Source organism: Cryptomeria japonica, chromosome 8, assembly GCF_030272615.1.
Source record: "Cryptomeria japonica chromosome 8, Sugi_1.0, whole genome shotgun sequence".
NCBI lineage: Eukaryota > Viridiplantae > Streptophyta > Pinopsida > Cupressales > Cupressaceae > Cryptomeria > Cryptomeria japonica.
Window position 1 is genome coordinate 246,988,734 of NC_081412.1, and position 72,089 is coordinate 247,060,822.

Genomic DNA, 72,089 nt, shown 5'->3' on the forward strand with positions numbered 1-72,089 from the left:
CTTCCTTTTCAGGCATTTTTAGTAGGTTTTTAGCTGAATCCAAGTCAAGTCGGAGCAAGAGCGGTGGAACTAGGTTTTTAGCGCTTTTGCTCCATGAATTAGCGCTATTGTGCCGCAATAGCGCTTTTGGAAGCTAGTTTGAGCGCTTTTGCTATTAATTAGCGCTTTTGTAGGAAAGTTTTAGCGCTTTTGGTTTGTTAGCGCTATGGTAAGGTCAATTGAGCGCTATTGATGGGTAATAGCGCTATTGTATAGTGGTTTTAGCGCTTTTGGTTTTTTAGCGCTATTGTAAAGCGGTTTGAGCGCTATTGATGGTGTTGTAGCGCTATTGTGGAAAATTAGCGCTATGGTAGATAAAATAACGCTTTTGCTTTAGGATAACGAGATGCCCCAGTGTCGGACAAAATAAATCTTCTGATGCCTATCGATTGATGGATGACGAGGTGAAGTGGGAGTTGTTTTGAACCATAGCAGCCCGATGAGACTTAGGTCATTTGTTAGGAGAAATGTTTGTTGAAGTTTAGGCGGCCATGATTGCTTACCTGTTGAGACCCAAAGATACTTGATCAAAGTATCTGATGATAGTCTAAGTTTAAACTTAAAAAAGTTTGATAACAAAACAACTGATGGTGGTTTGATGAATGTCTATGTGCAGGAGGATCTGCGCGTGTTGCAGTTACGCGAGCGCCACCCCGCGACACAAGGATTGCGAGATCGATTAACACAGCTAGAGATTGATTGTATTGCGGCTACTGGCCTCTACGAGGTGATGCATATGCCCGTGATTCGGATGAATCACGGCCTGATTACAGCATTGGCAGAGCGATGGCACAGTGAGACGTGCACATTCCAGCTGGCCCAGGGCGAGATGACGGTGACTTTAGAGGACGTGTGGCGTATCCTTCGGATTCCGATTCGGGGGCAGCTGGTGACATATGATCGATCTTGGGGGACGGGGTCTGGCCAGAGGATATTTGATGAGGATGTATACATTGATGATGGCTCGATCGCATGGGAGGATATAGCGGCACTATATGAGCCCCTTCCAGCAGTATTGTTAGGGATCGTCGGAGGACTTCTGTGTCCAGACAGGCGGTCACATGGATTGGCGGTCGGGTGGGGACAGGTTATAGAGATGACGGTGACTGAGGGGACCCGATATGCCTGGGGGTCGTGCGTGTTAGCGCACATGTATCAGGAGTTACACGAAGTAGTGTACCGGGGGAGAGGTTAGCTTGCAGTAGGCATGACGCTGCTGCATGTGTGGGCATGGGAGCATCTACCAGTGACTTGACCAGTGAGTCTGAGATTCCGAGCCGTGGACCAGCCCTATATGTTTATGTATAGTGGTATGATGAGCTAGCCCCACTTGGGGAAGCTAGAGTGGTGGCGGCGGGCATTAGATGATTTGGATGCAGTGATCTGGCGGCCATACTTAGAGTGTGAGCCATGGGAGGATGATGCGGAGGCACTACCGTATTGCTTCATGACCCGATTCTTCATTGGGAGGACCTCGTATCATGTAGAGAGACACGTGCCGGGACAGGTGATGAGGCAGTTGGGACGGCAGCAGGGACTGCCGAGCGGATCAGGGGAGTATGCACGAGTGATCCGAGAGCGGTATGCATGGGGTCCAGTGCTACCGTATGATCAGGCACTGGCAGAGTTCCGGACATTGCAGGCGAGGCCATGGGACTTACGACTGAGGGTCGTGGATGCAGGGGTGACAGTAGAGTATACACAGTATCGGGCGGCGCACCCGATCCGACGGATATTAGACCCAGCTGAGCCGATCCCAGCATTTAAGGATGAGAGAGGACGAGGATGAGGACGGAGAGCAGGAGGTCGAGGAGGAGGAGATGGAGGAGGAGGAGATAGAGGAGGAGGGGGAGGAGGAGGAGATAGAGGAGGAGGGGGAGGAGGAGGAGATGGAGGAGGAGGAGGAGGTGGAGGTGGAGGAGGTGGAGGAGGAGGAGGTGGAGGAGGTTTGGGGATGCCGAGACAGCGGAGAGGGAGAGGTGGATTACCTCTGCAGATATCACAGGGACCTTTGATGCAGGGAGGAGTGCAGCTGAGTGGGAGGGGGATGGAGAGAGAGATCCCGATGGCTACAGGTGCAGGGGAGGGTGGTGCAGGGGAGGGACCTAGTGACACAGGTGCGGCAGCTATGGACATGGGGGAGGGAGCTACTGGGGATCTGCGGGAGCATATGATAGGTTATTTGCAGACCCGGGTAGAGAGATTAGAGGCGGAGGTAGCAGCTAGGGATGTGCAGCTATTTGCACGTGAGTCAGAGCTGACAGTGGTGCTGCGGGAGAGAGATACGGCGGTGGAGAGATTGGCGGAGCTGCAGGAGAGAGTGCAGACTGGTGCACAGGGGCCTTCAGGAGAGGTTATGAGGGAGATACAGCGAGCTCAGGCAGAGATAGAGTACTAGCGGGGGTTATATGAGCAGGTGGTACCGATTAGCCAGCGAGCTCTCAGCTATTCACAGATGCGGCAGGCCAGATCCGAGCGATCACAGAGGATGCAGAGTAGTGGGGGTGTGATGGGTCCTCTACGGCAGGAGAGATCAGGGGATGCAGGAGGGAGTGGGGGTTCGATGAGGCCTCCACGGAGAGATGGATCAGGTGGTGCCGGTACCAGTGGTGGAGCAGGTAGAGGTGGTGGTGGTGGTACAGCATCTGGCCAGAGCGGCATTTGAGAGAGCATTTTTGCATACATGTATTGTATCATTGTCTATTTTTTGGACTGTATCTTGGATGGCTCTTGGTAGCCGATTTTGTAGACTTCATTGTACTCTGATATATGAGATGATATATATGAGGAGATCCCATATTGTGATGATTATGCATGTGATTATGTATGGATGTTTATGCATGATGAGGATTTATTGCTTAGATGTATACGAGATGTTTCTTTTATGCATGTTTTTATGATGATTTATGATGTGATATACTGACAAGTGAATGCAGGTTTATATATATATGATGTATGTTTTTGATTTGCGATGTAATGCTTTATGTATGGAATGCCATGATGATGATATACTTATGCTTTGATGGATGAACAGGAGTTTATGGTGTTTCCTATTGCGATGCAATGATAAGATAATTTATGTGATGATGTTAATGCAATGGTTTAGATGAATGATTTTATGTATGGATATGCATCTAGATGTGTTTAGATGAATGTAATATGGAGAAACAAAATGTAAAGTGCACATGTTTATATGATAATGTGGTAAATGAATGCAGATGGATAAACAAATGTAAAGTATAAATGTTTATATGATAATGTGTTTTTAAATGAATGCGTACGTAAAATGGATATATGAAATGGTATGAACCAATGTTTTGTAAACAAATGGTCTTATGAATCTAAATGCTTTTAAATATGTTTTGTAAGTACAAATGATAAATGGGATGATACAATAACTAATGGATATAATAACTGTACCTGAAATGTAATGATAATGAATGTAATGTGAAATGAATCCTAAAATGAGCATTATAAGATACTGTAGTAAGGAATGAATGCATCTTTTTACTATAAAGAAATGAATGCAAATAATAAATGATGAAAAGTTTAATAAAATGATAATGGATAATTGATATGAAATGAATGCTTATTAAATGATGTAATACAACCAAAGACAATTTGATCCCATGAATGAATCTAATTATTTATGATTGATGAAAATGATTTTTAAATGAAAAGTAATGTCAATAATGAACTATATGCAATTTTTTTTTTTTTTTTTATTTTTTGAAAAATGACATGAATGGATGTAATGCAAGATGCACCTAAATGCAAGGATTATATGATCATGAGGAATGCAAGGTTTTTAAGACTTTGCATGATGCATTGATGATGTATCAGAGTACTCGGTCGTGATTGTATCCAAGACCAGCTTTTATTAGTCATTTTTGCATGTAAAAGCCTACATATGAATGAATGAGTGGATGGGTGATATGCAACAGAATGCAATATATAAACAGATGAGATGAAATGACGATCCATAGTGCTCTATTTTCATCATTGAGCTTTAAAATGTTGGAAGAGAATACAAGCATCTTGACACAATAATTCAAGATGACCTGAGTATTCCTTTCATGGATTTTTATATAGCAAGTTAATACAAATGACTTGATATAAGGGTCAAGTCAACCAGAGTATTGCTTGTGGAAAAGACAAGGATTATCTCCTTTCGTGCATGACTTGGATCGTCCTCCTTGATCTTAAGCTGATCAGATCCTGAGACAAGTTCATACCGTACTAAGAAAATAAAACCTTTATCCAATTTGGAGGAAGAGGAACCAAAGAATGAGCATTGTACCTGCAACCAAACAGTATATATACATAAAGAATAAAGAATAAGGATCCTTGGTAATGGTTCATGTCTATATGGTCGAGGTATACGCTGTAGTCAGCAAGCTGTAGTGATCTATGACTGCTTTTTGCATAAGATCACGTAGCTTAGTGAACTTCCCACGTAGACACCATTAGTACATGCCCCAAAACTTCATCGGAAATAATACGCAAACGATACAAAATAATGCTGCAAGATCCCGATACAGATAAACAAACGATTGTACTCACAAATCAACCAAGTATTTGATAGCCTAACAGAATTTTCTTGTCAAAGAAAATGTCATCTTGTCTTTGTTTTGGTAAGGAAGGATGCATCCTTGTTTTAAAGACAGGTTTGGATTGTTAATGTCGATTGTGTGGTTTGATTGGTAAATGGTCATTGTGTGAGTAGTTTGTCAATGTTTATTTTGGTATCTGCATGGATGGGTATGTACAAGGTGTTGCCATGTTTTTGTGTGATTTTCGATGATTTTTCTGATGTTTTTTTTTTTTTTTTTTTTTTTTGATTTTGTATTGTTTTTGAATGTTTTTGTTATTTTGAAAGTTATTTTTGAATGTTTTTGGTATTTTGTTGAGACATTTTTGAATGTTTTTGTATTTTCTGATGATCGCCTGAATGAAGAGTGTAATGACACATAAGACAATGTAGAATCCACTTCCATTACTAGGATAAGGGTATTGCCCCCAGTTTGTAGACCTGACTATGAAAAGGTGGGATGCTAGATGCATGGAGTACGTTCGTAACTGCAGATTAAATAACAAGCCATGGTTGGGATGGATGGATGTGTGTGTGAATGTGATCGCAACGAGCCTGAAAGATACTGGAGCCATTGCCTTTACGAGTGGCGCCTGTTTGCCAGGTTTTCACCATCGCACTTACCCAAGGTGCCACCGGAGTGGTTGTTCACCGTTTGGATGCATGATTTTTCTTTACTTTTTTGAATGTTTTTGTATTTTCTTCAGGACATTTTCTGAATGTTTTTGGTATTTTTCTGATATGTAGGGGAGCCTGATGCTCTGTACACCTTAGGTATAAAACCGTTTGAGGTGCATGCTATTGATTGGATCTGCGAGCGGTTCTCCTTCTGATGTAGCCAACTGATATGCCCCGGACCCGAATACAGCAGTGACAACATATGGGCCCAGTCAGTTTGATTCAAACTTGCCTTGATGTTCTCTATTTGGTTGGTTGTGAGGATTTTATCGAAGAACAAGATCACCTACCTCAAATGTACGAGATCTAACTCGGTGATTGTAGCTTCTGCTCATGCGCTGCTGATAGGCTTTGAGGTGATTGTATGCAGCTTGTCGCTTCTCATCTAGTAACTCCAAGTCCTGAAGACGGGATACTCTATATGCTTCATCGTCGATGAGATTATGCAAGGAAACCCGTAAGGATGGTATCTCGACCTCAATAGGCAAGATAGCTTCTACACCATAGACCAATGAATAAGGAGTTGCACCTGTAGGGGTTCGAATGCTAGTTCGATATGCCCATAGCGCTGGATTCAATTGAACATGCCAATCACGACCGGCATCATTGACTGTCTTCTTTAGGATTCTCAATATGTTTTTATTGGATGCTTCGGCCTGACCATTGCCTTGTGGGTAATAGGGAGTGGAAAAGCGGTGTTGGATATGAAATTTCTCACAAAGTTCACGGACATCCTGATTTTTGAAAGGAAGACCGTTATCTGTGACGATGGACATGGGTACACCATACCGACAGATGATGTAGTTGAGGATGAATGAGGCGATCTGCTTGCCGGTGACTTGGGTAAGTGGAACAGCTTCGATCCACTTGGTGAAATATTCGGTGGCGGTAATAATGAATTTATGGCCATTGGATGAAGATGGATGAATCTTACCCACAAGGTCGAGGCCCCATTGACAAAAAGGCCATGGTGTTGTGATTGGTTGCAGTTCCTGGGCTGGTGCATGTATCAGGTCACCATGAATTTGACATTTCTTGCATTTCCTGACAAAGTAGTAGGAATCCTTTTCCATAGATGGCCAATAGTATCCAGCTCGCATGATCTTCTTGGCTAGTGATGGACCACTTGAGTGAGTCCCACAAATTCCTTCATGTACCTCTTCCAAAGCCTTTGTTATCTCATCCTGTTCCAGACATCGAAGGAGAGTACCGTCAAGACTACGTTGGTATAGGGTTTCGGCAATAATGGTATATCGAGCAGTTTGGCGAATGAAGGTTTTACGTTGGTTATTTGATTCGTTGGGAGGAAGGGTATGATCGCGGAGATAGGTGTAGAACTCACCGTACCATGGAGATTCGGAACTAACAAGGCGACATATCATTTCAGATTCGGGGATATCATAAGCGGGGATCCAAAGCTGTTCTACCAAAAACTCATAGCGTGTTGAATTCTGTGGAAGATCTAGGAGAGATGCGATAGTAGCCATAGCGTCAGCAGCTCGATTCTGATCTCTTGGTATCTGCTCAAAAGTGATAGTAGTAAATGATGTCTTTAGAGTGTCCACCATTTGCTTGTATGGCATGAGTTTATCATCTTTGGTCTGATATTCATCAGTTGCTTGTCGAATGACTAGTTGGGAATCGCCATATACTTGCAGTTCTTGTAATTTCCATTGTATGGCTAATCTGAGTCCCATGATCAAGGCCTCATACTCTGCTATGTTGTTTGTGCATGGAAATGTGAGCCTGTAAGACTTCGGGATGCTGTCACCTTGAGGTGTGATAAACAGAATGCCTGCCCCCGAGTCGTGCCTAGTGTATGACCCATCAAAATATAGTTTCCATGGTTGTGTTGTTGTGATCATGAATATCTCTTCATCTGGAAAATTGGAAATAAGAGGATGATCACCTGTGAGTGGCGCATCGGCCAACTAATTTGCAATAACTTGACCTTTGATAGCTTTACGGTCCACGTACTCGATGTCAAATTCACTTAGAATCATCACCCATTTGGCCAAGCGACCTGTCAATGCTGCTTTGCTGAGTAAGTACTTGAGTGGATCAATCTTTGCAATGAGTTGCACCTTGTGTGTTAACATATAGTGCCTCAATTTAGTGGCTGCTAAGATTACTGCTAGGCAAGCTCGCTCAATAGGTGTGTAATTGAGTTCATAGCCAACCAGTGTGCGAGAGATGTAGTGAACAACACACTCTTTACCTTCTTCATTATGTTGTGCTAGTAGTACACCCAATGCTGTACTTGTCGCTGAGATATAAAGTAACAATGGTCTACTTGGATTTGGTGGCATCAACAATGGTGGATTCATGAGATAGTCTTTAAGTGCCTGAAATGCTTGCTGGCATCGAGCATCCCACTGAAAGCGGATGTTCTTGTGTAGCAAGTGTGTGAATGGGTGACACTTATCAGCCAATTGTGCAATGAATCTTCGGATGGATTGAAGCCGCCCTTGTAATGTCCTTAGCTGACTGATATTCTTTGGAGGTGGCATGTCCATTATTGCCTTAACCTTTGCCGGATCGACCTCAATGCCTTTGCTTGAGACAATGTATCCTAGAAGCTTCCCGGAGGTTACTCCAAAGACACATTTCTTTGGGTTGAGTCGAACATGATATTGTTCCAGTCTATCAAAGATTTGATCTAAGATGTGGAGATGTCCTTCTCTAGTAAGTGATTTTGCTAGTAAGTCATCCACATAATCTTCCATCATAGTATGCATCATGTCATGGAAGATGGTGGTCATTGCTCTTTGATAGGTCGCTCCTGCATTCTTTAGACCAAAAGGCATTACATTCCAGCAGTATGTGCCCCATGGACATGTGAAGGCTGTCTTATGTTGATCTTCGGGTGCGATCTTTATCTGATTGTAGCCATAAAAGCCATCCATGAGTGAAAGCATCGCATGTCCTGCTGTTAGATCCACTATGATGTCGATATTTGGTAGGGGAAAGTCATCCTTAGGACAGGCCTTATTCAGGTCTCTGAAGTCTGTACAAATGCGGATGCCCCCTTTTGGTTTGCCGACAGGCACAATATTGGAGATCCATTCTGCATAATCAATTGGTCTAATGAAACCAACATCTAAGAGTTTCTTGAGTTCTATTTTGACTAGCACTGCAATCTGAGGATGCATCTTACGAAGCTTTTGCTTGACAGGTTTGGCTCCTTCTGCGACGGTGAGGTGATGCATGACTAAATCAGGATCAAGCCCAGGCATGTCCGCATATGACCATGCGAAGTTGATCTGACGCTTCTGGAAGAACTCTATAAATTTAGGTTGTTCCTCTAGAGTGAGAAGAGATGCCAGATGTATGATATGAGGATTTTCAGGAGTCCCCACATTGTATTCTTTGGTTTCCTCGATAAGAATCGTTGATCATTCCTGTTGTGTACTATCAGGGAGAATGTCAAACCCTTCATCCTCTGGTGCCTCAGAAAGGTTTTCACCATTGGATACGCTCTTTATTTTTACTTTTGTCGGATCAAACAGTGCCACAGTGTGGTTTTCACTGGAAGATCCATGTTTTAATGTTATATTTTTGCAGCTGAAAGGTTTGGCATCTGCCCCAAAGTATGCTGCGCTATTAAGTTCAATGGCAAATCCAGCTTTGTGATCCCCGCTTGGTAGATTATCCCGTAATTCCAAAAAGTCAATGATAGCCTCATCGTTCTGGAAGAGGTCAAGACATGGGGGACTTGATTGGTTCCATTCGATGAGTTCAGGGTGGACAATGGGCATTACTTCATCGACTAGATTAAGTTCGTTAGAGGTATCAGTGAGGGTCAAGACAGTGTGGTGAAGGTCGTTGATGGTACTTTCCCTGTCAGAATCAGGCGTAGGATGAGACGTAGGGTCTGTGGAAGATGTTTCCAGCTCAGGAACCCAAGTGGTCTTTATCTGTGCTTCTCCGTAAATAGGGATGTCTTTGCATGGTGGAGGTGGTGATGTGTCTTCCTCATCTTAAGTATTAAGCTGTACAGAATCAAATTCCCACTCATGTGAGTCGGTCTCTGAATCACTTTCCAACATTCGATTGCTATACCATACTGGGATGTCTTTGGAGTTAAATACGACAGGTGTGATTGGTTTATGTATCTTTGTAGTGATCGGTGCTGCAGGAACCGTGATGGGGTTTAAAGGATTTGTCACTGGAAGTATTGGTAATGGTGACTCAGTGGCTTCTGCTGGAACTACTGGTGCCATAGATGCTGCTGCGGGTTCGGATACAGTTGCTGCTGCTAATGGTGCCGCTGATGGAATTACGAGTTCGTTTGATGGATGAGTGACATTGGTGATGGTTGCGGTGGAGTTGTGAGCCTCGATGGGGCAGTGGGGATAGTGCTTGATGGTGCTTTGATTATGAAAGGTGTCCTCTTTGCAGTAGGTGGGCAAAATGGTTTACTAGGTTTTCCTTTGAATCTGAGTTTAGGAAGGATCTCTTTTTCAAAGCCTAGGCCAGTATTACCTTTGGGCTTGAATTCTGGTAGCAGAGGTTCATGTCGTCCTTGTTTGCAATATCCTAAAGCACTCTGACCATCATATCCCATTCTTTGCATAATGAGGAGGCCTTTACCATACTGTTCCGTAGGAAGTGTAACTTGCGGTTTATCAGTGGTGATGGGATCCTTATAGATCCATTCCGCTAGGTCCTCATCTTGTGTCTCTTCCTCTTGAATCTTTCCAAGGATGAAAGGCGTTAAGGCACATGCAGGCGTGTTTAGTGGTTGCTGGAGTAACTGCTGTGGTTTACCATGTGTTCTAGGAGAAGTGGGCATTTGTCCCACACAAAAGAGCTGACTCAAGTTGTATTCTCCAGGACCTTCCTCTGCTACTTTCATCTTAAGCTTTTCTTGCTTGGGTATAGGGGTGTTCGAACTGGCAAGAGAGGCGAGACTTACATATGATGTGGAGGAAATGGCTTCCCTATTATTAGGAACAGTAATCTCTGGTTGATGGCTGATATTATGGCAAAATGCAAAAGGATTTGCATCGCCCAGGATTGTGATCTCTGCACCATTATGTGGGAACTTGATACATTGATGGTAGGTAGATGGAACGGATTGCATGGCATGTATCCAAGGTCTCCCTAATAATAGATTATATGGCAGAGGAAGGTCCAGAACCTGACAGATGATGTGCTTTACCACAGGGCCCACTCGGATTGGTAGTACCACAGCTCCTTTGGATGAACGCTTTGCATCATCATAGGCCTTGATGGTGATCTTCTTGCGAGGATCCACTGATTTTATTGCATATCCCAATGCTATGACCAACTGTAGTGTGCAAATGTTTAGGCCTGCTCCATTATCGATCAAGACTCGCTTGATCCTGTGTTGGTTGACAAAGCCTTCAATGTGTAGCGAAGCATTATGAGGTTGTTGGAAAGAAGAGTTGTCACTTTCGGAAAAAGTGAGACAAGGTGATGACTTTAGATTTCCAACCATGGCTTGAAATTGGTCCGTGTTCAGGTTTGCAGGGACTAACGCTTCTTGGAGTGCTTGATCCAAGATTGTTTTATGAGATGGCGATAGGTGCAATAGTTCTAAAATGGAAATGAGCGCAGGCGTTTTATCTAATTGTTCCACAAGATTGTACTGCTTTGGGACGGAGGTGGTGCCTTGTGGAGCTGCCTTTATGGTGACTTTGCCGCGACGCGTAACAATATTGCAATTGGAGGTGGGATTTTTGAAGGTTATAGTTGCAATTTGTTCACTGGCATCATATAGGTGATTTATAGTGTAGTTATACGCAGCTTGCGTATAATCAGTGGTATCAGGACCTCGTCTGGAAGTGGAAGGACCCCTTTGATCTTGCGATGGAAGTGGATTCTTGAACATCTGATGATCATTATTGGTCATTTTTGGGTCATGTCCTTCAATTTCAATTTCTCCTCGATCAATAAGATCCTGAATGAGATCTTTCAATCGGTGACAATTACTTGTCTTGTGTCCTCTTCCTTGATGGAACTCACAATGTTCAGTATCTCTCCACCATGCCGGTTTGACCTGAGGCTCATAGTTTGATAGCTTAGGTAGAGTGACCAAATTTTGAGAGAGGAGTTGTCGCAACACTGTTTCAATGGGTTCCCCTAAGGGAGTGTATGTGCATTTTTGTTTTTGTGGACGGGGTCTTGGTTCATCATGAGATGTGATGCGACCTTGATTAGGAAGAACATTTGTGTTATTTTGAGGTGGAGGATTTTGTCCTGCAAACCGAACCACAGGTTGTGCATTTTGGATAGTTCGAGCATCCACAACTCCATCGTTGACGATATTCTTATTCTTGTTCCAGAAGTTCGGTTTATCGCTATTGAAGCGCGGGCGAGGAGCATCTTTTGGTTCATTAAAGATTTTGATGAGTCCTTTTTTGATGAGTGCCCTTTCACATTTTATACCCTTGGTGATCATATCGTTAAAAGACTCTGTGTCTTTGACATCCAAGTGAAATTCTATTTCTTCGTTTAAGTTGGAAATGAAAATTTCCACTAGTTCTCGTTCAGGTAACTGAAGAGAACGTCTGCTAGACATTTGGCGCCATCGTTGTAGGAATACTGAGAATAATTCACCTAGTTTTTGTTTGGTGTTGCATAGATCAGCCATGGTGATGTCGCGTTCAATATTATAAGAGTAATGAGATAGGAACTTCTGGATGAGTTCCTCAAATGTTCTAATGCCACCTGGAAGTCGGGAAAACCATGATGTGGTTGTTCCTCCCAAGCTTTGGGGAAAAAGGCACATTAGGTATGTGTCTCATAAGCTACTTCAAGACAAGCAGAATGAAATTCTCGGACATGATCACGGGGATCCCCCTTTCCTCTATATTTTTCAAATTTGGGTGTTTCAAACCCGCGTGGAAAGGGTGGCATATAAAGATTCCTATCAAACGGATAGGGACAGATGTCGTTAAGTGAGAATTGATTGGTCTTAACACCACTATGAAGTTGTTGGGCGAGATTCTCGACTTGTTGCCGCAACATCTCCATTTCATTTGGAGGAGGAGGTGGTGGGTTACCTCGAGGGATGTTATATCTGATGGGATCTCTACGCCTTTCCTCCTCATGGTGACTTTGTCTTTCTGATGCTTGTCTTAATTGGGCAAGATCAAAGTCAGAGGGGAGTTTGGCTCCTTCTTGAGCGAGTCTTAAAAAGTGAGCATCCACATTGCTCCTTAGTATTTCATCAAATAATCTGTTAAAATGAGGGTTATGCTGAACCCTTTCGATTGTTGAAGGAGTGGGTGTACCTAGGTTTTCATCATTCCCATTTCCTCCAAGTGCTTCTTGAAATTCATTGAGGTTGTCCTCTTCTTCCTCAATTTCTATTTCTCGTTGCCTTGATCGTGATCGGGTTTGAGCCATTTTGTTTGCAAGTTTGTTTTTTGAAATTGATTGAAGATGATGATGAGTTGTTTGATGAAGGATGGATGTTTTAGTGGATTGGTGGTATGTAGGTCTCTAGCACTCTAAGGTAGATGTAACCAAAATTCCTTCTTTGAATTGCTTGCTTGTTTTGATAAGTTTTGATGTGATAAGGTGTAGAGAAATCTGAGATGTGTTACAGATTTAACTACCTAGTAATGAGAGGATTCACTCATGAACTAGTTTTAACCTGCGTAGATGTGTCTCTTAGGATGAGCTTATCCTAGATGTAGAAACAATCTAAAAAGTGATGTGATGTGTTTGATTTCAAGCAATATCTAAAAAGGAATCTTGGGACAAGAACCTCTTAATGTTTTGAGAGTTTTGGGATGGATTGATGATGAAGTGATGATGTATGAGTGGGATGATGGATGAAAATGTTTTCAACTTTCAATAAAAACTTTGTGTCACAAATGGGACAAACTCTTCTTCTTCCCTTTCAGGGGTTGGTGGCACTTCTCGAGCTGTGTTGTAGGTGATACAGATGTTTGGAAAGAAATTGGGATTAATCTTTCCTCCTTGATTTTTGTGATAACTCAGAGCTCTATATTGCATAAAAGCTCTGCGGTTCAATGATTCTGAATCAAACTCGTTTGTTTTACCTTGAAGGTATAGACACATGCGATGTAGAAAGACTCTATGTGAGACAAAGATTTGTCTATTGATATAGAAGAATTTCCTCCTTTTGATTAAAGCCTTTGAGCTCAATGGTCTTCTTTTCAAGGTAATATTCTGATGACACTTCTTCTTTCGCAAGATGTGAAGAATGGTCATAAAATGTGATTCTTTGTTTGTTTGTACCTTGTTTTTGATGTTTTTGGTTGTGTTGACAGATGTTGGATGAATACTTTGTTTTTGGGATTGATTTTCTGATTTTTCTTTGACAAGAAAACAAAGCAAGCACACAAACACAAGATTGTAGCCTCAAAGGCACAAATGAGTATGGGTCTAGATTAACCCAATCCTTGGACTTGTTTTTGACCCTTCCTTTAGATTTATTTTAAGGTGTATTTCCAAAGCCTGAAGTCGGCTCAATTTGCACTAGGTCTGTAAAACGGACACACTTCAAACACTTTTTATCCCTATGGTCAAATGGCCAGTTGTGATAAATTTAGCCCACATCTTGATATTTCTTCGACTTTGGTACTACATACCTTATGAATCCCGCTGTGGCAGGTAAGGATGTGATATACTAAGTCTTGCACGAGCATAACAAATAGATGATCCCTATGATGGGGGAGTCACCACTTTTATCAAGCCACAAGTGACCTTTCAAAAAGCTATGTTTCTACTCAAGGAAATATGTATGGTGAGTATCTTGGGAGCAAAACCTTCTATGCTCTTGCACTAAATTATATCTCAAATATCCTCAATCAATAGAACGGGTGGGCTACTACTTAAAAGTGTTTAGTCATGTTCGATGGCTTTGGACATAAGTTCATTCTGCAGTGACTCACTTAAGAGCCTTGTAACAGGTGGTGGGGCCCATTTGTCCTTTCGGTCAGTTACACTGTAGGAACAGCTATACCCAAGGCTACAGCTTTCGCTCTCACCTGATTTCTATAGCGGCTCGAAGGATTTACCGCTCGAGGTCGTTCCCAAGAGTATCGATCCCTTGGCAGGCCTCTCTTAAAAAGATAAAATGTGAGCGTTACTAACACTTTTCTCTTGCACCTAGGACCACGAGAGCCAAGGGAGAGGATAGTGTGTGTTAGAAGTGGGTCCACTCGACTGACTTTTGTGCACAAGCGTGCCAAACACGAAATTCACTTGTTCTTTTTAATCCAACATTTGCAAAGATGATCTAACTATTTGGAGATGTTGCTCCAATAGCCATGGTGTTCTTTTTAACTTCAAAGGCAATGTGTTTTATAATCTAGAATTTTGAAAATCCTGGTCAACTTAATGAAAAACACGTTTTGCTTTGAAGGAAAATTTGTTTGTCAAAAATACATCAAGACAAGTGGATTATTCTTTTTACTGCACCAAAAATTGAAGTGTGGATTGTGCTTTTTAAGTCCCAATTGATGCAAATGAATTTAAAGTTGCGTTGTTAATTTTAAGTACCAAAGAAAATGAGGCCTAACTAAAAAACAATGAAAAACTCTTTTTTGTGTTTTTAAGTTCTTTTGAAGCACTAAATGAAATTTTTTGTGATTTTTGTTGTGTTGTTAACCTGCACAAAGAAAAGAAACAAGTTAATAAAATCAATGCTCAAAGGGGGGGCTTCCACAAGCCTAAATTTTGATTTTTTGGTTACAAGTCAATTTGGGCGACACTCTGTCGCAATAGCGCTATTCTGTGTTTTTGCAGAAGCGCTGATTAATACAATAGCGCTATTCTGCGTGAGCAGAAGCGCTAATTAAAACAGTAGCGCTGAAAGAAAACAAAAACCCGAGAAGACAAATGCGCTAGAAGTGTATCAATAGCGCCGAAAAAGTGACAATAGCGCTGGAATGCTGTCAATAGCGCTGAAACATTTTCAATAGCGCTACTTTAGGGTCAATAGCGCTAAAAAAAAACTTTCAATAGCGCCGAAGCGCGACCTGTGTGGCAATTTCAACAAGCAAAATGTTAATTTCAAAAAAAATGATCAGAAGGTTGCGTGTTCGATTCACGTCGGGTTCACCAAATGATGCCCTCCTAAATAACACAATGTTAGTTTATGATCAATCAACACAAAACACACAAGACGTTAGAGTTAGTCAATCAAAAACCAAAACGTGAAGGCATTCCAAAGGAGACACTAAAAAAACATGCTAATGAATCTAACTAAAGAAGTAAGACAATGAGATATCTCCAACTATCTCTTAACATGATATTAGCTCCTTTCTCCCTTGTTCCTCTCCTCTCCAAGTTCCAAAATAGTGTAGCTCTCAGCAGCTTTTTGCACTATGGATGCTTATGGAGGATTGAGATTTCTAGAATAGCTCCAAATATGAAATGAAAAGCTATTTTTAATGCTAAAATGATTGATTTTACCAAAAAGACAAGATTTAGTTATGCTATGCTAAATGCTCTCTAAAATGGCTATAGTCTAAATGCTTACAAGTTTTCAGGATGTGGATTATGAAGGAATGGGCTCTATTTATAGGAAAAATGGAGCAATGGATGGCCAGGATTGAAAGGTTTAATCAAGGGTCAAGCTTGAAAGTTGGGGATCCATGTGCACAATTTGCACCAATGACATGGTGACAAGTGTCAACACAGGATTGGGTTGAGAGAAGAGGTTGGAGGCATTAAAGGCCTGAGAAGACCTCATGGTTATCTAAAGACTAAGGGTCAAGCCTAAATTAGGATTACCCACTGGATTAGGAGTTAATCCAAGGATAAACCTTTGTGCAAATGATTAAGAGATAATCATGGTCAAAGCATTAATGACCTGATGAGACCCTTGGGTTGGGTAGAGGTTGAGTCAAAACAAATGTTTTAACCATGTAGGAGGGTTTGGGTTAACCATTAATGGTTATTGGAGACTTTGGGGATTAAGTGGTTGAAAGTTGGAAGCCTTTAATGGTTTTCAAAGACTTTGGAGTTTTTGGTGGTTGAAGGTTGAAAACCTTCAATGGTTATCCAAGACTTTGGGCCATTTGAGAAGTGACTCCATTTTGCTTAGGAATGTGACAATAATTAGGGGATGGATTAAGTTAATTAGGAAGGGGTTAGAAGAATCTAGAAGGGGATTAGATTTTGCAAGTGGATTTGGTGGGTGAGGGAAAATAGGATTTTATTTAAAATAAAAATTCATTTATTTCAAAATGTGTGCAAGTTGCATTTGTAGGAAAATGCAAGTGGGGTGGGGATAATGATTTAAATAAATGTTTTATTTAATTTATTTAAAAGAGGAATAGGGCGATTTAATTAAATAAATTGATTTTATTTATTTAATTGAATGGAATTTGATTTAATGAATTAATTAAAATAAATTGAATAATTTATTTAATTAATAGAAGAATGTTTGGGGATGAATTAATTAAATATTAATTTAATTAACTGATGGCTAGTGGATTTTTAATCAAATAAATACGAAATATTCATTTAATTAAAATGGACAGATTTGTATGACTACAATGGTAAAACAAGATTATCATATATGATACAAGAAGTCTCTTGAAGAAGACATTTCTACACATACAATAAGAGACTTTTGAAAGCTCTCAGTAGCACTTGTAAGTTCATATTGATATGAAGGTCCAAAAGTTGATATACATCTAGCAAGAGTTGAAGCAAGGCAATGACTACTGGTATTATATAAACGACAATCTATGTGTTTCGGTCTATTCTTCAGAAGGATTTTAAAGCTATAGAAATTGAAGTAGAGCCTCGTAGAATAATAAAGGATATTTTATTACAAAACTTTTTCTTTGTTTTCTTTTTTTTTTCTTGGTAAAATCTTCGAAAAGGGACTTATGGGAGTTATTTTATAAACTCTATAAACTTCCAAAGAAATTGTTACAAAACTAAAAGGTAACAATAAGGAAAAGGTCTTTTAATATCTAATGAAGCGACAAAAAGAGAGGGCATCCAAATTTTTGGAGTCTCCTTGTACTTTGTGCCAGGGTGATTCGATCATAGCCATATCTCAAAGGAGCTCTTTATTTCTTTTTTAGGTAAAGGAGAGGTAGCAGTGTGTTTTTCTTTTGGAACCATAACTAGAAATATAGAGTTTTTGAACTCTCTAATTTCGTCAAAGAAATAAAGGGAATTTCTTGAATCTTTGTATTCCATTGAATATCCTTTTATTTGTCATTTACTTTGTGATTTGTAATCTTTTATGGATATTTTCCATTTGTTATATCAAATTATGGGTGTGATTGTTATATGAACTTTGAGTGTAGAAGTAATCATATCACCTTCAAGGAAGTATTGTTTATTTTCCTGATCATCTATTGTGGAGCTGAGTGGGTGAACTTTGTGTCAATCATCTCTATTTCCTTTGTTTCTAAATTCGTAATCGCATATGTAGTATAGTGATACCCAGATGTTAGTGACCTTTCTTGCTTTCTGGTTAAAAGCATACCCCAAAAACCCAAACACATCATAAGAGGGAGTAGTACCTCTAAAATTTAGAGGAAAATTGCCAATCTAATAGCAATTTCTCCAACTATTAGTCACTTGTTTGTCTTTCATTTTGGGCATATCGAGTCATTTTCAAAGTTATCTTAGAAGGGAAAATCTATTTACTAGCAAAAAGTTAAATAAATAAAATTTTGTAATTAATGGAAAACTAATTTATTAATAACTAATTAATGTTTTAGTATTGCCTAGGACAAGTACTAATAATCCCATTTTGTGAGCTCAATGATGATATTTATTTATTTTACATTGAATAAATAGTCATTTCAATAATTTAATATTAAATTTGAGATATTTAATTTAGTTAATTGGAAGAAAAAAATAGTTAGCATTGATGATGTATTTATTTATTTCACATTGAATAAATAATTCTCTCTATAGTTTAATATTATGTTTAAGATATTTAATTTAGTAGATAGGAAGATAAAAATATATATATTTAGTTTGTTTTACTATTGCTTTAATTTATTTTTAAATTCATATAATCAAACTTTTTTCTAATATTTTTTTAATCAAATTTTTAACTATCCAAAATAGGTGATGAGAAAGTTCTTATTAGTAAAGGTTTTATTTATAGATTTTTTGCATTTACACAAAAATAAATTGATGGATGTTGTTGTATGGAAGGCTTAATATTCAACATTTTTACAAGGTTTATAAAATTAGTTAAACGTGAAAAAGTTTGCAAAGTTAGGAAAATTGTGTTGTTGTCACAAATACTATTGTCTCCATTTGTTCTTCTTCAAACAAGTGTAGAGCATACTAAAATTGCAAATGCTAAAGTCTATATTATTTCTTGTATGTTTGTCCAACTTGAGACACTTGTCTCTAGCAATGAATTTTCTACCTAGCACATTTCACTATAGGAGGTATATGTATCTTTGAAAAATGGAGGCAAACTACACTTTCTTATGGGCAAATAGTGATGCATACTACCATATCTAAAGAATAATTTATGCTATCAAAATATTATTATGATCAAACTATATTATATAATATCCAAATCACTTGATAAGGTTTAGGCTTATATTTCTTATGCTCTTTCTAGTTTTTTGTTATATTAGTAGGGCACAGTCATATGACCCATTAGAAGGATCGACGTGCTGGAAGGCGTACCACAGCTATAGTAGGCATGGCGGGCGGCGTTTCATGCCAGAAGCTATTGAAGGGTAGTTGATAGCATGGGGTGGTTTTGAGTGATCCGTTCTATTCGCTATCTCATGCATGGGTCTGCCTCCCCACCTTGCTATGGTTTTGGTGCGCCGAGAAAGGTTATGAAAGTTGTTCTTCAGGTGCCAAGGTAAAGATTGGTAACGAATTGGAGACGATTGGAACCCCATCATTCTACCATTTCCAAGAACCGGTAGGGCCAATGAATAAACTATTTCTAAGCACAAGGAGCAGGGGAGAACCATCCATAAGAACCATCAATCGCGGGCGAAGCCTTCTTTTTCCTCGCATCATACCTTTATTTGATTAGGTGGGTTCGATCAATACCGTAGGGGATATCAAAAATGCGTGGGGTAGCCTTCGGAACCAAGTTGAGAACCAATATCCCACGAATGCATCCTTCTTTCTTGGGCTTCTTCTTTGCATCGCTAGGGTAGCTTCCATTTAGGTAGCTTTACTTAGTTATATCGACCCAGATGTAAACTGGAGGAGAATGCTGCTGAAAAAGCGCCCAGAACTGGCATCTAAAAATGAGGTAGGTGCCTCTTTTCCCTTATTTCAGGCAGGCTCAGGAGCATCATTGCATCGGTGCGGTTCCCAGTATCAATCCCCGTTGTGGCATAGATAGTAGTGGGTTGGCAAGCATAGCCCCTTCATAAAGATCTACTCAATCAACGGTGTTAACAAATCGTTCTGGAATGGGATCTTAGGCAAAGTGAGTCATCCATCTGGGACACTTCATGGAATCGGTTGTATCTGCCCAAGCCTCCTCAAATCGTATGCACTCCTTAAATCGTCCTTCTGCACGTACCTTTATTCAATTGGTTAACCCAGCCGATAAACCGAGAAAGATAGGTACTTTTTATTGCACCTGATCACCACTTGTGGATTAGCCCAGTTATTCTGCTTTAGCCCGCGCTTTCGTATAGTTTATTCTGTGCGTGTACGTAGTGGGCAGCATCATCTATTGGAGAGTCCTTAGAAGCAGTAGCTCCTATTAGCGAAATCGTAACACCGGTTGAGGCCCCTTTAGAATAGTAGGGCTAGTTGTCAATATTTAGACCATTCCTGCAACTGGCATAACAGCATGGGAAACTGGCAAGCTACTGGCAAGCGAATGTAGGCACTTTCACTTCGTCATCCTTATAAGCTTGATCCATTCCATTTGTTGACCATCCATTCTCCGTAAGGGTTAGGTTAACCCTATTCTCTAGCATCAGTACGAGTTTCAAATCTATCTCTCCCAAGTATCCATCCCATCATGGTTCATCGCTCTCGTTATCTCATTCCAACTGCCGTATCTATTCCTCCTTCATTGAAACTGATCTGCTCACATCTCATCTCTTCCTTCCCTCCGGGTTCAGGATGGGGCCAAGAATGTCACCTCATCAGACATTGGACAACATGACGCACTCTATATCCTCCCACCAATTCATCTACCCGACTACCTGTTCTAATATACCTCCACTACCCCCCGGGCCCATGCCCCCCACCCAACCCCACATACGGAGAGAGAGATTTCAGGTGGTTATGCTTTTACTATAATTCTCTGATGTATCCCCTACAATAAATAACATTAGGAAAGGTATCTCAACTTTGCATCCTAGCATTGAGAACAAAAAATGCAATTTTTGGGTTGTAGAAAGTAAAAAATGTAAAATTTTTAGAGATATAAGGGTTGGTTTCGGTCAAAAAAATATCAAAATAAGCCTTAACTAGAGAAATTTGGTTATGGCAACATAAACCTATTCAAGATCTACAATTTTGAAAAGTGGGGTGGGGAGACTCAATTAGCTCCATATCACAACCCTCCTTTATCACTTTTGATTTGATACAATTACTATTATATTTTTTTTGGTTGAGCTATTGAATATGGTTGAATAAATATTATAAAAGGTTAAATAATGGACCCACATACACACTTGGAGAATATAATTTAAATAGGCATTATTTATTTTTCCCATTTCCAATTATGGCACATGTTGTAGGAGAAATTAGATGCTTCTAGAGGAATCTTCATTCTTTAATTCCCTTGCATGTAACTCCCCCACTAGGATATTAATCAATTTTGCATGGATCCAATATTGGAAAAAGAATCTCATTTTCAATTAATTTCTCCAGATAGTGGAGTTAAGGGGGTTTTTCCTATATATTGTATGCAATTTTCAAAAAGAGGGGGTTGATTATTTTTTTGAATAAAAGTTTTCTCAAGTAGTAGATTTTTTCTGGTAGTCACATTTTTCTTTTGTAGAATTGTTAAGTTTGTTTTGAAGAAATTTCACCAAGCTTGCAAGGAAGGATCAAAGAAGGCTAGCTTGAAGATTTGGAGAGGATTCAACATCAAAAGACTTCTCTAGGTTTCCCCCCACTTTGCATTTGCTAATTGCTTATGTAAATTTTATATTTTCAAAATGAAATATATCCTCTTAGATTCTTTTATTTGAATATAATTTTCTGAAGGAAATTATTTCTTAATTGTTAGATAGATTAATTAGAAAGGAAAATCTATTTTTCATTAAAGAAATGCATTGATAAAAGTACTTTTCAAACATGCAAATGCAGATTTCTTTTTATTTGTTAATTTGTTTAGAGAAAAGAAAGAAACCAGACTTTCTACTTTTTTCTGCTTTTTGAAATCTAGAGAAAATCTTGAATGTGGAAAAATCGTGCTTTTCAACATCTCTACCCTTTTTGAAAACTCAAAATTCTTTTATCTCTGTAAATAGTTTCTTTCTCTATGCATATAATCATTTGTATTTAGAAATCTCGCTATGTGAAATAGTATTTCAAATATGAATTTTTTTTTCTCAATATTGTTGTATAAACTCCCTATGAAAATATTATCTTTGTTATTTTTTTTTTCCAGAAATCTCTCTCCCTCTGTGAATATTAATTTCCTGACAAACTCATCATAAAAATTTATGTTTATCTCAACGTAAGGCAAATTTATTGAATATGACCACTGTGAAATCGAAATTTATACATTTATCTATCTCTGAGGTAATTTAGTTCTCTGTTGTATTGCTTGCCTCAATTTCAAGCACAATGTATCTTTTTGGGCTCCTGTGAAAACATCTGAAACAATTCTCTCTATTATCCTTCATACCTGTGAGTAGATTCTTATTTTTAATTTTATAATAACATTTTTATATACCCCTCTTAAATTGCTAATAAAACCGGAATAAAACCATATATATATATATATATATATATATATATATATATATATATATATATATTTTGCAATATTAAACTTATATGATAAAAAAAAAAAAAAAAGTAGTTTTCAAAAAAAAAATTATAGTTAAACGTAGGGGGGGCAGAGTTATTATAATAACCGCTGGGGAGTGGTATTCTCCACTACCCCTACGGTCATTGCTACGGCAGTGGCCGCAGAGGGAGTGGAGGGGCCTGTGGCTGTCCCCTCATCCCTGCGGGCCTGCATGCCCACAGTGGTGATGGGACCCGTGGCCCCCACTCCCCACTTAGCAATAAAAGCCACATTTTAAAATTAATTTCGTATCAATTTTTTTGTCTTTTCTTAATTTAGATTTTTACATATTAATTTGCAAATTGGAATTTGTTAATATTTTCTTTAAATTAAATTTTAGTTTAGTAAAGTTAAGCTTAGATAAATCTATTAATAATTTGGATCATTGTTATCTAATACTACCAAATCAATCTTTGGTAAATTTATAATTGTAAATTAAATTATATCTAATTTTATAATTGGAATCTTTCAATTTATTGAGATTTATTGGGTTACTTAGTTGGTATTTTAGATTCATTAAAAACAATTAATTTATATTATTATGATTTGGTCTAAGATTTGTCTAATGTCTAAACTAATTGCTTATTTTGAACTAGTGACTCTATAATTAATTATTCTCGTGATAGAAATAAACATTGCTTAATCTTGCATGTAAATTACACTATTCTTGCATCATGCGAATTACTTATACATTATTTGCATTTATTGATGAGCAAGTACATTTTCATCATCTTCATGCAAGTTACACGTTTAATTATCAATGGGCGAGTTTCACAATTGTCATTATTGTGCAAGTTATATTTCAAGTTTGAATATTAAATAATTTAGTTGTAGAAGGATGGTATTTTTTTTCAAGTGGTTCATGAATCCCATAGAAGTAGTTATTTCAATTAATTAAGCTTTGCAATGTCTAATTATGCACGTTAATTTCATAATTGTTCAAGCATGATGCTAATTAAAAGTTTTCATAGCCTCTTAGTTAGAAAACTAAACAAAGGGAGTTGGAAAACAAAAAAAACTAGCAGCATTCAGTATTTACGGTGCCTCTAGGTCACGCTTACGGCTAATGCCATCGTGTTGAACTACTGCACTTAATGCCTAATAAAGCTGCATCAACGACGTTTGTGGCATCATCCCTATAAATCATCGGGGAGTAATAAGGGACACTTGGAAGTTAAAATCCAAGGGACGGGTAATCCCCTTTGGATCGATAATCTAATAAGATAATCCTTAAATGATTTTACATCCGCTGAGTTAAACCATAGTAAACCCCTTTAGGGTTGATTGAGTGAAATGCTTTTATAAATTTGATTTAAACTCGAAGAGTTGTTGGCGATTGACAATTGGGTCAAGGGTGACGCTTATGATAGGATTAGGATCTAGTTGTTTTAGGCCACAAGCAATAGGCCATCTTGAGCCTTTGCTTAAGTGCTACCATCGTGGGTAGCAACCGCAGAGAAATTGTCTGAGACATTGACCCTAGAAAGGGTTGCGTACCCACCAAATAGTTTACATTAAACCATAGATTAGAAAATAGAACTACATACTTTATGCCTTAATCCCGTGCCGAAACGGGTATGTAGGCAGTCTAGGGACGAAGTTGTCCCTAGTACTTAAGCATTCGTGGATGGGGTCTAGGATTTGGTAAGAAGAAGGATTACGAAGAATCCTAATTGAAAGATAAGGAAAATAAAGGAAAAAGTAATTCAATGCATACTCAGAAGGAATCCCATATGGATTCGCTTGACTCCCGAGGCTTTAAGCCAAATTCTGAGGCAGAATTCAAGCTTGCGTCATGTTATTTTGATTTCTCCTAAGGACAACGACCTCGATGCACTCCTATTAGAGGAGTGTAGTACTTAGTGAGTGACTCAGAACCCGAATGGTCCCGATGAGTCTAAGTCTCTGGCCAGAGCACCTCCTATCCCAATTATATAGATGCCCACCCCGTATGGGTAGATGCTTATCCCATATTGGATAGATGAAACCTTTTGTTCTGTATGGACAGATGCCTAACCCGTATGGTTAGATGCTCATCCCGGATGGATGAATGCCTAATCCAGATGGATGGATGCCCACAGTATGCGATTGAATCAAACACAAATGATTAAATTAAAAAAAAAGAGGCCAAAATTTTGTTGGGTTAAGTATAGTGAGTTATTACACTCCCCTAATCAAAATTTATGGCCTCTAGAAGTTGGGTCTCCCACATTGGAAATGTAAGAACATTTATGATCCATAATAAATCTATAAGAAAGGGTTAATCACTGACCAAATTATGGCCTATATTATGAAATGTCATGTATTGCTTCTCCTATTTATTAGGTTCTTGAGAGAAAGGTTTCATCATGAATTTTGTAGGTGCTAATATCCTATGAAAATTGTTCTATCTCTTATAGGTGATACTCATGTAAATGCTTAGACTTTACAAGTATATTGTGGCAACTGAATCACTCCTCTTGTTCTTCTTCCTATTCATTCTCTTTAATCACTCACTTATATCTCCACTCCTATTCTTTTAGCAGTTTTTTTGGCTTCATTTGAGTCTATAATCCTTTAATGGCTTCCATTAACTACATTTCTCATATTTCTAGAGTCTCTTCAACCCTAAATAGGTACACCCTTTCCTAGATCTCTATGGGTTATTATTCAACACCAAGATACATCAACAAGCTATGTGACTAATTGGTGCAATACATTGAATGCCAATTAAATCCTAGTACCATAGATCATAATTACACAACAAATGCATTTTTTAAAAATTGAACAATGAGAAATGAACATAAGAGTTTTATTAAATCTTCGAATTTTAATTTCTAAGCAAATGAGATTCGACATCAACATTAAAGGTAGTCCCAATGTTATTAGAACCCAAATAGAAAATAAGAGCAACCACCTTAGGCTCAAAATAGCTTTGAAAAATAAATTCATAGAAACTTGGGCCCACAACTCATGCATACACTTATCACACTTTCTCAAATCTCCCAAACCACACTTTGCTCAATTCTTGGTCGCTTAGACCCAAACAAACATCATCCAACAAAATTTTTCATTTGCAGACACAAAAAATACAACTCTTTAATTGCCACAAGATGTCCTCAAATGGTTAAAGAGTTATTTTTCTATAGGCTTATTTTCAATGACTCTTGATTGTATGGAAACTTCTAGAGCTCGCGTGGATAAGTTCTAACATACATTAGAAATTGCAATCAATAACACCTTGGGACAAAATAATTGATGATCCTCGATCCAACAATAAAAAAATTATTAGAATTAATGAGCCAAATCAACCAACTCTAAATACAGGTCTTTGAACTATCACAAACCAAACTGAATCTACAACAAAATTAAACAATAAAAATAAAATGTTTTTGTTTTTTTCGTTTTTATGTTGATTGCCCATGAACCTTAAGATGCTTCAATATCACCACTAAAATATATATTTAAAAAATTATTATAAAAATAATGTAAATGCCAATGGACAGTCTTCTTTGGCTTTTATGCAACATTCATGTTTTGAAACATCTATCGAAAAATGATTGTGTCATATGCCCTTCTCTTTTCAGAATCTAAGATTCCTATTCTTCTTGAGAAATCTCAAAAATATTGACTATGTCAATATGATGGCAACATTAAATGTTATAAACAAACGAACAGGTCAAAATACGTGAATAAGCTTAAGGAAAAAAATTAGAAAAGTGAGAAAACCAACACAAAAGTTAATAAACAACTTGAGATTTTCATAGGGAACCATTAGTTTATAATGTATCTAGATACAACTTTGTTCCAATTTTTAATTCGTAATTTTTTATATCTTTTGAAACGCTTCTTCAACAGATATTTCTTTTTATTTGCTGAAATATTTTTTGTTTTCTTTTATGAAAAAACCAATTAAAGTTTCAAGAGAACTAGATTTTAGTCAAGTCAACAAGATGAATAATTTATACTTATGAGCTTCCTGAGGGGGGTCAATTATACATAAAATTACCTTCCCACCTGATTATCAATATTATGAACAAATCCTCTTTTTATCTCTTTCCTAGTCAATCCTTTATGTAAATGGGTGCTCTTGTCTGGGATCTTTTATTTCTTCCCATGTTTCAAGGAAATCAATATAAAATATGTTAGAAATACTACAACAAATTGCAATCCCATTTTTGTGTAATAAGAGCATATACAATTCTATTTCATCGAAGGTTCCAGTGTTGAGTTCAAATGGTATTAGGCTTAGTTATATGGGCCTTTTCTCTTTTACTATAATGCACAAACAAGATATGGGTAGTATAATATTGATATTTCAATACATGATCATATGAATATGATGAAATTGGTGTGAGATTAGAGTTTGACTATTTCCGATTTTGAGGAAATATTTTCCTAAATATTCATAATCCACTCCTCATGTGTTACTGGTGAAATGCATCTAATATAAGTGCAGTGTAGGTTTAATGCTCACATGAGGAGGGTTCTCTATAATGAAATATAGATATCTTTAGCGAAACAAAAATAATGTAAAGTTAGTGTAACTTATAATAAATAGCATTACATGGAATTCTAGGGGTTTTTTAAACACCTTATTTAAATCTAGACTTGAAGTAAGGGGAATAAAATATGCCCTCATTTAGTGTGTGGATATCCTCATATGAAACACACTCAAAGATGAAGTGCCATTCTATTTCCACCACCCCTTTATTGCAAAAAAGACAAGTTTTTTCCTCTCATTCCTCCTTAGCGACTGTCTATCTACTCGTCTCACATCTAAGATGGTGCGACCTAGTTTTGATTTGAGCAACTAGAAGTCTAGCCTTTCCCTAGATTGTTGCCTTAAGTAGTCTTTTTTCTCATGTTCACCCAAAGAGTTAAACTCTTTGATATAATGCACGTTTCTTTGACTGACTTGCTTTGTCCAATAGTAGTTCTAAATTTTTTGAATACAAACTTTTTAATCTCTTCATTATTGTTGGGACAATCTTGCGAATCAATGTTCCACTTGCTAATCCATTTGTTGTTCTGCTTCATTGAAGTCTTCTTTCTACGTTTTGATTCCTCCTCAAAAACCATTTTGGGCCAACATTGATTATCCATGTTTTAAACCTTTTTTAAATAACTTAGCAAACAAACCATTGTCGAGGCCTCCATTGGGAACATTCTCGCTTCTGCTAGAAGAATCTCATAAGGAACTGTTGACTTAACTTTGAGACTGCTAATAATTACATGTTTTTAGATTCTTTCTATTTGTCTTCATTTGTGGTTTGACATGTTGCTTCCCCAAACCTCGCAACTATAAAGAACAATTGGTGTAACTAGCAAGTCAAATAGGGTTTTCTTAGTTGTGCAATCCCATAATTTTGCTTTCCTACATCTATTTTGCAAGAGATAAGAAGCCTTCCACCCTCCTTGTATCCTTTTTAAGTTTCAAATCTTCTACCTAAGCTTATTGTGGAAATCAATGCCCAAGTACTTGTATTCTTCCACTATTTCTAATGGGAAGCCTTCAAACATGAAGATTATTTGTTGTTTCTTTCTTTTCAAAGAGAAGATCATGACTTTAGTCTTGTTAGCGTTGACTTTCATTCCAACCTCTAGGGAAAAAAGTTCAAATGCCTTCAAATTCTCTTTCAAATCATTCACAATTTTGGCTATTAGTATAAGATCATCTGCATATAAGAGTAACTTCACAACATACCTTGCAGGCTAAATGCCTTCCCCTATAGTTTTGTTTAGACACTCTTCAAGTTTATCAATATAAAGGCCCAAAAAGGTGGGAGAAAGATGACACCCTTGTTTAACACCAATATCGTTGCCAAACCAATCAAACATTCCTTCCTTTGTTCTAATTTTAGCTGAAACTTGATCATAAAGTTATGCACTGCAACCCTAAGTTCATTTGGAATTCTAAGCTCCTCCATTTTGCTCCAAAGTTTGTCCCTAGGAGTTGTGTAAAAGGCTTTCTTGAAATCCACAAAGCAATAAAAAGATTCTTTCCCTTGGGAGTCCCAAACATTCTCAATAAAGTGTCTAAGGGTGATGTAGTGGTCAATGGTGGAGTGCTTTGGTCTCAAAACTACCTATCCTTTCACTCTTTTTCCTTATTTTTTTGCTCACAATTGATTCTACGTTGTATCGTGCTCCCGAAAAGCTTTCCAAGAAGTGGATTGATCATAATGGTACAATTATTAGAAGGATTATTAATGTCCCCACTTTTGTGCAAAGGAATCACTACACTCGTCCACTCAGTCAGGAAACTGCATTGAGTAACTTTATTGAAGATATGCTTGATGTGAGGAGCAAGGAGCTCTATTCACCATTTTAAAAATTCAGCCTACAACCTATCAATGTCATGTGCTTTACCACTTGCCAATTTTCTAATACCTTGCTTAACATCTTCCTCTAAGAAGAGCTCTTTTGAATCATAAATTAAAGGCAATTTGTCTTTATCATGAGTTTGCTCATAGAGGAGCCTAGCATACTCTAGTCAATGAGCATCCATTAAAGGCAATTTGTCTTTAATGGATGCTCATTGACTAGAGTATGCTAGGCTCCTCTTTTGTGCAAAGGAATCACTACACTTGTCCACTCAGTCAGGAAACCGCATTGACTAACTTTATTGAAGATATGCTTGATGTGAGGAGCAAGGAGCTCTATTCACCATTTTAAAAATTCAGCCTACAACCTATCAATGTCATGTGCTTTACCACTTGCCAATTTTCTAATACCTTGCTTAACATCTTCCTCTAAGAAGAGCTCTTTTGAATCATAAATTAAAGGCAATTTGTCTTTATCATGAGTTTGCTCATAGAGGAGCCTAGCATACTCTAGTCAATGAGCATCCATGATATTATTTTCTATTTGTTTTCTCTCTTGTTGTAGCTTCCTCCAAAAGCCTTTCAGGTTGTGCTTGCCCAAAGAGATTAATTCCTTCCTTCTAGCCATCACATAGTTATCTTTTTTCAATTTTATGAAATTCACATACTTTATTTTTCTTTCCTTGTTTAATTCATTATATTTGAAAAATCTTCTTGCTACTTTGCACTCTTCGTCAAACCAAGGATTAGGAGGAAAAGAGTTTAAAGTCCCCTTCTTGGGCTAAGACCTTTTGCACATCTTTAGTGCCTTATGAATTATCGGGATCAACTTATTGTTGTAGATGTAGTCCTTATTTTCATTGTTTTCCTTGTCAAATATGCCATTTTTTGTTATCCAGAGTTGTTGTTCGAGAGAAGCAATAGAAGTCCCTAGTTTTCTTGATTCACAAAGATTTTACCCTGTGAATGCACATTTCTATGTTTGTGCATGGTCTACCATGCATGCTAGTTGTTTGTATCAATGAAAAACTTGACAAAGAGAGGCAAATGGTTTGATTTCATCTCAATAGGACAATTCCCAATATCAAACAACAACAACCTAGGGATAGAGCATTAAGAGAAAATCACATAATTCACCACACTTTGTCCATTGTAAGTTTTGTAGGTAAAACCTCTTGACCTTGACCAATTTTTCATGCCATTGTAGATAATCAAGTCATTTAAGCTACATAAACCCAACAACTCCACCCCAAAATGCAACACTCCCATTACTATTTTGGAGAGTCCTTCCCAAAAGCTAATCCTTATTTTTCTCTACCCATTAAGGGGTTGTTGTCCTCCCGTTCTTCTCTACCCAACTGAATTGACTATTATTGACAATCCTTGCATTAAAGTCACGTAATAAAAATATTTCACCTAATGTGTTGAAATCATAAATAGATTTTTTTAATGGGGCATGTAGATCTCCACTATCTAGCTTTCTCTTTTTGCAGATTAAAAAAAAAACCTTGAAATTGTGAAAAATACAACTATTGATTTGATAGAATGACGATCTTGTGGATTTCATTCATACATTCCTATAATGTCCCCTACTAGATACAAGCATGTTTAGCAACAATTACCCGATTTCAATACATTCGTAACTCAAATCGATTTGCTTAATTAGGAGACAATTCTTGTCTAAACTTAATAATAGTAAATCTAAATCAGATACTTATCATAACACTCAATTAATTATTCATAATTTAATAAATCAGAGATAGAGCTTGAAGCTTACCTTATATTTGGAGAGTGGAGACTCAATTAAGATAACTTGCACCAACAAGGAAAGGCACACACCTACAAATATATTCATTCTTAACTAGTTATAATCTATTTTGTTGTCACAATAGAGAGGGAGAGAGTATATGAGACATGAAAGGATTGCTTAGGTCCGTTGTCTACCAAGCCCAAGGAATGGTTGCTTATAACCTCCTTGCCATACTTGGCGGCCCGTATTGCTGCCCTTTCAAGATTTTGTACCCTTACACATATCTCCATCTCGGTGAGATTGACATGGAAGGAGTAATTGGTTCCTTGACTCCATGGGTCCTTATGACCACATGTGAGCCCCTCATCACCACTAGAATACCCCCCATCCTTCTCACATGTGATGGTCTTAACAAACACAATTTCTAAGGAATTACTTTATATTGATTGTACAATGCCTACTGTAAGAGAACAAATTTTTAGTATATCAATGACTTTGATATAAATTGACAATACAATTTTTCTGGCTTTCCATAATATTATTTGTGTAGTCTCTAATGTAATTAGACACATGACATTATTGGTGATTTTAAATGTAAGTTCATATCCTCTTTGATACCTTCTTGTTATTCACATACTCTAGATTAGCTAAAAATATTGAGTCAAAGACGAAGCATACACTTGAGAATATGTACCATACAATTGAAAACACGAAGCATACACATATCCTAGATTCCTTCTTATTGACTAGAATGATTCATTGTTTCATTTAGTTTTTTTTTTCATAAATACACATAAGGTACGAAGCACACACGTCACATAGGGGCACAAATCATACATATGAAACACTTTATGTAGAAATTCAATACATCAAACATGGAGCATGTAAAGCACGAAGCACATAAGGCATAAAACATAGATATACACACAAGGTATAAATTCATGCAAAACATGAAGTGTTCACATGAATACACGTAATAAATGAAGTATGAAGTATGCCCATGAACTCGCTTAAGGCATGCGAATACACATAACATAAAGTATGGATATGAGGCATGAAGTATATAAATAGCACAAGACATGAAGTGTATACACAAAGGATGAAATAATGCACATAAGGCATGAAGCGGCTATGTAAAGCACTAGTCATACATATAAAGCATGAAGTATACATATAAATGCACATAAGACAAACACTTGCAGAAAGCATATAAGGTATGATTCATACACCCAAATACATGGTAGAGCATGAATACACGTATGAAGCACATGCATTAAGCATGAAGTATACACTCGTAAGACATGCATTATTTTCACAAATACAACAAGAATGCATGCAATGCATAAATTGCTCAATTGAATACATACAAGACATGAATCACAGATTTGAATATATGAAAGACATGAATACATAATCATACGTACGACATAAATGAAATACATAAAGCATGAAGAATATACACATGTAGCACATAAGCATGTAGCATACATGTAAATACATGTAGCATGCAAAGTATGAAACATGCACATGAATCCATAACATAAATGTAACATATGAAGTAGACACGTAAAACACTCAAGGCATAAAGCACACATGTAGCACGAAGCAACATACATATAAAGCATGAAGCAATATATATGTATGTAAGTAATTCACTAGTCAGAAGTATCCACATAAGGCATGCATCATACATATGAATACATGGATCACACACTTGAATATACATAAGGCAATATATTATACTCATGAATCACATGCTTGTATACATGTAAAACAATATATCATACACATGAGGTGAGCACACTTAAAATATATTAGACACATAATAGTTAAAGGCACACCCATATAAAAATGCACCATTGGCCTACATGAAACTTAAGAGAATGAAATAGGTTTGTCCCACAAGTTGGTAGGAACATGCTCTGATACCAATTGTAATGTCCTTTACTAGATATAAGTCTGTTTAGCAACAATTACCTAATTTCAATACATTCATAACTCAAATCGATTTGTTTAACTAGGAGACAATTCCTATCTAAACTTAATAATAGTAAATCCGAATCAAATACTTATCATAACGCTCGATTAATTATTCATAATTTCATAAATCAGAGACAGGGCTTGAAGCTTACCTTATATTTGGAGAGTGGAGACTCAATTAAGATAATCTACACCAACAAGGAAAGGCACACACCTACAAACATGTTCGTTCTTAACTAGTTATAATCTATTCCGCTCTCACAATAGAGAGGGAGAGAGTGTATGAGGAATGAAAGGATTGCTTGGGTCTGTTGTCTACCAAGCCCAAGGAATGGTTGCTTCTAACCTCCTTGCTAGACTTGGCAGCCCATATTGTTTCCCTTTCAAGCTTTTATACCCTTACACACATCTTCATCTTGGTGAGATTGGCGTGGAAGGAGTAATTGGTTCCTTGACTCCATGGATCCTTATGATCATATGTGAGCCCCTTATCACCATTGGATACTCTCCCATCCTTCTCACACATGATGGTCTTAACAAACACAATTTCTAATGAATTACTTTATATTGATTGTATAATGCCTACTATAAGAGTTAATGAATTTTCGGTACATCAGTGACTTTGATATAAACCGACAAAAAATATTTTTTGGCTTTCCATAATATTATTTGTGTAGTCTCTAATGTAATTAGACATCATCAAGGACTGGTAGGAAACCCTCTATAATCACAACGTATGTAATACAAGGGATATCTTACCAATCGATAATAATGGATGATTGACCTTTAACGATAATTGCTAATTGTTTCCTATTATTGGCAATAGTCTCTGCCTTCTTCTATATTCTGTCTAATTGTATTAAATCAAGAGTTCTTTATGATTTACATCCTAATATTATTATTTTTTTGGTCAAACATTATGTGTGTGTGTGTGTGTGTGTGTAGATATGTATGTATGTATGTATGTATGTATCTAGACATACATACACACACAAACATAATGTTTGACCCAAAAAATAATAATATCAGGATGTAAATCAGAAATAACTCTTAAGTTCACACACACACACACACATGCGCGCGCACACACACACACACACACACGCGCGCGCGCGCACACACACACACATAATGTTTGACGAAAATAATAATAATATTAGGATGTAAATCAGAAAGAACTCTTAAGTTAATACAATTCGAAGGAATATAGAAGAAGGTTGAGACTATTGCTAGTAATAGGAAACAATCAACAATCATTGTTAAAGGCCAGTCATCCATTATTATCGATTGGTAAGATATCCCTTGTATTACATACGTTGTGATTATAGAGGGTTCCCTACCAGTCCTTGATGATCTCTAATTACATTAGAGACTACGCAAATAATATTATGGAAAGCCAACAAATCTTTTTTGTCAGTTTATATCAAAGTCACTGATGTACCGAAAATTTATTAACTCTTATAGTAGGCATTATACAATGAATATAAAGTAATTCATTAGAAACTGTGTTTGTTAAGACCATCATGTGTGAGAAGGATGGGGGAGTATCCAATGGTGACAAGGGGCTCACATGTGGTCATAAGGACCCATGGAGTCAAGGAATCATATGTATAAGTATATGCATATGTATAAGTATATGTATGTGTATATGTATATGTATATGTATATGTGTGTGTGTGTGGGGGCGGGGGGGAGGGCATACATATGACAATTTATATTAATATTACTATTAAATTTTGCATGTAAGAACATTATTAGGCTTCATATACCTATTAAACACATTCCCATGCACACCACCAAGAACAAAGATGTTACTACTTGTAATTTACTAACAGTTCTAATTTGATCTGATTGATGGTAATTTACTAAAAAGGATTGATGTTGCACGTTCTTCGATTGAGTGTTGATTCCTTGGTGATTCACTCTGCCTTTTTTTGTTCTATATTTATTGTTGAGTGATGCCGATATTCTGCATAGCTGTTCTTCCTTTCTTATTCCCTATTTTTCTGAACCCCTTTATAAGTATGTGTCCGTATTGTGCCAAGAGGCTGCCATTATGGATTGATTTGATGAAGAATGCCAACAAGATAATTCATGGTTTCTAAATGTGTTTTTATTTGATCGTACTTGAGTGCCTAATTGAGAGGGATCGATCCCCTTCTTATACTATGCAAGTGGGGTATGATGCTTCTAAGAGACATACCCGATGCCTCTTCTTAACAAATGGATGGTTATCATAAATACCAATTAGTATTCTAATTGATTGTTACTTCTTTTGCCTTATTATTATTAATTGATGTTACTTTGAGTGTTGCTTATCCCCAAACATTGCTCCTTTTAATAACACCACCCCTTATAATATAATGCTAAGTTTCCTTTTGGCAATCCCAAGCATGGACAAACCGCCACAACATATTAAATAATATAATTGTAGCTTACTAAGGAGTAACATATATCTAATCTGCCATACCACTACTTGAAGCTATTTGGTGTGATGTGGTATTTAAGAAGTTCTAAATGTGGGTGATGAATTTTATAGTTTCCAAGACTTTTCAAACCTTCATCATGACCTTTCATATTATTAATTTATTTCATCAAAACATTTTATGAATATCATTTAATAAATATTAATAATATTATCAAACAAACTTTAATAAATATCAATTAATCAATAATAATATCAAACAAACATTGATAAATATTAATTAATTAATAATAATTATTACATTTATTTTTTGATCAGTTATTTGTCACATTTATTTTATTTGTACGTAATGAATAAATTAAATATTAAATTAATAAATAAACAATTTTAATAATTATATTTCTTGATTGAAAATACAAAATATGATGATAAGGACGGGCATAACAATTCCTTCATTCATGTAATTGAAAAAAAAAAAGGGTTTTGGAATGTTCAATTCATGACATTGCTATCAGGGTTCAACTGTGTAGTTTTTGAGTCAAACTCATTGACCCATGTTTCATGAGTAGTGGTTCATAAGAACCTATTTCTCATGAGAATGGATCATGATCCACTTAGCACTCATTGCATCTAGGTGATGCTCACAGGGGTGAAGCATTGGGACTTCCCGGGAGGTCACCCATCCGAGTACTACTCCAACTCAAACGCGCTTAACCACGAAGTTCCCTCCAAGGTTAAACCCACTTAACTTGCAACCCCATTTGCAAAACCTTCAGCAAGTGTTGTGCCTTATGAGCCATTCATTATAGAGCCCCTTTAGCTCATCAATTGGTAAGTAAGAGGTATTTTCCACAACAAGTCAAACTATGATATTGTTATCAGGGTTTAACTGTGTAGTTTTTGAGTCAAACTCATTGATCCATGTTTCATGAGTAGTGGTTCACAAAAACCCATCTCTCATGAGAATGAATGGTCCACTTAGCACTCATTGCATCTAGGTGATGCTCATAGGGGTGAAACATTGAAACTTCTCGAGAGGTCACCCATTCCAATATTACTCCAACTCAAGCACGCTTAACCACGGAGTTGCCTCCAAGGTTAAACCCACTTAGCTTGCAATCCCATTTGCAAAACCTTCAGCAAGTGTTGTGCCTTATGAACCATTCATTATAGAGCCCCTTTAGCTCATCAATTGATAAATAGGAGGTATTTTCCACAACAAGTCAAACTATGATATTGCTGACCTTATATTCACATAAGATTCGAGTTTTTGACGCATTGTTGGTGGAGCGATTCAAGTCATCAACTCGCTGATAAACTTGCCGAGTTTTTGAGAAACATATTTGGCAAGTTAAACCTGCATGACTCGGTGACTTGAAAAATGGTCATTGCATCTGTGACGGTGCCAGTGTTGGTTTTTAATAATTATTAGAGGTATAATGAGTGGATTAAGGTTTGGCAAATTTTAGTGGACCTTACATCTCGACAAACTCTTAAGATGGGAAGCCTTCTTTGAAAAATCAGGCCGTAGTCCTTTTTTACTTTGTTTCTCCTTGTACTGTAATGAAAGTGGAGGAGATGGGGAAGGAGCAAAGCAAATGCAGGTCCAAAATCCAGGCTCTTAAGGATTGTCATGCCAGGTTCTCAGGGTCTGAGAGACAAATGTTCTGCAAACACATAAATCATGCGCTGGGGTTATGCCTCATATCCACAGCATGTCCTTCCCAGGTGGATGCAGTTCAAAACTACTGCTCCAGTGGAGGCACTACCCTCAAACGAAAACATTGCAAGGAAGCCCAGATCAGCCTCGAGCTCTGTATAGGTGCCCATCAAACTGAATAACACATCTCAAATAAATACCATCATCCTCAATTTGCGTGCGTAAGTGCGTTAACTCTGCACAAGTTTCTTGCGTTATGATCGGCATTATGAAATTTTACCTTGCCTATTGCTATTAGGGTTTAAAATTAGGGGTTTTATCTAAGAATTGGTCAGGAAAATTTGTAGAATTTATCCGGTTCATACACTGTAAATGCTTATACACTTTTTTCACTTTAATTTTGCATTCTGAATGTTTAGATTGCAAATTGTTTTTAAGGTTTGAATTTAGGTTTTTTTAAATAAAATTTTGAAAGAATTGGTCAGAGGGCGAGTTTGGAATCAAATATATTTATCAATTATTTACTTATTTGACAAATTCCCCGTCTGTGGTAAATGTGTGGAGACGCTGGACTTAGTGAGTTGGATGCGGCATTTTATCGAAATTTCAACACTTCATTATGTTTTGATGGAATATTACCAGTTTTTGCCCATTGGGCTATGCGAAACCTCGTGAGTTGGGTACTCTATAACTTGCATCTAGTCTCATCAGTTGGGCTATGCTGCATCCAAATGAGTTCACCTCATCCTTCACATTGATATGATTTATCTAATTTCTATACACTGTAACGTTTCCCGTGGCTTTGAAAGGCTCATTTGTAATCACTTTAGCTCATTCCTTTAAACTATTGGATTGCACTGAAACTTGCATAGTTAATATTAATTCATAATTTCATACAAAAATGGAATTTGATTGAAACTTACATTTAAATTGGTCTCATCCTGCACATTGATTTGGTTTCTCCAATTTCTATACTGTATCATGTCTCTTAAAGATTTAACATCACGATGCTTTACCACTTTGGCTCTTTGCATTTGACTATTTGACTATTTAACTCATTCTACTTGAGTAACCACAAACTTACCCAATTTCAATTCTCTATCATGTCTCCAATTCCAATGCTTTACAACTTTGCTTCATTCTTGATGGTATGCTGGTATGCTTTTCTAGTTAGGTGTGGAACCACTTGTTGGTTGGAGAGATTGGCATTGGGATTGGAATTCACTTATCAGAAACTACTGTCCTGGGTCTTTAACCAGATTTTAAGTTTTTTTTCCTTGGCTTTGACATGTTTAAGAGCCAACAGGGTCTAGTGTTTAATCACTTTAGTTCATTTCATTTGACTATTCAACTACTTTGTCGTGTCCCTTCCTTTTTGAGTTGGCTTCCGGTGCATTCCCAAACAAAGGTGTTTCTTAACACCTCACAAATATATCTATTAATTAATTTATAAATATTTAAGTATAAAAATCTATTAATTTAAATTAATTTTCAAATTTTAAACTAGGCGCGTAGAATATAACCTATGGGCCCAAACATGTGGAAGGTATAATAGCAAGTTCCATTTCTCAATTTTGGCATTAGTGGTCATTTTTCCTATTGTGTAACTGGCATTTCCAGTGACTAGTTGTTGAAGATGAAACCCCTCATTTGGCTGGTTTGAGGTAGGATACAAACCCTCACCTCATCTTGCAATCCAAACTTGGGGTTGCGACTACGCTGATTAGAGATCTTGATACTTTACACATCTGACACACAAGTGGGCAAACAATTATTAGTGGACTGGACTATTAGGGGACTGATACCAATCTGTAGATTGTAATATCCTGTGTTCATTCACCAGAGTTTGGGAATGCAGACCAATAGAAACTAATGAATGAGATTCATGATTATATGTTGAAAAAGACACCTCTCACACCTGAACTTAGTTCTATGACAGATGCCTCTCAACCTGTAAGACCTGAGGTCGAAGACCAGACAAAAGCAATTGCAGTGGCATCTGTAGAATATGTGCAAACAGAAGAGATGGTTGGGGATGCACATGAATCACATTTGAATTCTGATATAACTTCTCCAATAGCAAGAACCAGTGCAGAGTTGAGATTGCATTCAAAACCATGAGTTCTAAATGCAGATGCTACTAACAGGGATCCTTTAAAAACTGAGAGAAATGCAGAAAGCAAAATAAAACTTAAATTAAACAAATTGCAAGTAAGAAAGAAAAGACAAAAGTTATTTAAGAAGAAAAGAAGAGAAGCGATTAGGAGGAAATCACTTGACGATGATATTTAGGGAGTGCTCCAAAAGAATTATTAAGGAAACACAAACTGAAGTAGGTTAGTGCAATGTCCCCTACTAAGTTTAGGTCTGTTTTGACCATAATTAATCTATTTCCATATACTTTGACTTAACTAGATTGATTTATGAACAGTTTCCATCTTAACATGAATCAAATCAATGATTTTCCGCAGTTCCATCTGTAATTTGTTCATCTATCATACGTCACTAAATTGGTCATCCGAATTACTATTTCTCTATATTTATATGTTTATATATATTTATATATTTAATTTCTGATAATATTATTATATATCTATTACTGCAGAACAGTTATTATATATCTTTTGTAACTCTTGGAACTTAAACACTTGACCGCTGTCTTGCTTATGTTGGAATATATTTGGTCTGAGTCATCTCTTTAAAGTTTTTTACGTAGCACTTGAGATTCCACGGGTAATGCAAGTTTTTATCCAGGCCGTTATATCTAATAACATCGGGTATTGACTATTTCATTCATATCTCCCATGAGTTCCATGTCAGTCATAACGCCATTGTGTTACCCAAATTAGAGCTTCGGTCATACTGGAGACTTAATGCTAACTTTTTTCAAAACCTTGTCGCTGAAAAGATGATATGGAGTTTAAAGCAATTGTTGCCATACATGAGATATTCGTTGTTCACCTTCCTTCAAACATGGTTCATGCTCTCTTTATCGAATGTATGCGACTAATATATTTTCTGATAGATTTGTCTTAGTCAATCACTAGTCGAAGGTTTGTGTAGTTTCCATAAGTTTCGCATCATATGGTCTAGTGTCTATTTATGAATGATCGGAATTAATATCCGATATTATTTGTGCTTCGCACATAAACGATATCTCTTATCATAATGTTTGTCTAATTAACCATTAATGTCAAATCTAAACGATATTCTTGTTTTTGGAGAAACCATATGATTGCTTGGTATGTATTCTTTTTACCGGTCCTTATCATTTCAAGGATGTTATTAGTATTTGGATAAAGGTGCCACACCTGATGTCGTGGTTGCCACTTGAGTGTTGATGTTGTCATTTATCTTGATGTAACCTTTGTTGGGTTTAAACTTCACAAGCGATTGTTGAGCACCCTCATTCTTATCGACCGAAGCCATTGAAGAGGAGGATTCAAATTGACTGACTTGAAGTTGATAATTATGAAGCACTACACACAATTGCGTAAAGGAAGTAAACCCCCAAAATAGAAGCTTATCTCTAATGTCTTTTTGTAAATTAGCAATAAAAATTCTTTGAACATCATGATTAGGCACGTGATAAGCAATTTGAGAATGCAAATGTTTATATCTACCAATAAAATCAGTCACTTTTTCTTGAACTCCTTGCTTACAATGAATCAAATTAGTCAAATTAATTTTAGAACCAATATTATTTTGAAATTGTTGAATGAAAGCATTAGCCGATTGTTGAAAAGAAATCACAGAATAAGGAGACAAAAAACAATACCATTGCAAAACTTTATCCCTAAAGGCTATAGTAAACAATTTAGCCATAAGTCTTTGGTCACGAGCAAAATCACTACACAAAGTTTGAAATGTCTTCACACGAGTCAAGGGGTCACCTTTTCCATTATACAACTCCAATTGAGGGACTTCCATATGTTTAGGGGGAGCTGCACAGACAATGTCATCGGATAGTGGGCTCGCAACATCAAATGTGGGAACATTGAACTTGGATTGAACAATAGAAGCCAATTGATGTTGTAGGGATGTAGCAGTTTGGGTTAAGTTATTGATGGTTGCTTCGGTGGATGGATTGAAATTGGACATGTTGGATTGTGATGGAGTAACATTGTTATATGTAGGTGGAGGTTGAGAATAAGGAGGTAGAGCATTGTGGTATGTGGGTATGGGAGATGATTGTGACACAAATGGAAGACTCACGAAAGGAGGAATGTAAGAATATTGATTAACGTGATTGCCCCCATGACTAACATGTGTAGGGTTAACATTTTGTGTGGAAGTAGTCATGATAGAAGATGTAAATGTAGGCACACTAGACAAGGATGTAGGCATAGGAATGGAATGATTGACTTTACTAGTGGGTTGAGACTAACCAAGGACTTCGACACAACTTTTGATTGAGATGATATTAGTGTCAACAATATGAGCAACGCAACAAATCAACACCAATTTTATCACTTTGCACCATTCTTTTTAATCCTTCAAGCAAAGGGATTGCCTCACTTTCTAGGTATTGTTGACTCATCCATTGCTGAAGATTTTGAAATTCATTGTCAATCTCTAATTGGTCAATAGTAACCCTAGTTAGTGATTCATCCACATCATGAGAATTATGAGGAGAATTGGGATACATGATGTCATTAGTTAGATTGGAAGAAGGGCCAACATTCTCATGGAACAAGTGATCCAACCGAGGCTCCATATCCTTAGTGTTTAAACCTTGGGAAGCTTTAAGTTTACAACATCTCACGGGAATATTATATGTATTACTAATGGTAACAAAACTCATGCACAAAGGAGGGAAATTTGAATGCAAAAATTGAAAACTATGATTAAGCAATGCAATTTGTTATAACAATGATTGATTAACCAAAAATTTTAACAATGTGAATTATGAGTTTGAACCAAAGATTGGAAAATCGCCAAGGACTCGCCAAACTCGGCGAGTCCGAGTACGATTCGTGCCCCCCGACTCTGGCGAAGGGGCGAACTCGCCAGACTCGCCGAGTTGGTGAGTTGGGCCTAAAATTGCCAAACTCGGTGAATTCAGTGCTTGAAACTCGGCCGCTGGTTGGGTTAAATAAAATGACAAAAATAAACATTTTAAAAAGTTTTTTTAAAATGAATGATCTTGTCTTTGTTCACTACAACCTCCGCTTGAGAATGAAAAATAACACCCGACGCCTTTATTAAATAATAAGTCTTTTTGGCCTCGCGGGGCGCTGCTCCTCGACCCCACAAGGGGCGATGCCCCTTGACCCCACCTTGGGGGCGCTGCCCCCAAACCCCCATCAAAAAATATGGGGGGAAATTGCGTTGATAGTAGGGAAAATTTAACCTTCGAGTTTGACACTGATTGGATTGACCAGGTAGACATAGAGGCTGAGACTGTAGCCATGGCAGAGGAGGAGCGGAGAGCACGAGTAGAGACAAGAGATTCAGAGGCAGATAGTGACACAAATGTTCCTGATGTTGGTGAGCATGGCATGGTGTCATGGGGAGTAGTTATGGTTGTCGAATCATCTAGGACCTACCTTAGACGCCTTCGCAGGGGGCCGGGGCCGGGGCCGGGCCCAGAGGGTGCAAGCTCCTCTAAGCCATAGGCTTGTAGTTGTATTTACCTTTGGTATTTGTATGGAACATTTGATGATGATCATATGATGACATGGATTTTTTATTCCATGAGTTTTGTAATATTGTATACGTTTGACAATATTTATATATCTATGTTTGTTATTTCCTTCAACTACAATTTGCGGTTATGCTTATGTGATTGATGTATACTTGTGTATGTAATCAAATGAGCCGAGTTTGATGATGTTATTGTGTCTTTAAGGTGTATTCAATAAAGGGTGCATGAAACAAGTTTTAAATCTTTAAAAATCTCTAAATTTCTTGAGTTTTTCACTTTCTCGAGTCTAGCCGAGTTTGACTCCGAGTCACGAGTTCGAGTCCGGGTCGGCCTAGCGGAGTCCAAGCCGAGTCCGAGTCCCGTTTCTTTGGTTTGAACAATAAATGCTTTTAAATCATAACATGTTATAATAATCAAGTTCTGGAAATATGCTTGAAAAATTATGCAATCCACAAGTTAATTTTAGAATAATAAATTAGGGTTTAGTGAATTTAACCTCTAAATTTATGTAATTCAATTGGAAATAAAAACTGAGAGCAAATTTGAATTTTAAAATGCATACAAAATCAAATCTGAGGCAATAAATCATTATTAAGCACGAAGGATGTCGTGTTCACCAAAATGTAATGTATGGAAATTGGGAATTAGGGTTTCACCAAGTAAAACCACTAAATAACTCAATTAACACAACATACATTGAAAGAGGATTGAAACCAATAGATCTAGACTCAATCCCAATGGGGAAAGGGCTGAGATTCTAATCAGATTCAATTGGTTAATATTTATTATCCTCTTTCTTAGTTGATTTTGGAATGTAATTGTGAAATTAGGGTAAAAGTGTGAATAATTGAAGTAAATTTTCAAAAACAGACTGCTACAGATATCCTATGGAGCCACAAACCAAGATCTGGGCAAAAGAAGATGATTAGAACCCGTTCCTAGAAGTTCGGCTTGATTTTTTAGGACCAGGTAGCACAGATCTGCCCTAGTCCTCCAAATTTTCCGCTGTAAAAAACTGAACCTGTTCGTCATTGTTGACATTGATAGAATTCCTGAGTATAGGTCCTTAATGTGTTTCCTGCACACAAAAAGAGAGGGAAAGATGATGGGAATTAACCATGAAATTGAATTGGTAAATGTAATGAAAGAATGTAATAATATACTTTTTTTGGGGGTAAAGGCTGAAATGCTTGAAATAATAATGTATACTTTGATGAAGTTTTGTTTGACCTTCACACAAAGGTTTTAGGGTTTTATGTAGGATGTCTTCATAAAACATTGATCATGGATGCCGTCTTCAATACTCGAACTTTATTTCACTTCTGCTCCAATGCTTGTTGAATGACTGATTGCTTGCTCACTTGAATTGAATTAGGATCATAATTTTGCCTCTTGAAAATGTTAGGTTTTCAAATGAGAGGGGTAGACCTCCTTTTATACTTGACCGTCTGAAAACAAATTGAATTTCCGAAATTGGCCGACATGTGATCAAATTTTCTGCTCAAATGAATTGACCGTTGTGAGGTCCCAATTTAGGGCCTAATTAGGAGGACTAGGGCATGGGACACCTTGGTCTTGATTTAGGACCATGACACCCAACACTCTGGTCTTGAAAATCAAGAATCCAGAATGAGGGGGTGATAGAACGGTGACAAAAATGTGAGTTTGGGATGCGGTGTGAGTAGATTCAGCACTGCAATCAGGCATCGGAAGCCAAAACGCCAAAGTGAGGCCTAGGTGAGGATGAAATTATAAGCGATTACAATTTACGATGCTACAGTTAGATGTAGGGATTGGGGCTTAAATATAATAGTTATCAAATGTATTATGAAAGCTAAATGTTCATTAGTTGCAATAATTGAATATAAGCATAATAGTTATGTTGAAACATGTTGATCTTCCTAGTAAGAAGTATCATAAACCTTACTAGTTAAGAGTAACCCTAACGCTAAATTGATATAATTATAATTCTAGGACAAAAATTGGAAGAGGATAGTACCAAAAAATATGTTTAAAGTTGCCTTGACGTCCGATTGGATGCACAAGTGTCCTAGGTTGGAACTCGCGAGTCCTTGCCCAAAACTCATGCGAGTCCATGCCAAGGGCTCGACGAGTCTGTGCATGGACTCACCAAGACACAACTCGCGAGACCGTGGCACTTGGACTCTATGAGCTCCAAGATACGTGAGTTCGACAAGTTTTGGTGATTTTTGGCAGTCCTTAAACTATGATTTATCACTTTAGTTGTCTCATTGTATAGGATTAAGACACATGTCCACATCCTGTCTAATCCTACTTGTCACCTTGTCTTTATAAGCAAGGCCTCTCGTACATTTTCATGTCCATTCTTGCATTCATAATCAACAACTATTCTTTCCATTGTCTTTCTTGTGGAAGCTATTTTGGTCTTGCAAAGTTCTTGGGGGTATTGAAAAGTCACCAATCAACTCCTACATGGTATTAGAGCTCCAAATCTGAAGACTCCCTCACAAATCCGAGGGATGTGATTTGTCTTGAAAAAATTGTAGGGTATAGATTGGTGTTTCAATGACCTCATAATTGAATCTAGGGCGTTAAAGAAAGCCAGGTTTGCCTTACGTTTCCTCAAATTTCGTTGTGTTTTGCTAGATCTACAAGGGTTTGTAGTTGTGTGAAGGTTGGCTGGTCCAAGAGGTAGCCTAGTTTTTAGAGCATTTTGGGCCCAAATTGACCTTGCCATTGCATTTAGGAGGCTGATTTGACAAATTTTGACTGTAAATTCGTCCTTTTTTGGCAAATTTGTTTTTGAAGCAAATATTCTTTACTTGGGCAAGCCATACAACCCCCCTGAGGCAAATATTTTTAAGTTTTAATTAGGCAAAAAAATTCTATGGTACTGAACAAATTTTTTAAATGGTCAAAAATAAAAGTGGGCCACATGTTAGCTATTTTGTAGACTTGCAACTTTTTTCTCATTTGCTTTGGTTGGCACGTCTCATGTATGTTGGTAGGTTTTGTTAAAGTGCTTAGCACTTGTTTCTTTCTAAGCACTTAGCGCCTAAGCCTTGCCCTAAGTGCTTAGCGTCTAATTGTCGTCTCACCACACACCTTTGCCACCCTTGTTTGCTATGCCCAAATCATGCCTGCCATGAAGCTAATGGTAGGTGGGGCTGTTTTTTAAAACCTTTGGTGCTTGACTTGGTCACATTGGTGACTATTGGCCAAGCTCTGGGGGGGCCTAATTTTTTCCGCTAAGCCCTAAAAAAGATTTTTTTTAATAAATTTTTGGCGAACTTTAACATACAAAGGCGAATTTTTTCAAATGAAATATTATCGGAAAGTTGGCTTTGTAAATTTCACTAGTATAGGTCGTTTATAGAGATTTTTTGTTTTGTGCCATTTTTTCCAGGTTGAAAACAAAGCTTGCTTTTTCACCTTCAAGCTAATAACTTTTTGCTCCAAACTCCGTTTTCCTTTTTTCTTGCAGATCAAAAAGGTATTTAGGAGCTCTATAGTTCTATACATGCTCTTTTTTGCAGATTTTTTTTTCAGAATTTTGATTTCATTTTGTTGTAAATTTGCAAAAAGGTGTCAATTTTTCTTTAACAAAGGGTTTAATTGCTTGTATTGTGAGGGGTAATTTATTGTTCCTCTATTGCATTCTTAGATTTTATCATGGATTTGCCAAAAGTTGTACCTCTAATTCCATATAATTATCATGATTGGAAATCACATATGGAAGTTTTGTTGTTGAAATTGAAGTTGCAAAGTATCACTCATGGCATAGATCCTTAACTCATAGGTGCTACAGAAAGAAGAAAATGGCTTGATAGAAGAGATGAAGCTCTTTGTACTCTCATCATGTTCATTTCTCTTGATCTTAGATATCATGTTGTAAAAATCATAAGGAAATTTGGACTACCTTAGAGAGTCTCTTTGGTAAGTCTGATAAGATGAGGAAATTTAAGTTGGAGGATGAACTAATGATTCTTTATCCTTCAAATTTTGATAATTTCCATCACTTCTTCACAAAGCTCAATTCTTTTAGACTGCAGTTATTTGATTGTGGGGTCACTAAAGAGGATGAATAGTTGATTCTCTCTATTTTTGCTAAGCTGGGTCCTGATTATTCATTATTTGTTTTTGCATTTTATGCTACTATGGATGCCCTAGGAAATGCACACAAAATTCCTTCTCTTGATGGATTTGCAACTCATTTCACAAGGACATAAACCGAGTTGGCACACATGGGCACATTGAAGTCTTCAAAGTCTCAAGCTCTTCTTGCAAAAGATGCAAATCCAAAGGCTTCAAGTGGCAAAGGTAAGAAGTAGAATAAAGATCCTAAGTCTAATGAGCAAGCTAAGGACTCTCTTTCAAAGCACACCCCTAAGTCCAATCCCTCCTATAAAGAGGAATCATCTAGAAAGAAGAAGTTGAAATGTGTTTATTGTAAAATACGAGGACATGATGAACATAGGTGTTATGAAAAGAAGATTGATGAACTCACACACCTTCTTTTGAAGAACAACATCCAATTGCTCTCATTAGCGTCTTCTTCTTCAACATCACAATTGGTATCAACTTAATCAACACGGTTAGGGACCATAGGTGTTTCACATGGGTTTGATAAAATGAAAGGTAAAGCTTTGTTGGCCTCAACAATTTTTGAACATAGGAGATGGCTTCTTCATTCAAGAGCATCTCATCATATGGCATTTTCTAAGGATATGTTCTTTTCTTTTGAGTCTTGTAATTCACCTAATATATTGATGGGTAACAACACATACATGAAGGTTTGTAGGAAAGGTTTTATTGACATGGGAGAAGGAACTTTTAATGATGTATTTTTGTGTTCAATACTTGTCATCTAATCTCCTTTATGTTTATCAATTGCTTGTAGTGGACAAGGTAAATCAATTGAGTTCACTCCTGCTTATGTTTACATTAGGGACATTGAGACTAGAGAGATCATTGCTACAAGGATGGTTGATCATTCATCCGTTTGTATTCCTTTTCTCATTTTGCTCCTAATGATGTTCATGTTCCTTCTACTGATGTTCACACCCTTTCATCAAGGGTGAATCGTGTTTGTGAGGAGAAGTTTGGTCATTTGAGTCTTGGCATTCTAGAGACTAGTGTTGAGCTTCCTACTCCACCTTGTTGTGATGTTTTCACACATCGCCCCATTGCAAACGGGGACCACTCTTTTGCTCGTAGGTTAGGCCTTTTTGCTTTAGGTTGCATAGCTTGGCAATCAGTTTCAGCTTCCTAGCTCCTAATTTGGCGATCTCCTATTCATCCAAGGTCGTTGTGTGCATAGGGTTTGCGTGAAATGAATGGCAAAGTATCAAGGCACATAGGGTTCGTTTTTAGGAATGGATAGAAGAGCGAGAAGTGGTGAGTTTGCTTGTAATTTTGTCAAGAATTGCAAGCACAATGCCTTCAAGTTTGCCTTTGCAGGAGTCAACCCCCTTGCACCATGTACATGCACCCAAATGCATGAATTCATGCACAACATTGTGCACATGCACCCCTCAAACCTGCTATCTTTGTGCATGCACATACACCAAATGAGCTTAAGGAAGATTTTTGTGTAGTGAAACCCTCAAGATGCGTCGTAGCAAGATAGGGATATGAAATTTGCCTAAGGAGTCAAACCCCCCCTTGAAGTGTGCACAAAGTTGTGCAATTCAACCTTCACTCAAATTCCGATCTACATTGTGCAAACAAACAATCAAGATCCAACTTCAAACTTGTGCATGGCCACATAGGGTGTGCACCTAAATTGTGCACATATGCCTCTAAAATCCGACCTGCCTTGTGCACGATAAGGTCTGAAATCCACTCATATATTTGTGCATCTACCCCCTTTAGATCTGACTTGAATTGTGCAAGTCTATACTCCAAATGCACTCAACATTGTGCATTTATAGGCCAAAATCCGCCCAAGCTCTTCACAAGGTCGGATTCACACAACTTTTGTGCAAACACCCATAGGATCTGCGCCCTACATAGTGCATGTATACCTCTAAGGGCTGACCACTTTTGTGCGAACTTAGTTCCAATATCAGCCCTAGTTCATAAGGCTAAGGGAGAGGTTGGCCATGTGAGAATAAAGCAAAACAAGATCCCCTTGAAGGATGAGTTGGTCTTGTGCAAAGGGGGTGTATTAGTCACTGTTTTAAATGCAAAGTAAATCAACTAGGGCCAACTTGAGTAATGATTTTGAATACATCATATATATATAAGACCAATCATTTCATCATTCAAAACACAAGCAATCATTTTAGTGCGAATCTGATCAGAAGAAGTGCAAGAGTGCAAGTTCAAGGGGCAGAGCAGAGGTAAAACTTGCAAAAGCAGATAAAGGTTCATAACTTATGATTTCTGAGTGCCATTTCCACAATTTTCAGTTCATTTTCCAGATCATTAAAAGGGCCAAACAAGAAGTGATGCAACAACAATTCAACACATCTTCAAAGCAATTTAAATCAGACTTGTATGCAATCAAATTACAAGGGCATAAGAGTAATGAGCAAACATACAAAGTTGTATAGGTAGGCACCTCCTTTGCGCTCATAGGGGAAGAGGGACACTATGAAAATTGTCTAAGGCAGGTATTTGTGCAAGATTATGCTTAGATCCTGCTCAAGATAGGTTGTGCACAAATCAGTGCATACACATCCCTAACTTGCACGCTGCACTCAATTGTGCAAGCAGAGGTCTAAAACCCCATGTGTTGTGCAAGCATACATGTATTTGAAAAATTGATTGCTCAAAATAATTGGATAATCTATTCAACGATATACAACCGTATATATAGAGATTACAAGATGACGTTCTAAATTAAGAACAAGTCGTTTAAGTGAATACTAAAAAGCTTAAAAAGTTAACTATGTGTCTTTAATAAAGAAGCAATAGTTTCACTTAATGCAACAAAACAAGCTAAATAAGTTGACTAAAAAGCTAAATAGCTAAATAAGTCGACAACTAAGATGACCACTAAGAATAGAAGATGATCATTATAGAATATATATTAGTATTATTTTAACACCCTCCCTAATGCTCATTGTACTCAATACCCTACAGAAGACACTGCAGGTGTTTTGATAACAAATGCAAAGAACACTCTATTGCTACGGAGACCCTCCCAGGATCTGCAAAATGTAAATGACCAAGAGTACCAAAAGCCATCCAAGCTAATGTAGCCATCACAGGCGAATTACTAAAGCCGGAAACCATGATTTTGAGGAAAAATCAGCAAACCCTTTTGCAGAAGAGTACTGAGCACTGTTTGCTCCAGCAACTCCGAAACAAACTGCAAGATACCACGGTTGCAGATGTTTGCCCTAGCAGTGCAACCCAAAACTGACTGCAACAAAGCACAATTTTTGAGGAGAAAAATTGTCAAACCCTGAAAACTTCGTGAATCACAAAGCCCCCCACGAACTTCACATATTACAGATGATTTTTGAGGAAAAAATCGAAAAAACTAGCAAACAATTTTGGAAGGAAAAAATCGTGAAAACCTAGAAATCCCACACAAACTTTGCGTATTACAGATGATTATTTTAAGGAAAAAATTATAAACCCTGCGAACACTTTTTGAGGAAAAAAAAAGTGAAAACCAGCAAACAAATTTTCAGGTTAAAAATCGTGAAAACCTACCAAATAGGAAATTTGCTTATCACAAAGCATAGAAGGCTAACTCCTCTCTAGAATGCTCTGCATCATGAGCCTGCTCCTGTTCCTGAGACCCTCCTAGCCTAGACTGCACAAATGCCAATAATTTCCTGCAATTTTTCTTCATATGGCCAAACTGGTGACAGTAGTTACACTGTACACTTTTCTTCTTCAAAGACTGTTGATATTGACCTTGTCCCTTTTGCTTGAAGTACTGACCTTTACCCTTGTTCTTATCCAAAACTTTAGCTGCGGAAGCCTATTTAGTGGACGAATTAGCGTTGCTTCCAAACTGCTGCTTCCATCGATCCTGTTGCAGAAGCTTGTTGCAGAGATTAGGAAACTTTAGATCAACGCTAGTAGATGAGATATTGAGCGTATCAATGGAATGCTCATAGGATCTGGGAAGGCTTTTAAGCGTGATCACTACCATTTCCTCTTCCACCATGGTATGGCCTATGGCTTCCAACTGGTCATGGATGCCCTTGATCTTCGTAAGATGTGCCTAGATAGATGACTTCTCATCCATCATGATAGAAAACAAGATATTCTTCGGAAAGAAAGCTCGGGTCTTGTCGGATGTTTCATGAAGATCCTTCAAGAGATCCCAAATCTCTTTAGCTGTTTTATTGGAAGGCACCTGAGGGAGTTGATCATTTGTGATAGACAACTTGATAAGCATGACAACCTCTCGAGTGCACTCATCAGATTTATCTTGGTCTGCACCTGATGCTTGAAGGACAAGCAAACTTGCCTAAAACAATCTGATCAAGGCAACAGTATTCAAATATCGTTAACATTCGCTAAAACAGAGAATAATATGATTTTTCCGTGAATCCCGCAAGGTACAAAAATCCTTGAACTACCGCGAAAATTTTTGGTAAAATAAATAGGTCGGATCTGTAAATCGTGCCCTTGCCGCGGTGTAGAAAAATCCTCCAGATTGTAGGCCCGAAAATCGCGAAAATCGTGTTGCGCAGGTCATAAAGAAAAAACGCGGGCAGGAGGACATGCAAAAAAAATTGCGTCGCGGAAAATCGTGGCAAGATCTATGAAAATTAAAAAAAATTTGTGCGCATTGATCCGCAAAATGCAATCGACAAAAATCGCACCAAAACTTAGAAAAAGGGCACCGAAAAAATCGCGGGATTTGCAGGCCCGACTTAATAAAAACTTTGCAGAACACAAAACAACGCCAAAAAACCCTTGAAAACCCACTGAAAAATCACGCACCAAAGAGACGCGAAAATCACACCTGGGTAGAAAGTAAAATCGCGACTTGGAATTTTGAGAGCCACAAAAAAACACAGAAATCTGCACCTAAAACTGGCGCCCAGAACAAAACTCGGGATCTGCAAAAATTCTCAAACCCTAGTATGAAAATCCACCCTCAAAAAAATTCTTCCAGCAAAAGCCGCGAAACCCTAGCACGAAGCCCTGCCAAAGAAAATCGAACCAAAAAGAGCCTTTGAATCTGGAAATCGCTCAGAAGAAAAAAGTTATTTAAAAAAAAACAAAAACTCTTGGATCCAATTCGCCCAGGAAAAAAAACTTCAGAAAAATTCCACTAAAAAAATTTCAATGTGAAATTATTTTAGAATTATAAATTTTCCAAATTTTTTAAAATCATTCTCTGATACCATGAAAAATTGATTGCTCAAAATAATCGGATAATCTATTCAACCATATAAACCGTATATATAGAGATTACAAGACGACCTTCTAAATTAAGAACAAGTCGTTTAAGTGAAAGCTAAAAAGCTTAAAAAGCTAAATAATAAAAAGCTAACTATGCGTCTTTAATAAAGAAGCAATAGTTTCACTTAACGCACCAAAACAAGTTAAATAAGTCGACTAAATAGCTAAATAGCTAAATAAGTCGACAACTAAGATGACCACTAAGAATAGAAGATGACCCTTATAGAATAGATATTAATATTATTTTAATAGTATTTTGTGCTTAACTTGTGCAGTTGGACTTCTAAAACCCGCCTACACACAAGTCATGTATATACACCCATGAAATGCGTTCATATGGGGCATTTAGTAAGTTCAATGGGTTGGAAAGATTAAATATTGTTCATTCATTTGCAAATGTTCTAATGTTAGGTATGTTTGTCTTGCAAATCCAAGTCATGGAGATTTTGATTTGAAGAAGTGTAAAGAGGGGATGATCAAGACAAAGTTACACAATGAAAGTGGACTTGGATTTCCCATGGAAATCCAAGATCTAAAGGGATAATGTTGGAAGGATGCACTTCAAGGGGAACTCATCAACACAAGGGAGTCCCCATGATGAAGGAATATTTCACCAAGGTAGAGAATTCAAGTCTAGGCGAGGATCAATGCAAGGTTCAAAGTGCAAGTACACAACAAGAAGGAAAATTCCCAAACATGAGAATGAAATGCAATCATGATCAAAGAAAGTGATAGTTTTAGAAGAGTTAATCAAAGTTGGAAACTTGATTAAGATGATACAATTTGGGAATATGAATCATCACATCAAGCAATTGGAAATGTTGAGTATCAAGAGATATGCATGCTGAGGTGGCTCCTATTAATCATCAAGCCAATCAAATCATGACAAGTCAACGCGTCCAAATGCATTGAACTTGATTCGTCAACTACACATCCAAAAGGCACCAAATTCGATTGAACAACTCAATTTTATCATTGGTCCAAATTCAAAAGGACATGTGTCCAAATGTTGTAATTTTCTCATTGGTAAAAAAGGAGTTAGTTGTAACTAACCCTAATTAGGGTTTCATTTTGTAATCTTGGCCATTGATTCCAATCATCTCGGGCCCTTGAATTGTAATTGAGACCTCTATATAAGGCTCAACCTTCTCATTTGTAATAGTTAATAGTTAGAGATTAGGAGTTAGCAATAGAGTAGGAAGAGAAGACAAAGATTGTTGACTAGGCTTTGTTGAAATAAATACTTGATTTCATTGAATATATGGTGGATCGTTGTATGAGTTTCTACATGTTGCATGGTTTCTACTTTTCAAGTTTTGGATGTTGATTAGTTGAATGGAAGATTTTATTGTTGATGAATGGTGAAGCCTATATGTTCATACCGTTTGGAATTTGTTGATTGCAAGTTGCAGTGCATGGTTAGATTGAACTCATCTAAAAGCTTAACTTCGATTGCCTTATGCTCGTTGTTCATGGTGTTGATGTGCATAAGTAATATGAAAATCATTTGCTTATCCTTAGAAGATTGCACTAGTTTTGTGTAGTTGTTTCCTCATGGCGAGCAAAGCTTGATTTGGTTTCATCAAGTCGACAATCATTTCTTACATTGTTAGGTGTTATCTTAGATTTCCTATCCCTTTATTCTTTCTGTCTTTTATTTTCCAAGTAAGTTAAGTTAGATTCCACGTTCCAGTTGTTTTGCAAAACCTAAGTCCCTTTGTGATTACCAGCAATATGACATATATACATTGAGTCTTGTTGATATTAATTAGGGAAAGGGCAGATTCAAATTGCCTTAGGCAACATTGGAATCCGCCCAAATAAGGTTTGGCCCCTCTTCCCTCTAACGTGGCCCTATCTCCCACGCTACAACAAATAAACACCCAGCGCACTATCCAATAGGGCCGACCCTATTAACAAGGCAGATAAAAGGAAATAATAAAAGTTTAAATTATTGAAAAGCCGACCTAGTTAAGGAGTTCGCTCCATATAAATAAAAGATCAAGATTCATTTGTTAATCAATCAATTTCAATCTGCTTCTTCATGCGAAACCTACATGCCTAATGCGAACTCCAAGAAACACAAGAGATCTGCACTTAAAGCAATCTGCATATTGAAGGTGGTGCGAAATCATGACAGCAACAACAACATACATCTGCCATTAGAAGGAGGTGCGAAATCCTTCACAAGGAATCAATGAACTTCTTAAAGGTCTGCAATCTGGGTTAAGACAACATCAGCATCCATCTCCCTCATAATAGCAAGTAAATGTTGAAGGCAGCCACAGTGATCTACCATATCTCCAGGGACAGCAAAATCTGAACCTACAAAGCACATGAGATAAGTGTTGTATTGTTTGCATAACTATAATCCATAATCAGATCTGAAGATCTTTTCTGGCTGGGTTTTTCCTCCTAGGAGGTTTTCCCAGGGTAATTGTATCTTGTCTCTATTTCTTTATTTTCCTTGCTGTGTTAAATCTGAAACTATAAATCTCTAAATCTAAATGAATCTAATTAGTAAATAAATTCTGATTTTCTGAGTCTTAGTTAATCTGAAAGTGCTAAAATTAACATGGTATCAGAGCTATAGGCTAGATCAACTTTCAGATTCAGAATTCAGTACTCCTTTATTTCCAGGTTGTCGTCTCATTTTCAAGTTAGGTCAATGGGGCTGAAAGTTGAAGATAGGCTTGATGGGAATCTAAACTTTACTGCCTGGAAAGTTCGAATCAAGTTGGCTCTAGAGGAAGAAGATCTTCTCCAATTCATAGAAGCAAAAGAGCTAATTGAACCTACGGATGCAGCCGAGCTAAAACAATTCAAAAAGGATGCTGTCAAGGCCAGGAAGATTCTCATTGATTCAGTCAAAGACCACCTAGTCACCTCTATTGCCTCATTTACCACTGCAAGGGAAATGTTCAGCCATTTACAAGGTACATATGAAATTAACAATCTCAGTAGGGCAATTACTTTAAGACAACAACTACTTAATATCAAAATGGCAAAAGAAGATTCTATTATTTCCTACTTTATGAGAATTTCAGAACTAAAGAATCAGCTAGGTTTAATTGGCCATAACATGGAAGATAAAGACCTTGTCATGATTGCCCTAAATGGTCTACCTCACTCATGGGAGTCATTTATTCAAACCATAAGTGGTAGGACTGAGTTACCCACCCTTGATCGCCTTAAAAATGACTGTATTCAAGAAGAGTCTCGCCTCATCACAAGAGGTCAAACCAAAAGTCCCCATATAGATGATCATCACATGCTTGCAACACAATGCAAGAAAGGGGGAAATTGGAAGAAACCTTATCCTAAAAGAAATAGGGAATTCAGACCATTTAGTTCCCAGCACCCTTGGAAGAAACCAAGAGATACCTTGCGTATCCATTGCTTTAGATGTGACAAATTTGGTCACTATGCTAAAGAATGTCAGCATAACCCTAACCAAAGTGAAGCCAACTTAAATGAAGTATCAGAACAAAATGATGATTTTTTATTCATCTCCGCTCTGTCTAGCAGTGTTCCTTCAGATAGCAATACTTGGTTGATTGACAGTGGTGCCTCCAGACACATCACAGGCTACTGTGATCACCTTTCAAACTTAGTAGAAAAGGATACCAGCCTTCATGTAGTAATTGGTGATGACGCTCGTTATTCGGTAAGAGGTTCTGGCTCTACCTCTCTAAATTTAGTTTCTGGTATTTCCTTACACCTCAGTGATATCTTGTTTGTTCCTGGAATTAAAAAAAACCTAATTTCCATTTCTGCTCTAGAAGATAAAGGTTATCAAATTGCATTTTTTGATGGAAAAGTTCTTGCATGGCCTAAGAAATCTAGTTTTAAATCTGCTCGCATAATTGGTCATAGATATGATAGTCTTTATAAACTCTCTACTAACCCTATTCAAGCACTCATTAATGAGGTTCCTGAATCTTGTGAGTTATGGCATAGAAGGCTTGGACACTTGCATTATCAAGCTCTTCCATTCCTTGAAAAGTTAGTCAAAGGTATGCCTAAACTCAGTCAAATCCATGATAACACTTGTAAAGGTTGTGCTATAGGTAAAAATGTCAAAAGTCCATTTCATAAAATTGAAAATAGAGCTAAAGACAAACTAGAACTTGTTCACTCTGATTTATGTGGTCCTATGTCTATAGCTTCTCCTAGTGGATTTCTTTATTATGTAATCTTCATAGATGATTTCTCTAGGAAAACTTGGATCTACTTCTTGAAATCTAAAGAATCCGATGAAGTCCTAAGTAAATTCAAAGAGTTCAAAGCATTAACTGAAAACTCCTCTGGTAAAAGAATTAAATGTTTAAGATCTGACAATGGAGGTGAGTACACCTCTGGTAGCTTTTATGATTTTTGTGTTGAGTCAGGAATTAAGAGGGAGTTTTGTGTTCCATACAATCCTCAACAAAATGGTGTTGCCGAAAGAAAGAATAGGACTATTGTGGAGGCTGCAAAGGCTATGATTCACGATCAAGACTTGCAGACCTCCCTATGGGCAGAGGCCTCCAGAACAGCTGTATATATCCAGAATAGATGCCCTCATCGCGTTCTAAAGAACATGACCCCTCACAAGATCCAAACCAGACATCAGTCACCTCAGAATCTTTGGAAGTCCTGTTTATGTTCATGTGCCCAAAGAAAAACGAACCAAACTGGAACCCTCCGGAAAGAAAGGCATTCTAGTCGGTTACAGTGAATCCTCCAAAGCATTCAGAATATACATTCCAGGTCAAAGGTATGTTGAGGTAGGTAGGGATGTTACATTTGAAGAAGATATTGCTTTTAAGAAATCAAAAGGTTCTTGTGTTATTGATGAAACTAATGACAATCAAGATATAAATGTTGATTCTAACCCTGAGATTCAGAGGGAGCAAGTAGAACTTTCACCTCAAGATGATCATGATGATCCACCAGAGCCCATGAATCCCACTGATATTCCTAGGGACATTGTCGTTACCAAAAAGAGGCCTCTTTGGGTAAGGAACACTATTCAAGAAGCTGAAAGATTTGCTGCTCCCAGTGGCACCTTCCGTCAAACTAAGAGACCTCAGGTATTCTCCAACTACGTTGATTTGATGTGCAATCTCATTGAAACTGAACCTTGCAGTGTTGAAGAAGCTTTGATTCATCATGCTTGGAAACTTGCTATGGATGAAGAATATTAGTCAATCATCAAGAATGATGTGTGGGACATTGTGCCCAGACCCAAAGGTAAATCTATTGTTTTCTCTAAATGGTTATTTAAAATTAAACATAATGCTGATGGTAGTATTGAAAAATATAAGGCTAGATTTGTAGCTCGTGGTTTTTCTCAAAAGGAAGGCATAGACTATGAAGAAACATTTGCTCCTGTTGCTAGATATACCTCTATTAGAACTATAATAGCTATTGCTGCTGCTAGGGGTTGGAAACTACATCAGATGGATGTTAAGATTGCCTTCCTCAATGGTGTCATTGAGGAAGAAGTCTATATGGAGCAACCTGAGGGTTATGAGATCCAGGATAGATTAACTCATGTGTGCAGGTTAAAGAAAGCTCTGTATGGTCTTAAACAAGCTCCTCGAGCTTGGTATGAAAGAATTGATAAATATTTGCTAAGTCTAGGCTTTTGTAAAAATGATGCTGACTCTAACATATACTTTAAGGTAGCCAATGATGAAATGCTAATTCTAGTTCTTTATGTGGATGACTTATTCCTTACTGGTAAAGATGAACTTATTATTAGATGCAAGAAAGAATTAGCTTCAGAATTTGAAATGAAAGACTTAGGTTTAATGCATTATTTTCTAGGTCTAGAAGTATGGCAAAGATCTAACGAAATTTTTCTAAGTCAAGGAAAGTATACTATTGACATTTTGAAAAGATTTAGAATGATGGATTGTAAACCCATGTCTACTCCTATGGAATCTAACTTAAAGAAGTTAAGTGTTTCTGCAGCTAACTCTGAATTTGCAGATCCATCCGAGTACCGGCAGTTGATTGGATCACTGATGTATCTAGTTAACACTAGACCAGACATATGTTTTGCTGTAAATGCTCTCAGCCAGTTCATGAGCATGCCCAAACATGTTCATCTTGTTGCAGCCAAGCATATCCTAAGATACTTGCGAGGCACAATTGGTTTTGGGCTGAAGTATCCACTTAACACTCCAATAACCTTGGAAGGTTATTCAGATGCTGACTGGGTTGGAAGCGTCAAAGACAGGAAAAGCACCTCCGGTATCTGTTTTAGCTTGGGATCCGCAATAATCTCTTGGGCTTGCAGGAAACAATCTTCAGTGGCATTGAGTACTGCTGAAGCTGAGTATATAGCAGCAAGTGTAGCTTCCAGAGAAGCAGTGTGGCTTCGTAAGCTTCTTGTTGGGCTGTTTGGTCAGCCATGGGATTCTACAGTTATTCACTGTGATAACCAGAGTTGTATTAAAATGTTTATCAATCCAGTATTTCATGACAGGTCAAAACATGTGGAAACCCATTATTATTTCATTCGAGATATGGTGCAAAGAGGTGCTATTCAGCTGAAGTATGTTAGCACTGATGAGTAGGTTGTAGATATTCTTACCAAGCCTCTATCCAAAGTGAAGTTTGTGTACTTCAGGGATAGACTTGGTATTGTGGAAAATGAAACCCTAATTGAGAGAGAGTCTCAATCTTAGTGATACTTTGTGTTGTATCAAACCACGCTTTGCGGGCAATGTAAGGTGGTATTGTAAACTTCTCAGGGAGAAGTATAATTATTAACCATCCTCTGCGGGCAATGTAAGATGGTATTGTAAATGTTAACCACCCTCTGCGGGCAATGTAAGGTGGTATTGTAAACTTCTCAGGGAGAAGTGTAATTATTAACCATCCTCTGCGGGCAATGTAAGATGGTATTGTAAATGTTAAACCATCCTCTGCGGGCAATGTAAGATGGTATTGTAAAAAATTCTCAGGGAGAAGTGTAATTGTTAAACCATCCTCTGCGGGCAATGTACGATGGTTGACCATCCTCTGCGGGCAATGTAAGATGGTCGAAAAGATCCTCTCCACCCTCTGCGGGCAATGTAAGGTGGATCCAGTCTATGCTTGTGTGCAAGCTGGAAGATTGTATTATGTAAATCCATTCCTTGCTCGTGCATGCAAGATGGAAGATTATAGTTATGTTCTCCTCCCTAATTAAGAGGGAGTGTTGATATTAATTAGGGAAAGGGCGGATTCAAATTGCCTTAGGCAACATTGGAATCCGCCCAAATAAGGTCTGGCCCCTCTTCCCTCTAACGTGGCCCTATCTCCCACGCTACAACAAATAAACACCCAACGCACTATCCAATAGGGCTGACCCTATTAACAAGGCAAATAAAAGGAAATAATAAAAGTTTAAATTATTGAAAAGCTGACCTAGTTAAGGAGTTCGCTCCATATAAATAAAAGATGAAGATTCATTTGTTAATCAATCAATTTCAATCTGCTTCTTCATGCGAAACCTACATGCCTAATGCGAACTCCAAGAAACACAAGAGATCTGCACTTAAAGCAATCTGCATATTGAAGGTGGTGCGAAATCATGACAGCAACAGCAACATACATCTGCCATTAGAAGGAGGTGCGAAATCCTTCACAAGGAATCAATGAACTTCTTAAAGGTCTGCAATTTGGGTTAAGACAACATCAGCATCCATCTCCCTCATAATAGCAAGTAAATGTTGAAGGCAGCCACAATGATCTACCATATCTCCAGGGACAGCAAAATCTGAACCTACAAAGCACATGAGATAAGTGTTGTATTGTTTGCATAACTATAATCCATAATCAGATCTGAGGATCTTTTTTGGCTGGGTTTTCCCTCCTAGGAGGTTTTCCCAGGGTAATTGTATCTTGTCTCTATTTCTTTATTTTCCTTGCTGTGTTAAATCTGAAACTATAAATGTCTAAATCTAAATGAATCTAACTAGTAAATAAATTCTGATTTTCTGAGTCTTAGTTAATCTGAAAGTGCTAAAATTAACAAGTCTATCCACATTGTAAACCTTAGAGTTGCTTTATTTGATCACATCATTTAGCATATGAGGTTTCTTTGTTGAAAAGAGGATAGAATACTTGGTATTTTATTTTGTGTTCGAAGTGCATAAAAAACACATCAACACACCTCATACTTCTTTAGCTTTTAGTGCTTCTATTCAGTAGGATGATCAGTGTTTCAGATCTTGCTTTTTGAGATGAATATTTGATAGGGATTTAAAACTTGTTTGTGGAGAAACATGTTGCAGATTTGGGAAACATTTGAGGGACTTTCTCTCCTCTTTGATGACAATTTCAGCACAATTGTTATCCAATCTACATTGTCTTTGAAGATTGACATTCATGAGATTCCTCCTCTTGATTGGTCATGTTACTTGGTTGAGTTTGATCATGATTATGATGTGTCTTATTCAAGCTAGGAGACTCCTACTCAATTTCAAAGACACATTTGAAGACTTTCTCCTTTCAATTGGACATTAAATGGATTCTTCATCATCCTATGGACTTGTTTTTGTTGAAGGGAAGATATGTTGTAGGCATTGGATCATCTTTTGTTTTCAAGCATACTTCATTGACATTGGATCTTCTTCATTTTGGGGTGCGAGGGGAGTGGGATATTTTGTTTCTCTTCTTCCTTCTTATCAGAGGATCATTGATTGTATATTCATGATGGATGTAGTCCTTGTCGTTTATAACTAGGTAATGGGTTCAGATTGCCTTAAGGCAACATCCGAACCCATATAGGACTGGGTCCTATCTTAAAGGGGTAGCGTGCCCCCAAGACAAGTCCGGCCCCATCCTCCACGCCACACTAAAAGCTCCACACCTCAATAAAGTAAATTGGTGCCAAAAAGGATTAAGGCCGACCTAGGATATATGGGTTAAAGACTCGTATAAATAAAGGTAAATTGCAAACACAATTAATCACTTCATCTCTCATGCAATCTGCGAACTTGCTCTGCAACTAAAGGTGCGAAATTACTAAAGAGGATTGTGCGAACTTGTCCAAGAGGATATAAGGCATTTTGGTGCAGACTTGAAGTATTTAGAAAGGCAGATCTGATATACAAAAAGGGATCAGATCTGGAGAAGCAAGCTAAGTATTGTATTTGTGCAATTAAGATTGAATACATAATCTGACCTGTGGGTCTTTAATGCTGGGTTTTTCCTCCTTGGAGGTTTTCCTAGGGTATTTGTGTTTGTCTCTTGCTTTCTTGGTTCATTCTTGAATTTGCTTGATTATGGTTTGCTAAATGACAACAAATAATTAAATGTTACAAATCTGATTACTGAACTAGGGCACAAATTTAACATGGTATCAGAGCTAAGGTGTCACCAACTTCAGATTTTAGTAAATCATTTGTTGCATATAGTTGCTGTTTGTTTTCAGATTAAAATGTTAGGTTTGAGTGCTGAAGATAGACTTGATGGAGCCCTTGATTTTGCTGCTTGGAAAGTTTGTATTCTATTGATCCTTGAAGAGAATGATCTGCTGAAATTCGTAGAAGAAGAAAGGCTGTCCTCTCCAGAAGATGCTAAAGAGCTGAAGTAGTTCAAGAAAGACTCCCTCAAGGCTAGGAAGATCATAATTGAATCCGTCAAGAATCATCTTGTCGCTGTCATATCAAAATTTGCGTCTGCCAGGGAAATGATCAAACACTTGGATGGGATGTATGAAGTCAACAACCTCAGCAGGGCTCTTGCTCTAAGGCAGCAACTTCTTCACATGAAAATGAAAGAAGAAGACTCAATCATAGCCTACTTCATGAAGATCAATGAACTAAAGGACAAGCTAAGTACTCTTGATTGCCAAATTTTGGATAAAGATCTTGTTATGATTGCATTAAATGGTCTACCTGATGAATGGGAACCATTCATTCATAGCATTGGTGGAAGAGCCGATCGTCCCAACTTTGAGCGTCTTCAATCTGATTGCATTGAAGAGGAATCTCGAATTGAGGTAAGAGGAAAACTCAAGAACTCTCACAAAGATGATAATCATGTTCTCTTAGCTAAATCTAGGAAAGGTGGACATTGGAAGAAAGAAATGAGAAGCAAAGATTTTAGATCCTATGATCCAAGGAAGAAGTCAAGAGATTCCTCTCACATTCGTTGCTTCAGATGTGATAAGTATGGTCACTATGCCAGAGATTGTCAGAATGATCCCAAGGAAAGGGAAGTCAATTTAAATGAAGTTGCCGAACAAAGTGAGGATTATTTTCTTATCTCTGCTCTATCTAGCAATGTTCCTACGGACAGTAATACTTGGATAATTGACAATGGTGCCTTCAGACACATCTCAGGTTTTCGTGAGCAACTTTCAGATCTGATTGAAAAGGACACCAACCTTCATGTGGTAATCGGTGATGATGCTCGATACTCGGTAAAAGGTTCTGGTACTACCTCTTTAAAACTAGATTCTGGTATTTCCTTACAACTCTGTGATATCCTTTTTGTACCTGGTATTAAAAGAAATCTTATTTCCATTTCTGCCTTAGAAGATAAGGGTTTGCAAATAACATTTTCTGAAGGGAAAGTACTTGCTTGGTCTAAGAAATCTAATTTCAAAACTGCTCGTGTTATTGGAAATAGATGTGATAGTTTATATAAGCTTGTAGCTAATCCAATTCAAGCTCTCATCCATGAGGCCCCTGAATCATGCGAGTTATGGCATAGAAGACTTGGACATCTACACTTTCAAGCTCTTCCCACTCTCGGTAAAATGGTTAAAGGTATGCCTAAACTTAGTTTATCTCATGATGATGCTTGTAAATGTTGTGCAATGGGTAAGAATGTAAAGAACCCTTTTCATAAAAGCGATAGTAGGGCTAAAAAAAAGTTAGAACTTATTCATTCAGATTTATGTGGTCCCATGTCTGTAGCATCTCCTAGCGGCTTCCTTTATTATGTTATCTGCATAGATGATTTCTCTAGGAAAACATGGATTTACTTTCTTAATTCTAAAGAGTCTGAAGAAATCCTAAACAGATTTAAAGAATTCAAAGCCTTAGTTGAAAACACTATAGGAAATCGAATTAAATGTTTAAGGTCTGACAATGGAGGTGAGTACACCTCAGGTAGTTTCTATGATTTTTGTGTTAAGGCAGGAATTAAGAGGGAGTTCTGTGTTCCCTACAATCCTCAGCAAAATGGAGTTGCTGAAAGAAAGAACATGACCATTGTTGAAGCTGCAAGAGCCATGATTCATGATCAAGACCTGCAACCTTTTCTATGGGTGGAAGCATCCAAAACAACAGTTTACATTCATAATAGATGTCCTCATCGTGCTCTAAAGGATGTAACTCTTGAAGAAGCCTTTATAGGAATCAAACCTGACATCAATCACCTAAGGATACTCAGGAGCCCGGTGTATGTTCATGTGCCTAAAGAAAAACAAACCAAGTTGGATCCCTCTGGAAAGAAAGGCATCTTAGTGGGATACAATGAATCTTTCAAAGCCTTCAGGATCTACATTTCAGGTCAAAGGTATGTTGAGGTAAGTAGAGATGTAACCTTTGAAGAAGATATTGCTTTCAAAAGATCTAAAGGTTCATTATTTGACAATAATGATACGGTGATTGAAAATCAAGATTCAATAGTTGATGCTAACCCTGAGATACAGAAGGAGTCCATTGACCTTCCGGATCAGGAAGTTCAGAATGACCCAGCAGAACCCATGGACTCTACTGATATACCTCAGGATATTGTGGTCTGCAAGAAGAGACCACTTTGGGTTAGAAACACGATTCAAGATGCTGAAGGATTTGCTGCTCCCAGAGGAACCTTTAGAGATAGCAAGAGATTCCAAAATCACGCCAACTACATTTCTGTGATGTGTAATATCTTTGAGTCTGAACCTCACAATGTCGAAGAAGCTATGTCCCATCATGCTTGGAAATCAGCCATGGATGAAGAGTATGGGTCTATCATCAAGAATGATGTCTGGGACATTGTACCCAGACCCAAAGGTAAGTCTGTTGTTTCTTCTAAATAGTTGTTTAAAATTAAGCATAATCTTGATGGTAGTATTGAAAAATACAAAGCTAGGTTTGTAGCTCGTGGTTTTTCTCAAAAGGAAAGAATAGATTATGAAGAAACTTTTGCTCCTGTTGCTAGATATACTTCTATTAGATCTATAATAGCTATTGCTGTAGCCAACGGTTGGGAGCTGCATCAAATGGACGTTAAGACAACCTTCCTCAATGGTGTCATTGAGGAGGAAGTCTATATTGAGCAACCAGAAGGTTATGTAATCCATTAAAGAGATTCTCATGTTTGCAGGTTGAAGAAAGCCTTATATGGGCTCAAACAAGCTCCTCGTGCTTGGTATGAAAGAATTGATAAGTACTTACTAAGCTTAGGATTTCGTAAGAATGATGCTGATGCTAACATTTACTTAAAGATTTATAATGATGATATGCTTATTTTGGTTTTGTATGTGGATGATTTATTTCTCACTGGTGAAAATAAATTAATCATAAGATGTAAGAAAGAATTAGCCTTAGAATTTGAAATGAAGGATTTAGGACTAATGCATTACTTCCTACGGTTAGAAGTATGGCAAAAATCCAATGAAATTTTTCTAAGTCAAGGAAAATATACTATTGATATTCTGAAAAGATTTAGAATGATGGATTGTAAACCCATGCATACTCCTATGGAATCTAACTTAAAGAAGTTAAGTGTTTCTGTAGCTAACTTTGATTCTGCAGATCCATCTGAGTACAGGCAGTTGATTGGATCCTTGATGTATCTAGTCAATACTAGGCCAGATATCTGTTATGCTGTGAATGCCCTAAGTCAGTTCATGAGCTTGCCTAAACTTGTTCACCTGGTGGCTGCCAAGCACATTCTAAGATACCTGCGTGGCACTATTGGTTATCGGCTGAAGTATTCACTTAATACCTCAATCTTCTTGGAAGGCTATTCAGATTCAGATTGGGCAGGAAGTGTCAAGGACAGGAAAAGTACTTCAGGTATCTGCTTCAATTTGGGCTCTGCAGTGATCTCTTGGGCATGTAGAAAGCAATCTTCGGTAGCATTAAGCACTGCAAAAGCTGAGTACATTGGAGCATCTGTTGCATGCAGAGAAGCAGTGTGGCTTCGCAAACTCCTTGTTGGATTATTTGGTCAAGCTAGTGGTCCTACCACCATTCATTGTGATAATCAAAGTTGTATAAAGATGTCAGTAAATCCTGTGTTCCATGACCGGTCCAAACATGTGGAAACGCACTATCACTTCATTCGGGATATGGTGCAAAGAGGCGCCATTCAACTAAAGTATATTAGCACAGATGAACAGGTTGCAAATATCCTTACCAAACCCTTATCCAGAGTGAAGTTCGAATACTTCAGAGACAGACTTGGTATTGTGGAAAATGAAACCTTGATTGAGAGGGAGCTCCAATCTCAGTGACTCTATCTGCTGCGCTTTGATCATTCTTTGCTTGTGTGCAAGAATGAAAAGTATCCAATCTATGCTTGTGTGCTAGATGGAAAATTGTAATTATGTAAAGACCCACTTGTGTATTACACTTTCTATGCTTGTGTGCTAGAACCATCCTATGCTTGTGTGCTAGGTGGAAGATGTAATTCTATGCTTGTGTGCTAGATGGAACTCTAAAGGTTCAGATTATGTATTCTCTTCTTCCCTAATTAAGAGGGAGTGTTGTTTATAACTAGGTAAGATGGGTTCGGATTGCCTTAAGGCAACATCCGAACCCATATAGGATTGGGTCCTATCTTAAAGGGGTAGCGTGCCCCCAAGACAAGTCCGACCCCATCCTCCACGCCACACTAAAAGCACGACGCCTTAATAAAGTAAATTGGTGCCAAAAAGGATTAAGGCCGACCTAGGATATATGGGTTAAAGACTCATATAAATAAAGGTAAATTGCAAACACAATTAATCACTTCATCTCTCATGCAATCAGCAAACTAGCTCTGCAACTAAAGGTGCGGAATTACTAAAGAGGATTGTGCGAACTTGTCCAAGAGGATATAAGGCATTTTGGTGCAGACTTGAAGTATTTAGAAAGGCAGATCTGATATACAAAAAGGGATCAGATTTGGAGAAGCAAGCTAAGTATAGTATTTGTGCAATTAAGATTGAATACATAATTTGACCTGTGGGTCTTTAATGCTGGGTTTTTCCTCCTTGGAGGTTTTCCCAGCGTATTTGTGTTTGTCTCTTGCTTTCTTGGTTCATTCTTGAATTTACTTGATTATGGTTTACTAAATGACAACAAATAATTAAATGTTACAAATCTGATTACTAAACTAGGGCACAAATTTAACAGTCCTTGGGGGGTATCGTTGAGTCCTCCATATATCATCCTTTTTTTTGGTATCTTTTCTCTCTTTTGAAGAGGAGTTTTGACCCACAAGGTTTTTCCCTTTTCTCCATTTATGGGAGATTGCATTTGCATTGGACATGGGTACCTAATATGGTTTTGTAGTTGGGACCCATAATAATCTTGCATCTTTGCAGAATAATGTACTCCCTAAGTTGCACTTAAGGGGGGGTGTAGGTGTGAATAAAGTCTTGTACCTAGTGTTTTTGCTAGTTCCTATTAGGGAACTTTATTCACATGACTTAAGAAGTTTAGTTAGGCCCTAGGTGTCCTTCTAGAAGATTGGTTAGTTGTAACATGGTTTTATCTTATCTTTGACAACTACTTTTATTTACCTAGGTCATTTAAATTTATCACTTTAGTGGTCTCATTGTATAGGATTAAGACATATGTCAACATCCATCTAATCCTACCTCTCACCTTGACTTTATAAGCAAGGCCTCTCATGTACATTTTCATGTCCATTCTTGCATTTATGATTAGCAAGCTATTCTTGCCACTCTCTCGTGGAAGCTATTTTGGTCTTGCAGGGTTCCTGATGGTGTTGAGGAGTCACCAACTAACTCCTACATTTAGAACATTCTTTGGACTTATCTCTCTTTTTGTCCCCTTTAGGTCCTTTATCTTTGGACTTACCCTAGACATGCAAGACATCTTGGGAGTCAACATTCATAGACTTTCTCGTCATTTCTTCTTAAAGAAGTATGGTAATGATGTTGTCCATATTTGGTTTTGTGTTATCGCTACTTATGGCGACAATTAGATTTTCTCAAGATTCAGACACGAGCGAAGAAACAAGATACACTTATCCTTATCTTCTAACTTAACATCTATTGATGCAAGCTGACTTATAATCACGTTAAATGCATTTAATGAGTTGCAATTAAATCACCATCTTTCATTTTTAAAGTATACAAACGTCTTTTGAGATATAATATCCTGTTAGTCAAAATTTTAATTTGATAAATTTCACCTATCCTTTTTCACAACTTGTAATCTGGAAGACACAACCGAATGGTTCCCCATGCCTTCTTGTTCAACTTCTTCCAATCTTCATCTAACATTGTAGATGGTTTTGTTTCTTGCAAAACTGGCAACCACTGATTTTTCTCTTCAAGGAAATCCTTCATCTTCAATTTCCACATCTTGTAGCCAATGCCATTGAATTTTTTAATATCTTGGTGAGAGGCAGTGGCCATTGTATACAATCTTCTTCACAAATCTGCAAGATATCTAAAAAAAAGCTCCCACTACAACAAAAAAACTTTCAACACTTAAGAGAAAGGCATCCCTCTCTCAATAGAACCGTTAGCTCATATATCAAATGTTGATAACAAGGTGAAACTAAACTACAATATTAACTTTGATTGTTTTTGCAAATCTGAAAATTAGATTACCAAATGAGATTAAATATGATTCCACATTAAACACTAATGTAAAGATTAACAAACCATAAGAGACACCAGATTTAGTTGGAGAAACGGTTTTGAGGAAAAAATTCCACACGAGAAAGAGGGCAAGTATATTATTCATCTTCAATGAAGAGATACACAACAATACTTTTCACTACTATCCTCTGATCAATCCGACAACGCTTTGATACTTGCAAAATACTTTACATACAACTACTATTCAAGAGCAACAATTTTATGGCAAATTGTGGGAGTTAGAACCATAGTGGTAACCCAAAACAAGAGGCAGAAAAACGACTTGCAAAATCCCACGCCTAGGATAATGGACAACCAATAGTCATAGCAATAAAATAAGAATATTTACATGGCTCCAATGTGGGTACCTAGCCCATAACCAATCAACTCTTCAGCTTCCCGGATGCTCCATAACTCCTCGATGACCTTTTTGGTCACAACACGATAACTTTGCATCTTCCAATCTTGGGTGCCCAACTTATGACTCTTCATGTTGAGAAAGTGGATGCCTAGAAAGAATCTTATCCCATTTTGTCTCGTAACTGTCATCTACACATGTTCACCTCTTTGAAATGCAATTACAATTCATCATAAGAAACAAATATTAAATGTTTTTCCTCTCATGTCCCTTAAAACATTTTTCCAAGAAACGTGGAGACACATGATTGACATAGGAATGCAAGGTTAATGACACCTATCTTAAAACTTTTGACATTGAGTATGTTAAAGGAAAGAATAATGTGGTGGCTTATGCACTATATAGGAAGCCTTATTTGTGTTCTACGATTGATATATTTATTGACTAGAAGGTTTCTATGATAGTTGAATATGCCAAGAACACATTTGCTATCAATATTTTGGATGGCAAGCCACAAGATGACAGGTTTAAGGTGGTTGATGAACTCATTTTTTATAAGGTTTAGGTGTGTCTTGTTCTAGAATCAAAGATGGACGAGAAAGTCTTGAGGGCATGTCATGACACACTACTAGTTGGTCATCTAGGGTATTACAAGACATATAAGGAGGTAAGAAAGTATTTTTCATGGAAGGACTTGATGGTGATGTTCTTAGGCATGTTAGGTAGTGTTTGACCTGTCAACAAAACAAAGTAGAGCATGTATTTCCAGTTGATTTGTTGCAGCCTTTACCTATTCCAATTCAGAAACATGAGAGCATCTCCATGGATTTCATCATAGGTCTTTCGAAAGTGCAAGGTAAGGATTGTATCTTTGTGGTTGTGAATAGACTCATTAAGCATGCTCATTTTTATGCTATTTCTTCACAGTACAAAGTTCCATAGGTGGCTGTTCTGTTTTTTAGAGAGATATTTGCCAAGGAATATTGTGAGTGATAGGGACAACTGTTGTTTTTATTGTAACTTAGATTCGAAAATAAAGCTCATTTGTGTAGGGTTCTAATTACCGATAGGCAACATTAGAACCCAACTAAAGAGGCCAGGCCCATGTTGCCTTTACTTAACGTGTAGCACCAAATTAAATGGGGCCTACGCATTGTAACGTGTGTGGTTGCTATTTAAAATATGGCGCCAATACTCCTCTCAGCGGACTCAACCTTGGAGTCTATCCTCATATATATTGAGCACCATTTGATGCATTCAAAACACAATTACATTACATGCGATAATTATTCTGCAAGTGCGAAAATCAGAAAGAAAGAATTCTAAATGCAAAGTGAAGGAAGTGTGCATTGAGGCGATTGTTAATACAAGGGTGAACTTCAATAGAAGATGCAAATTGCAAGACATATGTGAAGCCAAAGACAATTTCCAGATTTGTTCATCTGAAGTGACTCTTGCTGTTACATACAAAACAGATTCAAGAGGTGTATTGCTGTGTGAAAGGCTTAGATAAATTGGTGTGCCACATCAAAGCTACCAGCTAAGTAATGTACTGTTACAATTGGATATAATTCATAGTCAGATCTGAGGATCTTTTGGCTGGGTTTTTCCTCCTAGGAGGTTTTCCCAGGGTATTTGTGTGTCGTATTGATTTTGCTCAATTTATGTTTATGTCTAAGTCTGAAAGTAATTAAACTAAACAGCAAATATATTGATTTAGTAATTAACTTCAGTTTTTCTGAGTATAGTTTAAATCTGAAAGTCTAAAATCAACAACAACAAATGCATTAGTTTGTTTTGGTAAGCTCTTTTTATTGACAACTACGGAATTGACACCAAATACTGATTATCACCCTCAAACAAAGGAGCAAAGAGAGATTTTGAACAAATGGATAGAAGGGTACTTGAGAAACTATGTTATGGGACACAAATAGTATGGATTAGGTGGCTCCACCTTGGACAGGATTGCTACAATTCTACTCATCACATGTTTATAGGTATGACTCCTTTCAAGGAACTCTATGGTTATGATGCGATTTCATTTATAAATTTGATTCTTTCAGATGGTAGAGTTTTTGGAGCTAGAGATTTTGTACAAGAAAGTTAAGATATTGTGAATGTGCTCAGAGAACATACAACTAGTCCAAAACCAACAAAAGATGCATGCTGATCACCATTGATTAGAGAGAGTTTTTGAGGTGGTAGACATGGTCTTTTTGAGGTTACAGCCTTATAGGTAATCTTCTCTCAAAGGAACTAGTATGAAAACCTTAAGCCACAATTTTATGTACCTTATAAGACCTTAAAGAGGATAGGTGAAGTTGCATATGAGCTGAAACTTTTAAAAAGCAGCAGGATTCTCAATGTTTTTCATATGTCATGTTTTAAGAAGGCCCTTGGATAGGACATCCCTTCTTTAGAGCTGCCACCACTTGATGACTAAGGAAATTGATTTTGCAATCAGAAGCTTTCATTGACATGAGAGAGAAGAGGCTAAAAAATAAGGTCACTTCAGAGTACTTGGTGAAATGGAAAATTCTTGTTCTTGAGGACACTACATTGTAAGGAATGGAGATATTTGAGCATCATGTTTGAAATTGCTTGAGGACAAGAAAATGGGGTAATGGAGGACTGTCATGTTCTTTCCTTTTTGAGTAGTCTTCTAGTGCCCTCCCAAACAAAGGTGTTTCTTAACACACACACATAGACACACACACACACATATTAATTAATTAATAAATATTTAAATATAAAATATATTAATTTAAATTAATTTCCAAATTTTAAACTAGGTGCCAAGAAGAGGACCTATGGGCTCAAAAAGATGCGAGGAATAATATCAAGTTCCATTTCTCAATTTTGGCATCAATGGTCATTTTTCCTATTGTGTAACTGGCATTTCCAACAACTAGCTGTTGAGGATGAAACCCCTCAATTGGCTGACGTGAGGTGGGATGCAAACCCTCACCTCATCTTGCAATCTAATCCTGGGGTTGCAACTGCTGATTAGAGAACTTGATACTTTACAGGTCTGACATACAAGTTGGCAAACCATTATCAATGGATTGGACTGTTGGGGGACTGATATCAATCTGCAGAGGTGGCACTAATTTATATTGTTTACACACCAGTCCACATTTGAGCTGGGCAAGGTGTGACTGCAGCTGCCTATTTCTTGAATTGCACAGAACCAGTAAAAAGTCAAATCCAGGGTTCATTCAGGGAGGGCAAATTGAAGCGGATTTGAGAAATATCACCTACACACCCAAATTTAATCCAGACATCCAAACCTGAACTTGGTACTAAGCAAGCAGGCAAACAAGCCCTCGTCACTGCATCTAAGATCCTCATTAATAGATTGCTGATCATTTGAGGGTTATCATGCCTCAAATCACTGATTAGGTGTCAACTGGGCATAGTCCTAAGTTGTAGAAGGTTAGGGTGCCATCCTTAGTTTGAAGTTGAAGCGAACCAACACTTCTAGTGTTATGATCTGGTTCTAGCATTTCTACCAACAGCTGGGTGATAAGGAACAGCAGGTGAAGAATTAAGATGCCATTTAAATCACATTTGCAGAGTGACAAATCAGATCTAGGTTCATCCTTCCAGGCAATAACCAGCAAACTAGCCATAGAATCCTCAGTATCATATTACAGTGTTAAGTTTCCAGCTGGATGACCATTTGTGAATCTGACCATATTATTTCGGAACACTGAAGGGGCATCAGTCCCAATTTGTCATTGGATCTGCAGATCAACGGTCGATTGAATAAGTGTAACGAACCATCATAATTGTATTTGCTCATTTGATGACAATGAAACAGTTTAAGCTTGACCTCATCTGTTATCTAAATTTTCTTTATCAGTTGGTTAATATTACAAATCTAGTTGTGTGAAATTAGTAGAGCAATAACTTTCATCTGTAGCTTGCTGTGCATTAAAGGTAAGGGAAGTTTTGATTAGTGTTCTCTAAGCCTTGGGACAGCACATGCACTAAAAGTTACAAAGTTATTAGTAATTCATAAAAAAATGTATTTTGGGGATTTGAAAGCTTCTTTACTACATTTGAATCATATTTTCAATCATATTTGAATTGGCCTTGTCCTGGAAGGGTTTACCCAATTTCAATACTCTATCATGGCTTTTAGGGATTTGAAAGCTTCTTTACCACTTTAGCTCATTTTATTTGACTATTTGACTGCACTAAAAATTACAAAGTTGCTCGTAATTATTTTCAAAGTTCCCAGACTCGGACTTGGCTCGGACTCGGCAACGACTCAGTAATGACTCGGCAACGACTCAGTAATGACTCGGCAAAATTAAAAAACCCTTGAAATTTAGAGATTTTTAACGATTTAAAACTTGTTTCATGCACCCATTATTGAATAAAGCTTAAAGACACTATAACATCATCAAATAGAAGCTCTAGCTCATCCTCAGCCTCAGCCTTAGAGTAGTCTATCTGCCTCCTACAAAGGCGTCTAAGGTAGGTCCTGGATGACTGAGTAGCCATAGTCTCCGCCTGTGAGGTGCCA